The 72,089-nt window shown below is 41.2% G+C and overlaps 1 pseudogene; it reads left to right on the top strand.

Moving 5' to 3' along the window:
- The first annotated feature begins 16,006 nt into the window (after nt 1–16,006).
- On the top strand, nt 16,007–32,488 carry LOC127237559 (protein arginine N-methyltransferase 9-like; annotated as a pseudogene).
- Nucleotides 32,489–72,089: the final 39,601 nt, after the last annotated feature.

Genomic DNA, 72,089 nt, shown 5'->3' with positions numbered 1-72,089 from the left:
CACATGGTTAGGCTTATCACAACAGTACTCTAGTTCCTGGTACAAACTTCTGTCTTAGGTAGGGCTTCTATTGAAGAGACGCCATGACCATGCAACTCTTATAAAGGAATTATAATTCCTTTAAAATAGTCATTGAGACTATTTCAGAGGTTTAATCCATTATCTTCATGGTGGGAAGCATGACAGCTTGCAGGTAGACATGATGCTGGAAAAGGAGCTGAGAGTTCTACATGTTGATCTGCAGTCAGCAAAAGCAACTATGAACTTCATTAGGTGTAGCATGAAAGTAGAAAGACTTCAAAGCTCCTTCCACAGTGACATACTTTTACCAACAAGGCCAATTTACCCCCAAATGACCATACCTCCCAATAATGCTACTCCCTATCACTAAGCATTCAAACACATGAGACTTTGAGGGGTATACCTATTCAAACCACCACACTAACACTACATTGAACTAGGAAAAGGAAGAAACATGGTGTCTCCTGGTCCTTACAGTATATGTGTACATTATACATGTAGTAATTCATTAATATATTATATGTACCACATTGTAGAGAGCTGCAAAGTGCCGTGCCTTAAAGGTGGCACTGGCTTCCACCTTCCACCTTCCAGATGGTGAGAGCTGTCTGTGGTAAACAAGTCCTTATTTGGCTAAGCCTGTTCAGCTTGCTTGCTCCCCTATAAGAGCAGCCTATCTGCAGGGTCCACGTGGCTCACTAGGGTTGGTCAGCGAAAGGGGATTTAAGCCTGTGCGGGCTTTTCCCCAGGGTCAGAAGAAGAAGCTTGTTCAAGGATCCTGAATAAACTGCTTGAAGATGATCTTGCCCGAGTCGCTTCTTCCTTGCAGGCTGAGGTTAGGTGCAGCACCACATGTATTATATTAACATATATAATGCATAAACACTACACATGTATAATGTATATGTATTGGTGTTACTGGGGATTGAATCCAAGGACTTATGCATATTAAGCAAGCACTTGAGGAGCCTGCCTGACTCCATTTTGAAGGCAGGAGCCATTATGGTGTATTGATAAGAACACACCTTTAATCCCAGAACTGGGGAGGCAGAGACAGGCAGATCTCTGAGGTCAGCCTGGTCTACAGAGCCAGTTCCAGGACAGGCTCCAAAGCTACAGAGAAACCCTGTCTTGAAAAACCAAAAATACTGAGTTGTTCTCTGTTTCCTGGAATCTGACCTTCCCCAATCCATGACCCTTACTTATTTTGAGACCACCCCTACCCTCTCTGACAATCTCTGACCCCTCCCTAATCACATGGTGACCACATGATTTTGTTTTCTGTATTTCTTTATTGTCCCATTGCCTCTCTTCTGTAAAACTCTTCATGATTTTATTCCTCAAAAGCAGCCCAAGAAATGGATTTGGGGCTGCCTTCTTTAACTAAACTTAGGAGTCACTCCTGACCAGCTCTTGAGTTCACCCCAATAAAAAAAATCAAGTTTGCTTCAAATTTGGCTCCAATTGGTATTAACAATTTTCTGGAGGCCCCAGTGAGATTCAGACCACCCACCCAAATTCTAAACCTGAACCTTCACACTAGAAATCCAGAGGCTACGAGGCAGCCTCTGGAGGCATGTGCCTTGAGACATTCCAAGGCTCTGAAGCTCCCTTCTGGTCATCACTATGGGTGAACCTTTGTGCTGAGATAAATAGTAAGCATCTACAGGGGCCTCCCAATAGGTTAGACTAGTTCTGTTTTGTGGGATCCCTACCTGGGACATAGAGAGTGTTTGATGGGACCCCAGATTCTCCTATCTAGGCATATAGCAAGACATCACACCACCGAACTGAGGTTCTTGGTCTGGTTTTATGTCCTGTTTGTCTTGTCTTTGTACATCTCATATTGTCTTTAGCTTTATTTTTACTGTGCTCTTTCTGCCTCTTGTACTTTCTGTGTTAATTGGTTTATTTTGGACTTGGGGTGACTAATCTGATGGAGAGCCTAAAAGCCCTCTGACATGTGCTCTAAAGGTTTGTGATAAACTTTACCCTCTATAGATAAGGAGGAGTATGATTACCCTATCACCAAGCATCACCTATGAACATTCTATGAAACTGAATGGCCCACATTTGGGGTTGACTGGCCCTCCCAGGGTACTTTTAATTCTCAGATAGCGTAGGCTGTGACTAATGTCGCCCTTGGTAAGCCCAGCCACCCAGATCAGAGTAGATACATCTTACCTTGGGCTGAATCAGCTTCTAACTTGCCCTCCTGCATGACGGCCTATATGGTTCACAACAGGTAAGGTGGCCAAGCTCTGGTTGTTAGCAGATGGACCTCTCCAGGTCCTGTAGCAGAGGCCAATGAGCCCCCTCTGAAAACCGTTCTGGAGGACTCACAGTAGGAGGAATCCCTCTTCCCTCTGTGTAATCATCATTACTCCTTCTCCCCTCTTCACCTCAACCTCCACCTTTGCCACCCCATTCTCCACCAGCAAGACTTCACTCTGTCCTCTTGTCTACACCTATCCCTACTCCACCATCTATTCCTTCCCTACTTCCACCTACCCCCAGCACTTCCCTACCTTCTCCTGACTTACCCCCTCCCACATCCTAGGGAGTCCCCTATAACTCCTAACTCCTCTAGTTTTGTTTCTGGGATGGCACCTCCTTTAGTCCTCGTTCCCCTAGGGCCATTTCCTGACAATTGCTATCTGTACCTTTCTCCATCACAGATCTCTACAACTGGAAGAACCAGAACCTCCCTTTCAGCACTAGCCCTATTCCTTAATTTGTCTAATTGATTCTTTTTCTGTCATCTCCCCATGAAGTAGATTCTTCATAACCTCTTCACCACTAAAGAAGGGAAACAGATTCTCATGAAAGCAGCTGAAGATCTTTCTAGAATAGCTTTAATGGCTGATGACCAGAAGCAGAGGCATTTGACCATGCTCTGCCAAGATGGAGACACCAATGGGACTATAACACTGAGAGGTAGGAGGTCATTCAGTGAATAACACCAGGCTGTGCTAGAAGGGATGAAACAGGCAGCCTGAAAGCCCACTGACTTATCTAAGGTTACAGATGTGAACAGGGCCCAGATGAATTGCCTCCGGCTTCCCTGGAGCATCTCCTGGACACCTACTCGTTATACACTGCTGTAGATCCAAAGGACCTGGCAACCTTCAAGGTGATTAACCTGGCCTTTGTTACTTTGTTGGCCCCTGATGTATGTAGAAAAATACAAAAGATGTATGGGTTTTCAGGAAAAACAGGTCAGAACTATTACAGATAGCCCAGAAGGTGTTTGATAGCAGAGGCAGCAAAGATCTTCTGATAAAGTAGATGGAGTGTGCCACTGTTGCTGCACTTCAAGCCCTGCCTATGCACCCCTGCAACCCATGATAAAAAGAGGACAGTTTTTCTAAAGGACTGTTGCTGTAGGTTCTTCCAGCCCCAAATAAACACACTGACACTATGTTAGATATAAAACTGTTGGCCAATGGCTAGGGCTTCTTATTGGCTAGCTCTGTCTTAATTATTAACCCATTTCTATAAACCTAAGTATTTCCACGTGGTCTTGGCTTCCCACAGAAGGGTCTGTACCTGATAGTCCTTTGCTGGCTACATGGTGTCCCTCTCAGTGTCTCTCTGCCTACCTTTTCCAAAATTCTCCTCATCTCCTAGTCCTGCCTATCTTCCTCCTGATTTGGCCAAACAATGTTTTATTCATCAACCAATAAGAGAAACACATATACAGAAGGGCATCTCCTATCAAAGGACCAATGTTCCTCCTGCAAAGAAATGGTTCATTGGAAAAATGAATGTCTATGCTGGAAACAGGTAAGCACCCCCAAACCCAAGCCAATCCTAGCTATAGAGGATTAGCAAGGCTGGGGCTCCTTTGAATTAGGCCTCCAAGAGCCTATGATAATCTTCACTAGGGGACCAACCTGTAAAATTTCTAGTGGACATAGGGGCCCCTGGGACCATTATCAAGCAAATAATAAAGTACAGGGGACAAGAGGGGATGTCAAAGAATAAGCATGGACTACTGACTGGACTGCTAAACTAGGACAAGGAACTGTGACTCATTCTTTTATTGTTATTCCTGAATGCCTCTACCCCTTACTTGGCCAGGACCCCTTGAACAAGCTCCCAGCAATGATATCATTCTCAAAAGACTCTCCTAGGTTGCAACTGGGAGACCCTGCTAAGGCTTTAAGAATAACCTGCCCAATAATTGAGCAATATCTGCTCCTCCAAAATCCAACTTATTCCCTGGACGGGAAATCGAAAAAGTTGTTGGTCCAGGAAATTCTACAGTTTTTGGCAGAGGACAAAATCCTCTGGCCTGGTAAAATATGTGCCATCCATCATAGTGCACCTAACATCTGGGCAAAGCCCATTCCAGCCAAGTAGTACCCATCAGTTCAGAAGCCAAGGAAGGGATTAAGATTCACATCAGGTGCCTCCTTGAAACAGGTATATATATACATCCCTTGTCAATCAGCCTGGAATACTCCCTTGTTGCCTGTCCAAAAGCCTGGAAGTCAAGATTGTAGACTGGTGCAAAACTTGGGGGAAGTGAGCAAGAAGGTAGAATCCATTTACCCAACTGTTCCAAATTCTTATTCTTTGCTCAGTTTATTACCACCAGAACATAAATTTTACACTGTGTTTGGGCTTAGAAGAGGCATTCTTCTCCATCTCCCTATTAAAACTGAGTCATCCTATCTATCATTTGAATGGGCTGACCCTGACCTGGGGATTATGAGGAAACTAACCTGGAGCAACTGCCCCAAGGGTTCAAAAACTCTCCCACCATCTTGGATGAAGCACTCAACCAGGATTCAAATCTCTTCCATAGTAAGTGCCTTGAGGTAACCTTACTTCAATATGTGGGAGATCTAATATTGTCTGCTAAAGATTAGGACTGTTTGAGAACCACCAGAGACCTACAGTTAGGCTGTAGAGTTTCTATTGGAGTCGTGGAGAAGACCCACAAAAGACCAACATCCACATATGCAATCAGCAAGAGCGTTTATTATGGTGAGTATGGAAGTGCCAGCATGCTAGATTTGAGCATCCAACACAAAGGCAAAGATAGCATTGACCACCTTCCCCCAGAAAAGCTTGCAGGTTCTTTTATGCACAACTAGAGGAGTTCTAAAATCAGTGTGATGATTCCATGATCATTCTATGTATGATTGGTTTACACAACTGACAATCATATTAGTATGTTTCTAATTGGTTAGTGCTAGCCTGGGTGTGCTAAGGCTATATCTTTTCCATTTTTTTTGGACAAGTCGAGACAAATCCCAGGTTTTGTCCAAATTTGTTATCTCCTTGAGGTCCCTAGTGGGGGTGGGGTGGGGTGGGGAGGTGGCCCTGTCCTGGTATATACAGTTCTTTTCACATCCCCACTGTAAGGGCATTGGCAGTTCCTTGTCCTTCCTGTCTTCATCAGAACCTGTCTTGTTTAATTTCAAGAGGCAGGAACCGAAGGCTACTTCTTAACTGAGTTATCAAAGGCCTGCCATGGTATTGCCTGGCCTTCTCAGTTTCTAAAAAGAAAGCTCAAATTTGCTTACCCCAGGTTACTTACTTGGAATATGAGCTGAGAGAAGGGAAAAGACCATTGTCCCAGCCCCCTGTAGCAGCCATATTGCAAATCCCAATACCAATCACCAAGAAACAAGTTAGGGAATTTCTGGGAGTTGTTGGATATTACTTTCTTTGGTACCTGGGTTTGCTGAAATTGCCAGCTCCTTGTGTTCTGCTACAGTGGGGGCAACACCCCTTTGACAATGGAGTAAGGAACATATACAGCCTTTAAGAACTTAAAAGAGGCCCTGGTACAGGCCCGTACATCAACTTTCCCTAATAAGTCTAAGCACTTTTCTTTATATCCATAAAAGAAAGGGCATTCCCAAGGGAGTCCTGACTCAGACCGTGGGTCCCTGGAAAAGTCTGACAGCTTACGTCTCAAAGAGACTGGATCCTGTAGCCTTTGGATGGTCCCCTTTGTTAAGAGTCATCACAGACCCGGCAGTTCTTGTAAAAGAATCCGAGAAGCTCATGTTGGGACAGATTCTAACTGTGACAGCTCCATGCTGTGGAAGCTCTGCTAAGAGATACCACCAACCAGGTGTCTAATGCCCATCTGACCCAGTACCAAGCTCTTCTTCTAGGTAAGGACAGATGGATTTAAAAAAAAAAATGTAAATTAGAAACAATATTATTTTATATAACAATCCCAGTTCCCTCTCCCTCCCATTCTCCCATGCCCCCCTCCGATCCCCATCCCATCTCTCTTCTGCTCTATAGGAAGGGTGAGGCCTTCCATAGGGGATCACCAAACTCTGCCACATCATTTGGGACAGGGCTTAGCCCCCCTCCTCGGAGTGTCTTGGCTGAGAGAGTATCCCTCTCTAGGGAGTGGGCTCCTAAAGTCCATTCGTATACTAGGAATAAATACTGATCCACTACCAGAGGCCCCATAGACTGTCCAGTCCTCCTTACTGACACCCACACTTAGGGGGTCTGGGTCAGTCCTATGCTGGTTTCCAAGCTGTCAGTCTCAAGTATATGAACCACCCCTGCATTTCTGGGATGAAGCCTATTTGATCATGGTGGATGATTTCTCTGATATGTTCTTGGATTTAATTTGCCAGTATTTTATTGGGTACTTGGGTATTAATGTTCATGAGGGGTATTGGTCTATAGTTCTCTTTCTTAGTTATGTCTTTGTGTGGCTTGGGTACCAAGGTAATTATAGCCTCATAAAAAGAATTTGGCAATGAACCTTCTGCTTCTATTGTGTGGAACAGTTTGAGGAGTATTGATATTAGCTGTTCTTCTGGTAGGATTCTGCACTCAAGACATGTGCTTTTTTTGGTTGGGAGACTTGATGTCTGCTCCTATTTCATTAGGGGTTATAGATCTATTTAAATTGCTTATATGTTCATGATTTAATTTTGGTAAGTTATATCTATCCAGAAAATTATCCATTTCCTTTAAATTATCAAATTTTGGGGAGTACAAGTTTTCAAAGTATGATCTGAAGAGTCTCTGGATTTCCTCGGTGTCCATTGTCATGTCCCCATTTTCATTTCTGATCTTGATAATTTGAAAGTTCTCTCTGTGTCTTTTGGTGAGTTTGGATAAAGGTTTGTCTATCTTGTAGATTTTCTCACAGAACCAACTCTTTGTTACATCGATTTCTCTTTCCTATTTTCTATTTTATTGATTTCAGCCTTCAATTTGATCATTTCTTGGCATCTACTACTCTGGAGTGAGTTTGCCTCTTTTTGTTCTAGAGCTTTCACTTGTGCTGTTAGTTCTCTAATGTGACTATTCTCCAGTTTTTTTTTGTTTTTTCATGTGAACACTTAGTGCTATGAACTTTCCTCTTAGTACTGCTTTGAAAGTGTCCCATATGTTTGGGTATGTTGTGTCTTCATTCTCATTGAATTCTAGGAAGTCTTTAATGTATTTATGTTCTCCTTGATCCAGGAATGGTGCAATTACCCAATGTTCAATTTCCATGGGTTTGTAGGGTTTCTGCAGTTTGTATTGCTGATGAATTCTAACTTTAAAGCATGGTGGTTTGATAAGATCCAGGGAGTTATTCCAATTTTTTTGTATCTATTTTGGTTTGTCATCTTGCCAAGAAGGTTCCATGTGGCATGGAGAAGATGGGATATTCTTTTGTGTTTGGATGGAATGTTCTATAGATGTCTGTTAAACCCAATTGGGTTGTAACATCTGTTAGTTCCTTTGTTTCTTCGTTAAGCTTTTGTCTGGTGGCCTGTCTAGTGGTGAGAGAGGGATGTTGAAATCTCCCACTAAAATTGTGTGAAGTTTCATATGTGATTTGGATTTTAGTAGTGTTTCTTTTATGAATGTGGGTGGGTGGCTTTGTATTCGGGGCATGGATGCTCAGAATTGATAGTTCCATCTTGATGGATTTTTCCTGTGATGAGTAAGAAATGACCTTCTTCATCTCTTTCTATTAACTTCAGTTTCAAGTCTAATTTGTTAGATATTGGCATTGCTACACCAGCTTGTTTCTTGGGTCCATTTGGTTGGAAAATCTTTTCCCAACTATTAACTCTGAGGTAACATCTGTCTCTGAAGTTGAGGTGTGTTTCCTGTATGTAGCAGAAGGATGGATTCTGTCTTCATATCCATTCTGTTAGCTTGTGTCTTCTTATAGGTGAGTTAAGACCATTAATGTTGAGGGAAAGTAAGGACCATTGATTGTTAATTCTTGTTTGTTTTGGATTTGTTGATGTTGTTGGTATTTTGTGTGGTCACCCCCACCCCAGTTTTTCTTTTGGCTGTTGGTAAAGTGGGATTATCTATTGCCTATGTTTTTGTGGGTATAGTTAACTTCCTTGGGTTGGAGTTTTCCTTCCAAAACTTTCTGTAGGGCTGGATTAGTTGATATGTACTGTTTAAATCTGATTTTGTTATGGAATATCTTGATTTCTCCATCTATAGTGATTGAAAGCTTTGCTGTTTATAGTTGTCTGGGCTGGCATCCATGGTCTCTTAGTGTTGGTAGAATATCTATATGGGACATTCTGGCCTTCAGAGTTTCAATGGTGAAGTCAGGTGTAATTTTGATAGGTTTGTCTTTATATATTACCTGGCCTTTTCCTTTGCTGCTCTTAGTAACCTTTTTTATTCTGTATATTTGATGATTTGATTGTTATGTGGCAAGAGGACTTTCTTTTGTGGTCCACTCTATTTGGTGTTCTATAAACTTCTTGTACTTTTATTGGCATGTCTTCTTTTGGTTGAGAAAGTTTGCTTCCATAATTTTGTTGATTATGTTTTCTGCACCTTTGAGTTAGAATTCTTCACCTTCTTCTATACCTATTATTCTTAGGTTTGGCCTTTTCACAGTGTCCCATACTTCCTGGATATTTTGTGTTAAGGATTTGTTGGACTTAACATTTTCTTTGTTCAATGAATCTATTTTTCCTAGTGTATCTTCAACACCTGGGATTCTCTCTTATATCTCTTGTATTCTGTTGGTTATGTTTGCTTCTGTAGTCCTTGATTGTTTACCCAGGTTTTCTATTTTCAACATTCCCCCAGACTTTTTTTTTCCTTTTTTAAATTTCAGCTTTCAAGTTTTGCACTGTTTGAATTGTTTCCTTTACTTGTTTTGTTGTTTTTTGTTTTTTTTTTTTTTCTTGGCTTTTCTTGCTTGCTTTAAGAGATTTGTTTATTTCTTGCAATTTTTCGTTTGTCTTTCCCTCCATTTCTTGAACTTTTTGCTTTTTTTCCTTCCATTTCTTTAAGGGATTTTCTCATTTCCTCTTATAGGGTCTCTATCATCATCATAAATTTGTTTTTAGGGTCATTCTCTTCTGCTTTATCTGTGTTGGGATGTTCAGGTCTTGCTGGTGTAGAATCCCTAGACTCTGGTAGTGTCATATTTATCTTTCTGTTATTGAATGTGGTCTTATACTGTCCTCTTCCCATTCTTTCTTACAGTGGGTGTCAGTGGTGTCTCTCATTCTCCTGGTGGATACGGGTCCAAGATTCTCTTCCAGTGGGTGCAAGCAGGTCCAATATACCGACGGCTTACCTCTTCCCATGGGTAAAGGCAGGACTAGCACCAAGATGTAGGCAGACTCCAGATGGCCTGGTCCACTGGGTCAGGTTTCCCTGTGTGCAGTCCCTAGGCCTCAGAAGGCTTGGAGCAGGGCACCAGAAGGCCCAGATTGACTTTTGATAAATCCTTGGTCATTAATCCTGCCTCCTGCTGCTGGATAATGATCCGAGGAACACATTCATGACTGCCTGGTGATGCTGGATGTCATCCAAAGTATGCAGCCTGACCTGACAGATACTTGTGTCACTACCAGAGATGCAGATCACTATATGAATGGCAGCAGCTTCATTCAAGAAAGAGCCAGAAATTCAGGGACAGCAGTGATCATAGGCCCGAAAGAAGTTCATTTGGGCATCAGCCTTGACCAGGGGCACGTCTTCCTAGAGTGTAAAAATAATTGCTCTGACAAAGGCTTTAAGATGGCCTGAAGAAAATAGGTGAACATCTACACAGACAGCTGATATGTTTTTGCCATGGCTCATGTTCATGGACAGACATATAAACAGAGGGGCTTACACACCTCAGAGGGAAAGAGTAATAAAAGTAAATTTGAGATGGTCCAGGTGCTACAGGTCATCTTGCTATCAACCGAACTGGCCATTATTCACTTGCTAGGACACCAAAAAAGACAAAAGTCCTCAAACTCAAGGTAACAGCCATGCAGATCAATTTGTCAAAGAGGCTTCTCTCAGGGATCTCAAACCCCAGACTGTCCTGGCACTCTGCCTCAGAGAAGATGTTCCTGAGTACAATCCAGCAGAGATCAGTTATATTCTGACTTGGGAGCTTGGGGGAGCGACATGGATGGTGGACCTTGCCTGGTGGAAGATTCTGTATGCCAAAGGTACTGGGCCAAATGTGGCTAACTGCCTTGCATTTGTCACCAAGAAAGATCTCAGAATTCATCTCCCCTCATGTCTGGCTACCTTGACCCTGAGAAAAACTTCAGAGCATTTTAGCTCGCTGCCTGACCTGTAACCAGGTAAATGCAAAAAAAGGACATGCTTTCCCCAGGACAAGGGAGTCAAGGTACATTACCTGGTGAATTTTAGGAAATGGACTTCACTAAAGTCAAGCCAGGACTGTATCAACACAAATATCTGCTGGTCTTTGTTGATACCTTCACAGGTTGGGGTAGAGGCCTTTCCATCCTGAACAGAAACAGACCACGTGGTAGCTAAGAACTTGATAACTGAAATTATTCTCAGATTTGGTCTCCCAATATCTCTGGGGTGTGACAATGACCCAGCCTTCATAGCCAATTTATCTCAATTGCTCTCTAAGGCTTTTAACATAAGTTGGAAACTTCATTGTATGTATGTATCTGAGAGCTCAGAAAAAGTAGAGAAGACGAATTGAACTTTAAAGGAGATTTTTAAATCAAATATACTCTTGAAACTGGTGGTAACTGGGTAGACTCTTGCCTTTTGCCCTTCTCAGAGTCTGATGTGCCCCCTACCGAGTAAAGTTACCCCCATATGGGTGACCACTTCCCATGATACCTCAGGCACATGTGAGGCTGTTATAGGATTGCTCCACTCCTATCTCTGAGTCCTTAAAAGGATGGCAATTAACTCTGGATAGGATTTTCCCTCAGGTCCAGGCTGTTCAACCTGTTGGGTACCACTCACCTGACCACCCATTCCAATGCGGAGATGCTGTGTTAGTCTGTAGCTTCAAAACTGAGCTGCTTGAACCTTGATGGAAAGGACCTTAGATTGTGATTCTCCAGACTCTTACTGTTGTTAAAGATGCTGGTATTTCTTCCTGGGTTCATCACTCACACTTCAAGAAGGTGTCTGCGGAGCCCTTGGAAGAGAAGCCCAATCCTCAATGGTGGAAATTGAGTGAAAAAGGGTGTTTAAAAATCAGATTGTCTTAGGCGTGACTGTCTAACATGACTTCCTGTTCTTGCTGTTGAAATTTTCATCCTGATTGCCATATCACAAACAATTTCATTGTTTTGTTTTTGACCTATGCAAACAGAACCTTAACTGCATCTTGACAGGGGAAATAAAGCCCCCCCCCTATCATAGGAAACATCCTGATATTATTTTGCCATGCAAAAGATTGCTTTATCCACCAGGGCCCACAGTTTCGACAAAAGAAGGGGAACAAATAGTCTAATGTCTCATGCAATAGCCAACTTTATTTAGAGCACCAGAGACTTTATATTCTGAGGCTATTCTGAGGGTTAACAAGGTCAAATGAGTAAAGGTCACATAAATTTAATTGTATATAGTCAGAAGCACAACCTTGGGGAAAATGTCTGAATAATAATACTAGATGATAGGTAACTGAAGTAAACACACTTTTTTTTAAAACTATAGCTGGGAGGACCATGGAAGCACATTCCGAGAACAGCCCATGTTATGGAAAAACAAATGTAACAAGACTTTTGTCTTGTTTTTACCGCTTTCTCACAAGTTCCCAGAATTTTCCTTACATAGCTTTATCCAAAGACCATGTTTTGACACCTCTTTCCAGGTGACCATGGTCTGTTTCAAGGTGACAAAAAACTAACGAATACATCAGCATTTGTTTTGATTTGTATTTTTGCATCCTCTGTACAGAATATATAATACAGGTTTGGTAGCAACTACAAACTTGAGCTGGGTTGTGGTAGCACACACCTTTAATCCCAGCACTCAGGAGGCAGAGAGAGGCAGATCTGTGTGAGTTCAAGGCCAGTCTGGTCTACAAAGTGAGTCTCAGGACAGACTTACATAGTGAAACCCCGTCTGGAAAAACAACAAGAAGAAATCTTGAGTAATTCTCAGTCTCATTAAGGCAAGAATAAGGGTACAAAAAAAGGAGTCAAATGTATTTTCTACTTTTGTTTCTTCCTTTTTTATATTTTTTGAGACAGGATTGCTTTATGTAGACCTGACTGTCCTAGAACTTGCTCTGTAGACCAGGCTTGCCTTGAGATCTGAGATCTGCTGCCTCTGCCTCCTGAGTGCACCATCACACTCGGCTCTATTTTGCTTTCTCAAGATGACCAGGTACTCCAATTTGGCAGTTGTACTTTTGCAAAAGACCTCCTATAGTGTCTGCAAACTATGTTACATAAGGAAGCACAAATGGTCTGTGCCAAACCCATTTTAGATACATCTTAGTGAGGTCTGGTGACGTATGGTTATCTGAGAGGCAGGAAGGCTATCATTCTCCTTTTTACAGTAGACTCTGTTCACAGGTTAGTTTTAGTGGTGATGAGAAAATCACCACATCTAGATTCTTTAATTATTTTCCTGTCCTTATTACAATTCTTGCCTAGTATCCTCTCTATACCTCTCTTTTAAAATATTTTACATTTATTTTTAAGGTTTATTTATTTATGTCTTTTATGTATATACATGGCAACAGAGGGCATCAGATCCCATTATAGATGGTTGTGAGCCACCATGTGGTTTCCAGGAATTGAACTCAAGACCTCAAGAAGAACAGCCGGTGCTCTTAACTGATGAACTGTCTCTCCATCCCAAAATAAATTTTTATTAATTTTAATTATGTCTATGTCTATTCATGGAACCAGAGTTACAGAAGTTTGTAAACCATCTGATGTGGATTGTTGGAAACCAAATTTGTCTGCTGGAAGAGCAGTATATTCTCTAAACACCTGAACCATCTTTCCAGCCCCGTTCTTCCAACTCTTAGACAACACCGGTGGACTTGATGAAAATGTAACTGGTACACTTTGCTGGGCTTATTAAATAAATTCCACAGTAGAGAAGTGTGGCACTGTAAATTTTCTTACAGAAATTTTAATTCTCTATGGTTTGTTCTTTTGTTCCCTGTTTCTGTCAAGAAACATGTCCCTCCTAAGTTCCATTCATGTATTGTTAGTGTTTATTTATTCTTTGCACTTTTTACACTTTGGTGGGCCTACCACCCATCTCCCAAATAAACACATGGAGGCTTGTTCTTTCTTGTGAATGCCCCAGCCCTAGCTTGGCTTATTTATAGCCAGCTTTTCTTAAATTATGCCATCTACTTTTGACTCTGGGCTTTCACCTTTTTCTATTTCTGTGTATCTTTTCTTTCCTTCTTATTCTGTATATGGCCAGGCAGGAGGAGAATTCTGGAAAATGTAGGCAGAGAGGAGTCGACATGTGAGCACAGGAAGAGAGGACACTAGGCAGGTGTTCTCTGGTAAAATAAGACCATGTAGAAATACATATACTAGTAGTTATGGGTTAATAATTAAAACAGAGCTAGCCCATAAAAAGCCCTAGTCATTGGCCAACAGTTTATAGCTCATATAGGATCTGTGTGTTTATTTGGGTCTCCAAGGTGGCAGGACCCTTGTCAGGCCAGAAAACTTACATCAACCACCACTACCACAGTTTAAAGCCAAATTTGAGACAAGCTTTAATTAAATACTGGCCAGGTGGATGGGCTCTGGCCTGGTCCATTCCCAGGTTCCTAGGGTCACAGTTTGTAGCGGCGTTAGGAAAAAACAAAAACCAATATTTCATTGTACTTTCCATCAGGTCCAAGCATACATCTTGACATATCTTCATCCTGTGAACCTACTGCCCACATGTGATCAAGCACATCCTATGCAAATATGTCAAACGAACTTGTTTAGGGGAGTAAACACATGTGGCTTGTTATCTTATATCAACAATAACCTCCAGCACATTAGAAACTATCTGTCCTTGGTCAGTAGGGCTTGTAGATCAGAGTTATTTTCATTTCATGGATCTCTTAGTCATATTAATTAAAACGTAAATGTAACTTTGTCTCTCACAGTGATAAAAGACTGACAAAAGAGATTGCAGGGAAGTCAGGGCATCATAGTATGCAATAGCTGGTCATATCATTGTCACAATCAGGCAGCAGAGAGTGACGAATGCACACTGTGGCTCAGTTTCCTTTCTCCACCTATACAACCCATGGTCTCAGCCAGCCAACAGTTACCTTCAGTTGGTAAGTCTTCCCACCTCAATTAAAGCAGTCTAGATAATCACCCACAAATATGACCAGTAGCCAGTCTCCCAGGTGATTCTAGATTCAGTTAAGTTAAAAATTAACACTAACCAGCATACCATGCAAGTTTCTGGAAAGGACTGGGATGGGATATATCTCCCTACTCAGCTGCAGCCTATCACCTCTGACTTTTATACTATGCAATAACATCATACATATTTGGTTAAATGTCTACAGTTATTACAGGTGTAATAGCTTTTTTAAAAGTTTAGATGATTTCTAAATGTTTCTAGGTAATGGTAAAATTGACTATGTATGGGTCTTTCTGAACGTCTTAAGGAAGGGTTACTAGATGAACTAAAAGGGGAAAAGCGTGAACTGGCACAAAACCCTTCCCCGAAATGTATTGATCTTTATGTCCTACTCCCATTAGGAGCAGAGGCTTCCTGTGTTTCCATCTTCTCAGAGAAGTACTGTATACTTAAGTCCTACATTGTTTAATACAGAAAGCAGGAAATGAGGATATGAATGCCTATGACAGCACACAAGCAAAACAAAAAGGCAGGAGAAACACTTTCCATCAAGTGTGAAACTACAACACTAAACTTCTTATTTTGTACATTCTAGGATAATTGAGAATAGTTCCTGTCTTGAAGAACTTTCTTAAGATGTACATAGGTAGCTGCTTACAAGATTGGGCCAGAGAATAACCCAAGAGAAAGCAAAAAAGGTACACAAAAGTTGACTTTAGGAGCACTGGAGAATTTTAGTTTGATGCCCATAATGCTCTTACGTCCATTCCTTGTTAGCCACTTTACACACTAGGTATCTCTTGGAACTGGGGACAAAAATAGCTAATGCTATAATTCTTATACAACATTCAAAACTTTAGGATTTATATCTTAGCGGCCACATGTGACCTGTCTTCTGAATTAATGTAACAGGTCATCAGGAAATTCTGATTCGGCCATACCCATCGGACTTGTGCAACCTTAAAGTAATTCTCAGAGATTGCCTTTTCCTTCTCTAACAAGTGTTATCCCAAGTCCTGCATCATGGGTTTTGTGAGACTATTTAACGCTAAAAGAGGACATACACCATGACCAAATTTAAGGAGCTTTGATTTCATTTTGCCATAGTGAGACTGGCGCGCTGAACTCCAGAGAGCCTGAGCGTTGCACACGGCTGACCCACGCAGGGTCTGGCACTCGCAGCGGGGAGCCGGAGATGAACACTGGGGGTGCGGCGGAGGTGGGCTTTCTCCGAGAGAGCGCGCCGGTCTGGTGTCCTCACTGAGCATTGCTTCTAGTTGCGCGCGCAGTTCTGCCCCGCGGCTGAGAAGGCGGGGCTTTGCTCTGTGTAGGGGCGGAGCGCACTTCCTTTCAGCGCCTTCTGTTGCTGCTTTGGCTCCCAGGGAAGAGAGGCTCTTTTCCCTGAGGAGGGCGTCTTTCCCGAGGTCTTCGAGCCAAGACAGCCATGTCGAATTCGAGGTCCAGATCCCCCCGGGGCACCGCGGGTGGCGCAGAGGCGGCCAGTAGGGATGGGCTGGTGGCGCGGTCCTTGCAGAGCGCTGAGCACTGTCTGAGCGCCCAGGACTTTGGCACTGCTTATGCCCATTACCTCCTAGTGCTCAGCCTGGCACCGGAGCTCAAAGAAGATGTGAAGGTGAGGCCTTCCTTTTCTTATGTGCAACAGTTACCACGTTGAACTCATGTATTTTCAGTTTAAAAGCTGCGGACGATCTTGCTTTGTTTAGGCCAGAATTTGTCAACCTGACACTGTTGACATTTTGCATGAGACAGCCCTATGTCTTCCTTCATAGTTAGCAGCTTGGTCTGCCCACTAGATTTCAGTAGTATTAGGCTTATGTAATTCACAGAAATCTCAGGACCTGTTGGTTTAACTCAGTATGATGGCATTCTGGGTCATTGGCTCCTCTGAATAGACAGAGGTAGAATGAACACAATTCCTCTTTGCTCAGTTCTAGCTGCTGCTTCTATGAATGGAAAAGATAAATAGTGGGTGTGGAAAGTACACATGAAATTTGCTGTGAGTGTAGGTCCTTGATAGAGTGCTTGTGTTGGTAAAATGGTTATCCAGGGGAAGACATAAGGTCCAACAACAAACTAAGGTCTCTGGAGAATCAATGCGTTCATTGGGCTTACTTACAGAGCAGAACATAGATGAGGGACTAGTGACTGGAGTGTGGGAGCTCCCCCCACAAAAGGCTGCACTGGAAAGCCTTTACTCAGCAGGAATGGTAGCTTTCTCAAAACTGCATGGCTGGACTCTCTCCCTGCCATCTTCTACTGTCTTCCCTGGCTTAAACGCTACACCAGGGGTTCTCAACCTGTGGGTTGTGGCCCTTTTGGGGGTTGAATGACCATTTCACAGGGGTTACATATCAGATAGCTACATACCAGATATTTATATTATGATTCATAAAAATAGCAAAATCACAAAAGTTAAAAAGTAGCAACAAAAGTAATTGTGCGGTTGTGGGTAACCCCAATGTGAGGAACTGTATTAATGGGTTGCAACATTAGGAAGGTTGAGAACCACAGCTCTAGACTCTACTTGAGTTCATGAAGTTAGGGCAATGTTGCATGTAACAGGTGGTATGAATTGCAGGTTACTCAGATGAGGGTCTCATGGCCCAGCCTCCCTTTCTGGGACAGATTTAAACAGTCACAAAGTCTGTCTGGTATTATCTTTGCAAGTGGGCACAGCTAAACTGTCCTTCAAGATGGCAGTTGTTTGGCTTGGAGGATAGTTCTGTCCAACAGCTTGCCCTGAGTGTGATGCTCTGAGTTCCATTCCCAGTACAGAAAAAGTATGTAAGTTTGAGTATATGGCTGGAAACATAGCTCCATCAGTAGAATTGTGTCTAACATGTATTAGGTCTAAGCCTAGTGTAGCAGCCCATAGCTGTAATCCCAGAACTTGGGAGGTACAGGCAGGAGAACCATAATGTGCCAGGTTCCAGGTTATGCTTAGCTACATAATGAGATAGGGTTTGAGATACAACCCTATCCTTTTTTTTTGTTTGTTTGTTTTTTGTTTTTTTTTTAAAAGCAAACAGGCTGGTAATTACTAGCATTCATTCAATAGTACTTAGTAACTGGCTTCCTATCTCTCCCCCACCCCCACATGAGGCAGGGTTTCTCTGTGTAGCCCTGGCTGTCCTGGAACTCACTCTGTAGACCAGGCTGGCTTTGAACTCACAGAAATCCACCTGCCTCTGCCTCCTGAATGCTGAGATTGAAGGTGTGTGCCACCAACACCTGACTTAGCTGTTTTATTTATTTATTTTTGTTGTTACCAGGGACCAAACCACACAGCCTTAAGCATTGTAGGAAAGAGTGCTCAACCACTGAATAATCTATTAACCTACAGGACAACTCTTGATCCAGTCATACACTATTTAGATATCTAGAATATTTGTCATATAATAGGATCTCCTTCATTATCCTTGTCTTTCTAGTAAACTGTTGTAATTTGGCTTCTGATATTAACTCTTATGTGTAAAGTTTGTTGTCTTGAAAGCTGGGATGTCTGAGCCTGCCTTCTTTCCATAGTGCAGTGTCATGGAAATCAGCTGCAGGAAGTTGAGACTGGTGTGGTGCTCAGTTGTCAATCCGAAGGCAATTGCTGCACTCCACCCATGCCAAAGGGTCAGGTTAGGCTATAGCAATAGAGATCATCAGGAAGCGTCAGATTTAAAGATAATGGAGTTAGGATGGTTTATGACGAAACTTTCACAATACATGTCTCCTCAGTCCAGAGAGGGATCCCATGACAGACCAATACTGCATACCATCGAAGTCCAACTTAGTGAACCATTGAGTTTTATTGGGGTTACTTATAAGGACAGAAGTAACTTAAAGACAGCTGTGTCATCAAAACCCACCTCACCATGGTTAATAGCTCACAGAGCTGGAATCTGGAACAGTCTGCAAGGCCTGTGGCAACCCAACAGATTGGAGAGTGTCTTTTCAAGTGACTCTGTTCACTTCCAGGCAGCCTGGCTGGTATCTGTTTGTTCCAGGCAGCTTGTCTGATCTCAAGGGTCTTGTTTGAAGCTTGGCATGTCTGAGTGACTCTCATGAATAAACAATAGGCATTATTGTTTATTCTCAGAAGGGAGGGACATAGTGGATCTGGTTAGTTTCAGGGATTTCCTGAAGCTATCTTGAGCAGTTTACCTTCTGTTTTAAAGAGCTTTCTCGCAGGATGGAATGTTTTCATCTTGGAGGAAATTTATAGCAAATAGTGAGTTTGTGGTTTGAGATAGAATGGTACCTTTATATCGTGTGAAGGGAATGTGGCGGGGCAGTTGAGAACATTTTGAACTTTTTAAAGATTGTTCAATTTCTGCCTACAAGATTCTGTGAGGATAGGAGCAAAATTCATGTTCATCTTTGAGTTTTAGTTCTGGTTTCTTGCACATTGATTGATGAGATGACTAGAGACTCGGTGCCTGACTGGTAGAGATAACCAGAAAGCAAGGTCTTAAGTAGGTACATACATGCAGGCAGTGGTGGTGCATGCCTTTGATCCCAGGACCTGGGAGACAGAGGCTGGTGAATTTCTGAGTTCAAGGCCAGCCTGGTCTACAGAGTGAGTTCCAGGACAGACTCCAAAGTTACACATAGATTCCCTGTCTCAAAACAAAGAAACAAACAAACATACCAAAAAAAAAAAAAAAACAAAAACAAAAAAAAAAAAAAACGAAAAACGAACAAAGTAGATATGTATATGTTGCATCACTAACACACATAGGTGATCCTGCACTAGGGAATGAATGAGAGGGCCGAGAACACTCCTGAATCACAGCTACCTGCAAAAAGCAGAGGCTAAGAAAAGATGTTTACAGAAAGATCATACTGCCTTACTCTACACACATACACACACTTTTTTTTTTTTTTTTTTTTTTTTTTTTGCATGTGCTTATTTGGTATCTTAGTCACAGTTCTATTGCTGTGAAGACATCATGACCAAGGCAATTTTTATACGAGAAAGCATTTAGTTGGGGGATGGCTTACAGTTTCAGAGGTTTAGTCCATTATCATCATGGTGGGGAAGCACTGGAGCAGTAGCTGAGAGCCTCATCTTGATCTGCAGGAAGGGGGTGTAGGATAGACAGAGACAAACACTGAATTTTGCTTGGGCTTTTGAAACCTCAAAGCCCACCCACAGAGATATACTTCCTCCAACAACAACAAGGCCATACTTCCTAATCCTTCTCAAACAAGTGCTACTGCTTGATGACTAAGCATTCAAATATTTGAGTTTATGGGGGGGACATTATTATTCAAACTACCACATTTGGCAAACAATAATTAAAAGTTATCAGTTTCAGGTCATCTTTCATTCTAGTTTTTGTTGTTTTGTTTTTGATTTTATTTTTTTAGACAGGGTCTCTCTGTGGCTTTGGCTTTGGAGGCTTTCCTGGAACTTGCTCAGTAGACCAGGCTGGTCTTAAACTCACAAGATTCACCTGCCTATGCCTCCTGAGTGCTAGGATTAAAGGTGTATGTCATCAATGCCCAGCCCACTCCAGTTATAGTTTCATTTGTTGGAATCTTCAGCTAGAGTTGTGTATTCTTCACTCTAGTTTACTAATTTATATTTTTTTCATGTTTGTAAAGGAAATTTTTCAGTATACACTTTTCAAGTGGGCTGAAGAGCTTGATGCACTGAGTCGAATACAAAACTTACTTGGCTGCTATGAGCAGGTCTTGGAACTATTTCCTGATGATGAAGTGATCTGCAATAGTATGGGAGAGCATCTCTTCAGGTTTGTAATGACGTCACTATTACTTAAAGATTATGAAGAGAATCAGTCCAAAGCAAGTATAAAATATGCATTCAGGTCCTTTCTGAAGTCACAGTATATAATTTCCGCCTCAGCAGTAAGTCATGTGTTTGTAGTCTGGGGAGTTCTAGTACACAGGATTTTTATTGGTGGTTATATACTTAGCTACCAGCTCCCTGTGTTGCATCCACAAACTCTAGACTCCCAGACTAAAAGCCATATGCAGCATAAGTCACATTGCTTATATAATCATTGAGAAACATTAAATCACTTACCAGTTAAAACATCAAAACCCCACGTAATAGTCAGAGGTCAGCCTTGTAAGTAGACTTCTCAAAGGAAACCAGTCAGGTCTGCCATGTGAACTCTATGCACACCAGTATAAGCCATACATATTCCTGAGAAATTACAGAATTACAATAAAAGCATTGCTTTTGAATTTGAAGTAATGGAGGAAGAGCATGGTTCTGTCAGACTGGCAAGCTGCAATTTTTAATTTAAGAATTTAATAAATGAAATGTCATTTTTCGCATTCCTTCTGGTACTCTTATGAATTTCCACACTGTTGATCAGCAGTCAGGAGGAAGTGAACTGTGACATTGGGCGTGGCCTAAGCATATAAGAGACCTTAAGCCCGCCTCCACAGTGATTCCTTTCCTCCTAACAAAGACACACCTAATAGTGCCACTCCCTGTGAGCCTATAAGGGCCAGTTACATTTAAACTTGCACAATAATCAAGTTTTGTCTCCTACTTCCAAGGGCTCCTTTCTTGACTCAGGGCTATGTAGGGTCAGTGCTCTGGAGAAGGGAGTGTATACAATCTCTGCAGTTCTGACAAAGTAAACTTTGTTAAGTGAGCAATAGTCTTTCTTGTTTTACATTTTGCTCCAGCATGGCAAGGCGTGTTCACATTAATACCATGTGTTTTCTACTGTGATGTGTGCTGTCAGTCGCAGAGCACACCTTTGTTACATTCAGGGTAACAGTAACATGTATTGACCTTAAATATTTCTATTTAAACTAAAACATGAGTGCCTACAATTTAACATAGCATGGCCCCTTTGTTAGTTGGTCCCATTTGCTTTAGTCATGCCTAGAATAAATAGCCAGGATTAAGTTTCTTTAGAATGGATGGTGACTAAAGGTGCTTGTAAAGGAACAAGTGAGAATTCTGTTTATTCTACTCTGTTGAATGTGTGGTCCAGAAATTACTGATTCATGACAGCCATGTATAGAATTTGATATTAGTAGAAATCCATGTCTCTGGTCAAGGAACTCATGGGTAAACTAAGTATGTATAGACCAGTTTGGATGCTGCTGAAGTCTGATGGTATGTGAGACACATACTAGTTGGGGGCGGTGCCGTCAGCCAATGATTAACTATTTTCAATAGTGACAGGGAGTTCTTCACAGTTTGAGAAGCAACATTGAGATGACTTGACAGTATTTCCCCTTAGTTCTTTATTTTTTTATCTGCTCATATTCAACTCAGTATAAGTTATGACACCCCCCACTCCCACCCCCAGGACCTCTGAGATGCATAGGTAGGGATTTGGAAAAGAAGTTAGGAGAGCACCATACTCTAGAAAGAGAAAGTTTGCCAAGGAGATAGATTGCTCTGAGATCTGGGGTAGTAATGAAGGGTTCTCAGGCTGGGTTAGTGCCTGAACAGAGGCACTGTAATTGATCACATAGAGTTGAATGTATTGTCATTTCCCCCTCTAGAATGGGCTTTCGAGATGAGGCAGCTGGGTATTTTCATAAAGCAGTGAAGCTAAACTCTGACTTCAGTGATGCGAAGGAGAACTTTTACCTTGTTGCAAACTGTCTGGTGGAATGCTGGCACTTCATCATGCTTAATGACACCAAAAGGAGTAGGATTTATAATGCAGCAATCCAGAAGGCAGTGTGCTCAGGGTCCAAGAGTGTTTTGGATATTGGCACAGGAACTGGAATACTGAGGTTTGTAATTATTGAATAAACAGTTTTGTAGATACCAAAATTGTAACATTGGCATATCAAAACAGCAGTTTTTCCTACTATTGTTAGAGTTATTCATGAACTATTCTCTCTCTCTCTCTCTCTCTCTCTCTCTCTCTCTCTCTCTCTCTCTCTCTCTGAAACAGAGTTTCTCTGTATAACATACCTGGCCATCCTGGAACTCACGTTTTAGATCAGGCTGACCTCAAACTCACAGAGATCTGCCTGTCTCTGCCTCTTGAAGGCTGGGATTAAAGACATGTAATACCACCACCTTGTTTGATGCAGTTATTAGTATTGTAGTTTTTACTATGATTTTACTTATCAAAAAAAGTTAAAGAAAACTAAGCAAACCGTGGGTTACTGAAATTCTGTATAATGAATTTTAGAGTATTTTTTATATTAATATTCTAGTGGAATCTAGAAAGCTTATTAAGCAATCTTCTTGCTATTTGTGTCATAATCGTGGATGCTGAGCCAGACATAATGTCACACTCCTTAAATCCCAGCACTCAGGAGGCAGAGGCAGGTGGATCTCTGTGACTTTGAGATCAGCCTGATCTACATAGTGAGTTGCAGGTCAGACAATGCTATGTAGAAAGACCCTGTCTCAAAAACAAACCAAACAAAAAATGTGTGGACATTATTTATATTAAACAAGCATACAACTATACTAGTTTATTTTTTCTTTATTATTATTATTGTTTTTTTGTTGTTGTTGATTTGTATTTTTTGTTTTGTTTTTTCTTTTTTGAGACATATTTTCTCTCTATAACCCTGGCTGTCCTTGAACTCACTCTGTAGACCAGGCTGGCCTTGCACTCGCACAAATCTTCCTGCCTCTGCCTTCTGAGTGCTGAAATTAAAGCTATGCACCACTGTACCAAGCTTCATTTAATATTTTTTTAATCTTAATTTTTTAAATCTTTTTTGAGATAGTGTATGTATCTTTGGCTGGCCAGGAACTTGCTGTGTGTGTGTGTGTGTGTGTGTGTGTGTGTGTGTGTGTGTGTATGTATGTATGTATGTGTGTGTGTGCACATATACAAGACAAGGTTTCTCTTTGTAGCTTTGGCTGTTTTGGAACTTGTTCTGTAGACCAGGCTGGCTTTGAACTCACCTGCCTCTGTCTTCTGGGATTAAAGATGTGCTCCATCTAGGGCTAGAGAGATGGCTCAGCTGTTAAGAGTACTGGCTGTTCTTGCAGAGGTCCTGAGTTCAATTCTCAGCAACCACATGGTGATTCACAACCACCTATAATGAGATCTGATGCCTATTGGAATATGTGCAGGCAGAACACTGTATACATAATAACAAACAAATCATTAAAAAAAAAAGTGGGGGCTCTATTGCCATCTGGCTTAATTAGATTATTGTGTGTGTGTGTGTGTGTGTGTGTGTGTGTTTGTGTGTGTGTGTGTGGTATTCTGTTTGTACACATGCCTATGCTCCACAGTATATATGTGGAAGCCAGAAGTTAGCTCTGAGGAGTCAGTTTTCTCCTTCCACTGTGGGTTTCAGGGATTGAATTTGTGTTGTCAGACTTGAATGGCAGATGCTTTTACCCATTGAGCTGTCTTGCTAGCTCTCATCTTTAAAATGCAGAAGAAGTAATACTTATATTGAAGAATGGAAAGATCCCATGTTTGAAGAATCATAATGTTACTAAAATTGGAAAGAGATACAGTGGATTTTTCTTCTTTTGCAGCATGTTTGCTAAAAAAGGTGGTGCACACTCAGTATACGCCTGTGAATTATCCAAGACCATGTATGAACTTGCCTGTGATGTAGTGGCTGCAAACAAGATGGAAACTGGGATTTAGCTCCTACATATGAAGTCACTTGATACAGAAATTCTGAAACACATTCCTGAAAGGTGTGTTTATAACTCACCCAAAACGTGAAGATACATTTTCAGCTTCTTGTATTAACAAAAGTATTCATGTCCTTATTTTGTGATGGTACCGTTGTCAGCCAATTTAATAAGGTACAGGATTTTATAATAGCATGCTTTTTAAAAAATACCTAAAGAACTCAAGAAAAGCTGAGAGTGAGGAATTTAACAAAAACCTTTCTTTAACACATCACAGAAACACTCATGCTTTCCTGTCCATAAAAGTAGATAGACTTCCTGTAAGTCATCAGTGCTAAATAACTGTTTAAAGTGTGAAATATTCATGTCAGCAGACATCACGTTTGCATTACTATCCTTGATTAAAATGAAAGTGCCAATTGACAGAGTATTCTGCTTTGTGTCCTTCAAATGTTGTAAGTACAGTTTTAGAGGCCTTATGTTTTCATCTGCATCTCACTGTGTCAGGAGATCAGTGGAACATTAGAACTAGAAGGGATTTACAATCATCTGGCCCATCCTTTTAAAGAATCACCCCTCCTACGTCTTTCTGTAATACTTGTTTTGTAATTGTGCTTGTGCTATCTATCTTTAGCTTAGTTAAATGTAGTCTCCATGTAGAGAATTTTTTGGTGCTCTATTTGTTATTTGAACTCTGGTTTTTAAGTCTTCTTCCAGGTTTGTTGTTGTTGTTGTTTGTTTGTTTGTTTGTTTCAAGACAGGGTTTCTCTTTATATCCTTAGTTGTCCTGGAACTCACTCTGTAGATCAGGCTGGCCTCGAACTCACAGAGCTCTGCCTGCCCTTCACCCCCACCCCAGTTGCTGGGATTAAAGGCATGCATCACTACTGCCCAGCTTTTTCTTCCATTTTTAATAATGTGTGCATGGTACTTACACTTTTCAGTGGTCTTTGTTAGTGAAGAAGTTTATTAGATTGTTAATGTAGGTGCATACTCATTTTCTAAAAAACCCAACCAAACAAACTGTCTTAAGTAGGGTTTCTCCTGGCTGCAATTGTCTGCCTGGGTTTTGTGTCCTCTTGTGACCTTTCCTCTGTGTGTGACTTGCTGCTAGTGTTTGCTTTTTCAGTAGGATACTAGTCCTGTTGAATTAGGACCTCATGTTGGTGACTTCATCTAACCTTAATTGCCTCCGAAGGGCTCTGTCTCCAAATGTAGGATTAGTTAGGTCTTCCACATAAGATCTGGAATGGCATGAAGCTAAGGTTACTTTGATTTGCATTTTGTTCACAGACTGCTTTTGAGTCAGGCAAAATAGATATTTCAGTTCAGATTCTTACTTGTTCATTTTTCTCCTAAGCAAATTTCTAGACTAAGTTGTAGGATTAGATAATTTGAGGTACTTTTTATATTCTAAGTGCATACAGTTGTGAGTATTGAGAGTTTTTTGTCTGTAGGTCTAATTGGGTCTAGGTATTGTGGAAGATACCCAGGTCAGTCCTATCCTTAAGATACCTACAGATGTAGAGAGGAATGTAAGGAATGGTCAGGAAGTTTTTCTATATCTTTAGACTCTAGAAGTGAATTGTGCCAAGTGAAAGCTAAAGTAACTCAGAGAAGGGAAAGACTCTTTCTGAGTGTCTTTGAGTTTTCTAGAGTGAGTGAATGAATAAAAGTGTGTAACTCTATAAAGACTAGAGAGGAGTTAGAGGCGCAGTCAGATATGTGTATTATAGAAGGCAGAGATACAGTTTTTGGAAGGGAAGGTTCTTGTCCACATTAAATGTTATTTGCATATCAAAAATTATAACTGGACTGGCAAGGTGGCTCACTGGGTAAAGACATTTGTTGCCAAGCCTGATGACCTGTATTCAATCCCTCAAACCCACAAGGTAGAAGGAAGGACAGAACAGTCTCAGACATCCCCATGTGCACCATGGCATGCCCATACCCAGAGAAATAGTTTGTACACACATTCATATACAAAGCAAACATATTAAAAAATAGACAGTTGAGAAAGAACATTCATTCTTGGTGGGGTGATACATGCCTTTAATCCCAGCACTTGAGAGGCAGAGGCAGGAAGATCTCTGAGTTCGAGGCCAGCCTGGTCTACAGAGTGAGCTCCCGGACAGCCCGGGCTACACAGAGAAACCCTGTCTTAAAAAACAAAACAAAAATTCATTTTGAGAAGGGTCATTAATGTAGATAATCTATGGATGTATTCCTTCCCTCATTTGTTTTTGCTTTTTTAATGCAGGGTTTCATGTAAGCCAGGCTAGCTTCACACTCATCATGTAGTCAAAGATTACCTTTAAGTTCTGCCTGATCCTCTTGTTTCCACATCCCAAGTTCTGGGACTACAGATACTAAGCTACCGTTCCATGCTAGTAGAAAAACGTTTGTATGGAGTGTTAAGAGGTAGAAGCTGAATATTTGATGTTAAGGAAGGGACCAGTAAAGATGTCTTAAGGACTCAGGCAGTGAATCAAAGTCTAAGAAGGCAAACCCTTCTGTTCCCAGAGCAAGGAAGAGAAGCTAGTGAAGAAGAAAGAAGCCAAGGGACACCCCCAGGGTTCAGGGGAATATGCTAAAATGAAGTGCATTAGAAAAATAGCTTGTGGGGCTGGAGAGATGGCTCAGAGGTTAAGAGCAGTGACTGTTCTTCTAGAGGTCCTGAGTTCAACCACATGGTGTCTCACAGCCATCTGTAATGAGATCTGGTGCCCTCTTCTGGTGTGTAAGCATACATGTAGTCAGAACTCTGTATACATAATAAATAAATGAATCTTAAAAGAAAGAAAAATAGCACGTCATTTTACTTACATGTGTCTTTAAAACATCATTCTATAGAGTGTCCCTAGTTGTAACAGAAACTGTCGATGCAGGTGTGTTTGGAGAAGGAATTGTGGAGAGTTTGATTCATGCCTAGGAGCATTTACTTCTGCAACCTAAGGTAAGCATTGAAAAAACACTGAGATCTGATTAAGAGTTCAAGAAGCACATGGAGCCCTGGGAATGTTCACAAGACGGGAAGGAACTATGTCAGAGTGTGTCTATCCCTGGAAAGAAACACAAGAAAAAGCATGGACAGCTGTGCATCACAGTGTGTGCTATGTTTACAGATGAGTTATGGTGGGGAGGGAGTCGAAGAAGTGATCTTACTTGTGGGGGGCCCGACTAATGTTCTTGAGAATAGTTGTAGAAGAGGGAAGCACTTTGAATCTCACAGTGCTTGGAATTTTGGCAAATCGCTAGAAAACAGGAAAGTAATACTAGTTCTGTATTGTTTTAAGCTACTCAGTGAGTTCAAGCTACTAGGCAGAACCCTGGACTCCTCTATATCCACAAGCCACATGTATAGTAAAGTTCATTCATCATATACATTGTATATATTAAGGGACTTTAGTAAAAGTCTAATGTTTATAGAATATGTATTTAACACAGAACAGCAGTTTATTTTTCAAATAAATAATGATGACTTTGATCTTTTTCTGTCTTTTTCTCTCTTGGTGCTAGAGTTGAACTTGGTGCCTCATACATGGCGAGTACTCTCTACTCCTCAGCTGTATTTCAAGCCTACTTTTATTTTCTTTCCGGTTTTAATTTTTTTTTTTTTTTACTTTTATTTTATGTTTGAATGTTTTGCCAGTGTGTGCCTGTCGAGAGTGTGTGTGCATCTGTCACGTGTGCAGTGCTCATGGGGGTCAGAAGGCATTGCATCATATGGGGCTGGAGCTACAGATGGTTGTGAGCTGCGTGGTTGCTGGGAATTGAACTGGGGTCCTCTGCAAGAGCAGCTAGAGCTCTTAAACTCTGAGCCATCTCTCCAGTCCTTCCTTTTTTTTTTGTTTTGTTTTTTTTTGTTTGTTTGTTTGTTTTCAAGACAGAGTTTCTTTGTGTATCCCTGGCTGTCCTGAAACTCTTACCTGTAGACCTGGCTGGCCTCGAACTTGCAGAGATGTGCTTGCTTCTACCTCCCAAGTGCTGTGATTAAAGATATGTGCCACTACCACCAGCTTATTTTTTTTAATTAAATTATATCCTAAAGTGATACAGCTTTATACCTCTGTCTTCCTCTTTATACTTGTATTCTAAACATTAAGTTACATATATATTTATATATACACACAAAAAACAGTAAAAACCCTCCTTAAAGAAAAGATTCCTTGGTGTGTATGTATACACACACACACTTATTTTGCACATGTAATTGAATGACCTTTATTATATTTTCAGACCAAAGGAGAAAATGGGAATTGTGGACAGTATGGGAAAGTTATACCAGCAAGTGTTATATTTGGGATGGCAGTAGAGTGTGCATAGGTAAGTGTCTATAGGAATACTCTAAGCCTAGCAGTGGTGGTGCACACCTTTATTCCCAGCACTGGGTTGGTGTAGGGAGCAGAGGCAGGTGGATCTCTGAGTTTGAGGCCAGCCTGGTCTACAGAGCGAGTTCCAGGACATCCAGGGCTACACAAAGAAACCCTGTCTCAGAAAGCACCCTCCAGCTCTGCCCCACCCCCAAGAAAAACACTACTTCAAGACTTAGTCATGTTTGTAACGTTTTGTCTTACTAATTTTAAATGGAACTCTAGGATTAAAACTAGCTTTTTCTAAATGGAAATTTTTCATACAGCTTACTGTCATTTAACTCTGTGAGAAGTTTGTGTAGAAAAATATTAAGTGCAGATTGATTTTAATTGAAGTGCAAGTAAGGATTTCCAGTGTGAAGGTAAATTTTAGTATTGGTTTTCTTGGCAACTTCACTAATGCAATGATTGGGCAGAATGCTATTTTAAATCATTCAAAGATGTTACCTTCCTGAGTAAAGATAACATAAAAATACAAATATTGATGAATAAAAGAAACGAATAAAAATCACCCTGAAATGATCACCAGGAAATAGCTACTGCTCATCTTTGCTGTGAATTGTTCATCAATCTTTGTTTTATGTTACAGGGTGATATAGTAAAATGTGTAGAGGTTGGTAGGCACAGGAGACCAAACAGACAGGCCCCATTACCAAGTTGGTTGAATGAGAATGTACTGGTGGACCATCAGCGCTCTATCTATCTATCTATCTATCTATCTATCTATCTATCTATCTATCTATCTATCTATGCCTCTGTGTGTTAATTTAATTCATTAAAGAATACCAATAATACAGTTGTGTGAGACAGTATCCTCAGCCACCCTTGTTATTGACTACTCCTGTTGTGGGTTCATTTCATGGCTTTGATGATCACTGCTATTCTTATTTTATTTGGTTATCCTCTTTGGTGAAGTATCTAAGTGTTTTGTCCATTTCTGTTAGTCTTCTATCAACTTGCCAGAATTCAAAAGTACATTTGAATATGAGTCATTTGAAAGTTTCTAATTTTTATTTGTGCATGTGTTTGTGTGGATGCCTGCCTTGTGTGTGCAATGTTTGTGGAGCACATAAGAGTGTGGTGTGTCCCCTGGAGCTGGAGTTACAGGTGTATGTGCTGGGAGTTAAAGTTAACTCAGGACCTTTGCAAGAATAGCGAGTGTGCTTAACATTGAACCCTCTTTCCATCCTACAGAATTAATTGTCCATTTTAATATGGACTTTGTCACCTTTTTCTTCATGTGGTTGTGTATGTATATAATTTAAGAAATCTGTGCCTACGTGGTCTCATTTCATTTTTATATTTTGTCAACTATTAGATGCTGATTTTGATAATATAAAAATGATCTTTTACCTCTCTTTTTCCTAAACTCTTCCTAGGGTGGGTACTAAGGACGTTGCTGGTATCCGTTTGCCAGCAAATGTGAAATTTCAGAGCCCTGCCTATTCTTCTGTAGATACTGGAGAAGCAGTAGAACCTTATACAACTGAAAAGATGAGTCAGATCCCTGGAGGGTATTTGCCTCTGACAGAGTGCTTTGAAATTATGAAAGTGGATTTCAACAGTTTTCAGGTAAAAACAAGAAGTTAATTCTTCCCCTCCCCTCAGACAGGGTTTCTCTGTGTAGCCCTGACTGACCTGGAACTTACTTTGTAAACCAGGCTGGCCTGTAAATCTAGAGATCTCCTACCTCTGTGGTGTGCCACCTGGCCCTCAATTCTTTAAGGAAGTTAAAGAATTTTCTAAATTGTTTCAGGTAATATATGAGGTCTTAAATTTTCTTGTCTTTCTTTCTTCCTTCCTTCCTTCCTTCCTTCCTTCCTTCCTTTCTTTCTTTCTTTTCTTCTTCTCCTCCTCCTCCTCCTTCTTCATGCTTTCTCTGTGTAGATATGTCCTGGAACTCAAGCTGTAGACTAGGCTAGCCTTGAACTCTGAGATCCACCTCCCTCTCGAGTGAGTGCTTGGATTAAAGGTGTATGCTGCTATCACCAGTACTGCCTAGCTATGTCTTACGATTTGAATGTACACGAGATTCTACTTATGAAGGAATGATTAGCAGCAAATTAAAATTCTCTTTTGGAAATGTTCTTTTTAAGTGCTGGGAATAGCTCTCTAGTTTGAGAGTGCATGCTGTGCTGTGTGTTTTACATGAGGATCCACCTGACAGCAGAGGTGAGATAATGTGTGCTATTGAGATGAAACCGCTTGCACTAATACACTATGCCAAGTTATGATGTATGCAAATGCACAGGCGAAAGGTCTGGCCTAGATTTTTATTTTCTCTTTGTAATGCTGTCTTCTCAAATGAATGGTTTTCCTTAAAATGAACAATATATAAACTTAATAATCTAAATTTAAATAAATTAAAGTTGTTAGAGCACTGTTTCTCATCCTGTGGGTTGTGACCCTTTGGAGGGATGTTAAACAACCCTTTCACAGGGGTCACCTAAGACCATCAGAAAACTTAGATATTTACATTGTGATCCATACCAGTAGCAAAATTACTACTTGTTATGATGTAGCAAGGAAAATAGTTTTATGGTGGTGGTCACCACAACATAAAGAGCTGTATTAAAGGGTTGTAGCATAAGGAAGGTTGAGAACCATTGTGTTAGGGTAATGGCATCCCGTTCCATCCAGGGTTGAAGACTTTAGTGAGACACAGAATATTTAGGTCTTGGTTAAAGTGCCCACCGAACCCAAGAAGTGTCCAATAAAACCCCTTCCTAGTGTCTTGAAAGAATAATGTCCATGGCACATGTTTTAGGTGCTCCTTTTGTGGCATAGAGATTGTGGTAGACTGGGGGAAGGTTATTTTAACATGAAATTTTAAAAATGTAAGCCAGGTGCTAGTGGCGCATGCCTTTAGTCTCAGTACTCGGGGAGGCCAGCCTGGTCTACAGAGCTAGTTCCAGGACAGGCTCCAAAACAGAGAAACCCTGTCTCGAAAAACCAAAGAGAGAGAGAGGAGAGAGGAGAGAGGAGAGAGAGAGAAAGAGAGAGAGAGAGAGAGAGGGAGAGAGAGAGAGAGAGAGAGAGAGAGACAGAGAGAATTAAGGATGTAAGCTTCCTCTTTAACTTACCTTTTTTGGGGGATGATGTGCAGCTGTTTAAGTTTGGGTTTGCGATGTTAAGCATTCCTGACCACACATCATGTTCCAGAGAGTAGTGGAAATGTAGCTATTAAGTACCCCACAACTGTTCTTTTATTTATTTTAATAGTTTTTATTTGACATTTTTCTTACAGCACACACACCCTGTAAAGGTTTTAGTTTTAGAAACAGTGTCTGTGTTAAACTCTTTGAAGGGGCACAGGGCAGAAATGGAAAGACCCTGGTGTTACCTTCTGAGAGGTTACCTCTTCCCCGCATCATGTGTGTGAAGGTGTGTTGCAGCTTGCTCTTTCCCTGTGTGTGCATTTGCACATACACACACTTTTCTAGTGTAAGATGACCCCATCGCTTTGCTGTGTCACTGGCATTTTTTCCTTCACCAGTGGTGTGTGTGTGCGTGTGTGTGTTTGTGTGTGTGTGTGTGTGTGTGCGCGCGCACGCACGCGCTTTTGCTGTATGTTTAATAGATGTATGATATCCTGTGATTCCCTAGCTGGGCAGGGCAGGACTGTGAACCATGAGGATGGGCTGTGGATGTGATATTGAGAGAAATATATATTCAATTTATAAAGCTGTCTCATTCTTTTTTATTATTTAAAAAAACTTTTGGCTCCTTACTATTTTCCTAAACTCTGTTTTCTTACCCATTCTACATTTCTTTTCAGGAATTAAAGAGTCTTGCAGCTAAAGAGCCTTGTCCTCTTAGTGTTCCTGCTGTTAAAGAAGGCACGTTGGATGCTGTCATGGTCTGGTTTGTTCTGCAGCTGCATGATGAACACAGTCTGTCCACAAGTCCTGGGGAGGAAACCTGTTGGGACCAGGCTGTTTACCCAGTGCAGGCCCTTTCAGGTTCACATTAAGAAAAAATTAGGGACCGGAGAGACAGCTTAGTGGGTAAGAGTGCTGGCTGCTCTTCCAGAGGACCTGAGTTCAATTCCCAGCACCCACATGACAGATAAGAAACATCTACACCCGTAGTCCCATGGCATCCAAAAGCCTCTTCTGATGTGCAGACATATATGCAGACAAAACAGCCATATACATTTTAAAAACAAACAAAATTTGTTGCTTTAATATAAGTAATCGAGTCAGTGACCAAAAAGAAAAAAAAATTACTTTGGAGTTGAAGTTTTCAGGAAAAGGGTATTACTTAAATATTTCAGAATTTCTTTGTTCAAAAGTAAATTTAAGTAACCAATATGTGGTTAAGAGAGATTAAAGCTAGCTGAAGTGGTGCACACCAGTAATCACACAACTGTGGGGGCAGGCACATCTCTGGGAGGTCAAGGCCTGTCTGGTCTATATTGAGGTCTAGGCCAACCTTGACTACACACTGAGTGAGACTCAGTCTCAAAAAATAGTTAAGAGAGATTCAGTCATTACTCTGGAAAGTGGGAGAGAGGGGCTGAGAGTTCCTGGGGGTTGAGAGTGAGTATGATCAAGATGTGGTGTTTATGGTATGAAATTGTCAAAAGAGACAAGAAAAGATATTCTGTTAAAAAACAAAACTGCTGTGTGCAGTATCACACACCTTAATCCCAGCATTCTGGAAGGGCCAGGCCAGCCAGGTTTACATAGTGAGACCCTGTCTCTAAATAAATACATTAAAATTAAAAGTTATTCTGTTTCATGGTCCTTAGCTGTAACTCTCACTAATCCAGTTTCAAGTTAGTTATCAGTAGATAAATGAAACATTGCTTTGAAAAAAAGAAAAACAGAAATGAAACACGTGACAAATTTGCCGTCAACCTTGCTAAGAAATGCTAATGTTCTAATTTTAGTGTGCTTCTTAAATGAGTACTGCTTGGTTTTCTTCTGACGAAAAGGGGTTAGAAAAGTATTAAGTATGTGGTACTTAAGCCATGGAGATCCTGATGACATATGTAGAGCCCAAGCCCTAAGAATGTGTATTGTAGGGCTGGAGAAACTCAGTGGGTAAAGGTGCTTGCTTCTAGTCCTAATGACTTGAGTTTGGTTTCTGGAACCCACATACTGAAGGAGAGAACTGACTCCCCCAAGTTGTCCTCTGCTCTACACACATGTCCTGGCATGTACATACACCCTTCAGTAAAGCAATTCAGAAATTAAAATATATATATAGTCCTAGAAGTACAAAATCTTGCAGTTTTAAGAGAATTTTGAGATCTGTAAACTTCCTGGGGAAAGCTAATCTTAAAGATATTTTCTATCTAGGAAAAGGAAACTGTTTATAGCAGTTTGATGGTTTTTCATGTTTTTAGCAGTTAGTTCTATGGAAAACTCTACCCATTTAAAACAGGATGGAAGTACATGCCTGTGTGGTCTCTTTATCAGGGACCTGATTCGCAAGGCTAGGGATCTTTGTAATCTGTAGTCTGGAGATTTGGATTGTGGTTCTCTTAGTGAATAACTTTGCTGGCAAAGATCTTAGAGCTTTTATTGTGTCCTATCTGAAAATAGGACAATGCTGTCTACCCTAGAGTGTTGTAGGAATGATAAGATATGTAAATAAAAGTTCTTGGCTCTCAGCAAGTTCCATTTTAAAATCTGTATTCATTTAATTTTATTTATTTTCCTATGGTAATTTAAATGTCCCTTGGAGAATTCTCAGAGGAAGGCCATTTTAAATGCTTAAACATAACAACCCAAACAATTAGTTTGTTTTTTTTTTTAGTTAAGTTTTTGTTTGTGTTGCTGTGTTAGATGTTTTGGGTGGGGGAGGAAGTGCGCTTGCCATTGCATGCATATGGTAAGAGGAAAACTGGCTCCTTCTACCTTTACTTGGTTTCTAGGCATTGAACTCAGGGAATTAGGGTTATGAAGCAAAATGTATGGGCTGAAGCAATCTTTCTGCCTCAGTTCCCCCATCTGTACTATAAGGCATGTACCACCACACCTGGTACAGATTGAATTTTCGTCTGGTTATAGGACTGAAGAGAAGGATGACAGCTGTCCACGGGCAGCTTAGAAAGGCCATGTGAAAACTCAGAAAGGAGTTTGGTATAGTACTTCCTGCAGGAATTAGCTTTCCCTTAAACACAGTTTATACTAAACATCCATCCCAAGTCTACCTGAGGCTGTGCCTGGAGTTTTGAAGTCGGCTGGCTCTGTCCTGTAAATGATAGCACCTGCCCTGTGGATCCTAAAGGCAAACTTCTCACCTAAAAATCATAGCATGTCTGATGGTCACATTGTCATCTGCCCAGACTTTATGCTGTGTTCACCCCTTACCTTCCTAACCCTGCCCCAACACAATTGACAACTGCAGTTTCCATAGGAAGGGCTCAGGGCTCTCCTACTGCCTCATGAAGAAAGGCCTGATGCTAACACCAGTATTCATTATTGTGTATTTAAATATGTGTGTATGTCTGTCTGTCTGTCTGTCTGTCTCTCTCTCTCTCTCTCTGTGTGTGTGTGTGTGTGTGTGTGTGTGTGTGTGTGAGAGAGAGAGAGAGAGAGAGAGAGAGAGAGAGAGTGTCCCCATGGCTTGTGGGAGTTAAAACTCCTCTTAAATCGTATGGGTCCTGGTGACCCCATTCTGGTTATTAGGCCCAACATCAAGTGTCTAAGTGTCTTTACCCAGCAACCCTGCAATCTTAACATTTGGGTCATGGTCCCCTGGGAGGAGAAACAACCCTTTCACAGGAGTTGGTCTGTCGAGATTATCACAATACTCAAATATTTATATTACGACTCATAATAGCAGCAAAATTACAGTAATGAGGTAGCAATGAGAATAATATTGTAGTGGGGGACAGCATAACATGAGGAAATGTATTAAAGGTTCGCAGCATAAGGAGGTTGAGAATCACTGCACTAAGCCCTCTCATCAGCAACCCCCTGACCTTTTAATTATCTTTAAGGGACATTTACATATACACACTTGCATTTTAATTGTGGATACCTAATATAAAAACATTTAAAAATCAGTTCATGGTATTAAAGATGTAATGACAAGTTTAAATGGGCACAGGGCTTGTGAGAAATTGAAAAACCAAAGTATATATTCCTGAGGAGGGGTCATGGATCTGAAGGATTAGCAAATAGGATGCTGCCACCTCAAAAATTCATATTTTCGTTCAGTCTGATCCTGAAATGTAACATCAATGAGAATATTGGATTATTTTTTTCTTTTTGAACTCAAGGAAAATTTTATTGCATTTAAAAAATGAGCACCCAATGTCAGGGAATAGAGAAGGGGATGGGGGACACACATTCCCTTTACACATGGGGATGATACACAGGACAGACATACTGCCACAGGGCAAGAAAGAAGGAGAGCTTGGAGAGGGAGTAAGAATGTGAGGGGCAGCATACAGATCAGGAACAGAAAGAAAAGAAAAGTGACATTTTCTGAGTATTTCAGGAAAGTGTGAAGACACATGAAACGGTGTGGCTTCTCCGTACAGCAAACCTAGAATTGTGGCTTTGACCATGAAAAGAAGGTTAGGAGCAGCCTAGTAACAGGGATATTTAAATACTTGTGCATGAGGAGATGTCAGTGCAGGGAGAGGAGCATTTGCCTCAGGCCCTGCAGTCAGTGCCACCAGCTGAGCCCAGCACCAGGCTGTACCTGATACTCTGAAAACCAGAGCAAAATCACCTGGGCCTCTCTGAAGTTGACTCTTGGCATGGATTGGGGAGGAGCCATAGGCAAAGAACTCAAAAGAGTATGATGTCATCTGGCTCTCTGTGATTGGTCCATGGTTCGGCTACCTCACAAGGAGCCATTGTGAGGATTGAGAGTGGCCACCCATATAAGGCACCAGCTGGGCTTGGATCTTGTCCTTTCGTTGCCCTGAAGCGGTTGGTTGGCTGCAGAGGATTCCCTCAAGACTTTGGTCGTGAGAACTTCAGTTTTATTGTCCGTCTTTGACACTGAACATCTGTGATCACCACTGACCTGAACATTGTGAGTGTGCTGACCAGTGGGTATGGTTTGGTCCTAAATGTGGACTTCTTGCTTGTTTTAAATTTAGTTTGTACCCCTGCTTGAGTTCATTTTATAGAAACCATTTTCTATTATTCTCTACTCATTTACCTTTGACATTTTGCACATTGCTTTATTTCTTTACCTTAACTTTTGTTAGTCTATATTAGCTATGAAAGATAAGGAATCTGATTTTGCCATGGGCTTGGAGCACACACACCTGCTTTGTTGCTTCCCTCAGCCTTTCCCTGTGGTTATAAATTCCCCTGCCATCTTAAGAGTCTTCTCCTGCCCTCCATGCCACTCCTGACACAAAACAGCACTGGGGAATCAAGAGGGACAAGTTTCCCCACGGCCTTGCAATGTCACAGACATATTGCCATCCTTTGGATGCCCATGAATGAGTGTAAGCAACAGAAATTGTATCATGAGTGTAGAGATGAAGAGGTTTGCAGTAATTGCAGTCATTAAAGAATTGGAGGGTGTGAGTGACAAGCATCTTGAAGGAGCCTGTGTGTTCACTCTCCATCTAGTCCATAACCATGTCTCTAACCCTGGCTGCCCAAAGCTGACTGGGTCCATCCTTGTTACTGCTGCTGCTAAAGTCCAAGTGTGGTCCTCACAGTGGGAATGGGCCATGTTTCATATCATCTCAAATCTCTTGAGTTCTTGGTCTCTAGCGGGGTGTGATCAGGAGGTTGTAAACCCCCATGGTGATGAAACTCAACAGGGGGAACTTGTCATTAGAGGCAAAGAGACCTGCCAAGGCCATGTAAGCAGTTGCTTAGGATCCATCTTCCCAAGTCCCCAGACATGGTTCTCCATGACCCCTGAGAGACTGAGCCAAAGAAAAAGCTGGGTAGCACCCACATGTGGCTACTTCTCAGGAAATTGGTCATGACAGAGAGGACACTAATGGAGGCCTTGGAAATAGAAAGTGAGGAATTTGGGGGTTTTCTTTGTTTTTGGTTGAGGATAGCTGTGATTGGCTGATTTCCTTCCATGACCTCACAGGAGCCATTGTGAGGGTTGCAGACTCCACCCACATGAGGCCCTGGCTGAAGCTGAGGCTTCTCACTCTGCAGAGAGGCTATTGCTTGGTTGCTGCAGAGCTGTTGGATTCAGACATTGGTTCACATTAACTTTGATATTACTGAACTCAGAAACAGACACTGATCTTCTGCTTTCACATTCAAAGAGTGAGTTTGTTTCCTGGTTTGTTGGTGATGATTGACATCTCCTAGTTGATTCTTGGTTTAATTAGTGTTTCCCATTCAACTTCATTTTACTAGCTCTATATTTCTGCTTTTTAGCATTATTCTTTGAGTTTTAAATTTAATATTTCTAGTTTTAAAGGGTTTGTTTCTATGGACAAACTGTAGAAAAAAGATACATCATCACCATGTGAACGTCTATTACATCTATTCTGTTGTGTTTCACATTTCAATAAATACTATCATGTCTTGCTTGGGGTGACACAGGATTGTCAGACTTCTTGATCCTTTCAGATCACCATGTCTTTCATTTGATCTTTGGCTCACATGTAAGTGACCACTTATTTCAACTCTGATCTTTCTTCTGCTTTCTTTCTCATAATTGCTTTGGGGTTTCGGTTGGTGGTTTTATTTATTTATTTATTTATTTATTTATTTATTTATTTATTTTATCCCCTGACCACAAGATTATCATTAGGATGTTTGAAGTTACTATGATTTTCATGAAGCAGAAATTAGATTCATAAACCTCTCTCCTAGACCTGGTTTTGTCTTTTTACTTGTAGTATCTTGTGGTGACCCCATCCCCCGCCTGTCACGGTGGTGAACATGGAGGAAGGATTTCCATTAATGAATCTCTGGGATGGAGATTTACCAACACCATCCAGAGAAACTGGATCCAGGCTATCTATCTCCACCATTGTAGATGCTATGTGTTGCTTAGGCCCCATGGCTGAAGAAACCCTGGGACTCATAGGAACAAATAGGCTTAATGATGCCCTGGCAAAACCCAATATGATCAATGGGAGAAAAAGTGGTGGTAACATCTTTGGTGCAATGTGGCCCCTCCCAAAGAGCCATACTCTCAAGAGTCTCACAGGTCCTCCCACCCACCATCCCACCCTAAGGAGGGCGGGGAGTGAACCCTCTTTGCCCACATTCCTGGCACCTGAAGACAGCAAAGGGCAAGAGGTGAATGAAGGGAGAAATAGCAAGAGCTCCTCTAGGTCCAGCTCTCCAGACTTATACAAGCTGCTGGATATCAGCTGGCCTTGGAATTCTGTTCCATGTTTTTCTCCTGTGCCAGCCTATAACATCGATAAAAATGCAGAGGACACAGAGAGTATACCCTCATCTGGTGCCAGTGACACATCGGAGGACTCCCTCTCCTGGCTGGATAACACAACTTATTATAACTCAGCTCCCCGTGATGCTGAGGATGCTGAGAGTGAGGAGACGGGCAGCACCACCACGCTAAGTATCATATCCCTGGATGTGCTGTGGTTCCTGGAAGACACCGGAAGCACAGGCACTCCAGGAATACCACAGCATGATGCTGAGGTCACTGCAACCATCAGCACATCTACAGACCTGAAGGAAACTGATCCACAGCGCAGTGAGAGAACACATGATACTGTTGACTCCCTGGACTCTCCCCAGTGTGAGAACACTGAATTTGAAAACATGGACGAAATAACAGTTGAAGAATCACCACCAATCTCTAGCAAGGACCAGTCCCAGGAAGACGCCACACCCTCCAGGAAGAAGCACAGAAGGGGCTGGAAAGGGGTGAGGAGGCGGATTAGTCACCTGTTTTCCAGCTTATTCTGTTGCCTCCTCATCCCAAAGACAGGAGACACAATCCCCAGGTAAGGGACAGCAAGGCATGGGAAATGGATTCCCAAGGAAACAGAGTAGGCATGGCCAGTGACTTTGCCTTGTCTGTTTGATCTTTGAATTGCACGGCCCTTTGCCATTGATTGATATTCTGCAGCTGTGTATAGGACATGAATGCTAAGATGAGTGTGAGCCCTAGGAGGAGCTTTCCCACTCTACCCCTTTAGGTGGATCCTGGGGAAGTTGATCCTGAAGCAGATAAGTAAAGGATGAAACCAGGGGGAGTGGAGGGAAGAGGAGGGGAGTTGGGCTTGAGGACTGGGAAACAGGTTAAGGGGAGAGGAGTCTTGTGCAGAACTATGAGATAGCAGTGTAGCTCTGTATTATGTCCTGCTGATGTCAGAGTCGCTAACCGAGTCCTTTGCTTGTGTCTCCTTTCAAGGTCTGAAGAACAAGCCTGGGCCTATGGTTCCTAAGCCATGGGACTCAGTTCAGCCTGGTGTGGCTACCAGCCACAGAAGGGAGCCAGGCCAGAACCCAATAGAGCTGTGTACCTCAAATATGTTGTTCCCTATAAGACACCTCCAGCAACCTGGGCACGAGCTCTCTACCCCTACCTTCCCCACAGTGGGAGCTGATACCTCCCACAACTTATGCACATAGTTGTCCCAGTACTATGGCTGGACAGAGAGTCAGCCACACTGCCCCCCTGCTTTAAAGAGCCAGCCGTCCAGCTTCTGCAACCACGTTATACAACTTCGTGTTCCACATGGCTTGAGGACTTCACCAACTCCTCCCCTCATCTTTATTATCAATGGCCAGATGTAAAGACGTCCATAATGCTGTATGCTTGGGAGGTGAGGAGGCCCCGGAAGAAGAGTGGAGAGGAGCAGAGGGGCATGTGAGACCTGTCAAGAGAGAAGATAGTAAGAGTGAGGTGGCAAGGACATGAAGCTGGGTGAAAGGGAGGAGAGTCTGCCCATAGGAAGTTCCAGTTCCAGTCAGACAGCTGTCAGAAAGGGATGAGGGTCTAGGAGAGGGACCAGGTTGCTGGCTAAGTAGTGGCACGAGCAATTTACCTGCGGAACAGAGTTGGGAGTTCAGTCCATGGGATACCAGGAAAAGAAGAGCATTCCTTTCCATGGAAGTCAAGCCAAACCCTTCCCAGGAGCCTCTTTCTCTTTCTGCTCTAATCAATCTTGGGCTGATCCGCTAACTAACATCTGTGTTCTTTTCTTCACGCCTTGTTCCACCAGATGCCCATGGTGCTCTTCCACTGTCCCTAAAGTCAAGAAACTGATGTGATATTTTTATTCCAGTGAGTGATTCTTTGCCTTCACTTGACTAAAATGACAGGATTTCCTGTGTCCTGTGAAAAGGTAAGTAGGTCTTGAGAGGGCTGTGGAACATCATTCCAGACAAGACTACCATCCTTGGACTTCTTTGTGTCCAGTGTCCACATTCAAGGTTTAGATTAGGAGCAAACATTCATTATCAGAAACATACAAGATGTCAGCCAGTGATAGTGTCCATACTTGTTGAGTAAGGTGTCTGCAGAGTCCCTATGGTCACCATGTGGGCTATGATCAGATCTCTGAGTCAGTGGGGACTGCCCCGATGACAGGGAATCTAGAGTCTTATCTGAGAGAATCATTTAGATTAGTGGTTCTCAGTCTTTCTGAGGCTGTGACCCTTTCATACAGTTCTTCATGTTGTGGTGACCCCCAACAATTATTTTTGTTGCCACTTCATAGGTTACTTTACATATCTGGTTTTTTTTTTTTTTTTTTTTTGTTTTGTTTTGTTTTTGATAGACTTAGGTGATCCTGTAAAGAGTCATTTCACCCTCAAAGTATTTTAGACTCCCCAGTTGAGAACTGCTGATTTAGATTAAGTAGTTTGTGGTCCTTGAATGTTTTGGGGTAGAAGGTGTGATTTTGAAGCCTGATTTTGATTTAATTCACCAATGAACTTGGGCTGTCTTTTCTCTGCTGAGAATGCTGGCTTTGACCTTTGGGAATATGGGCATTTCATCAGTTTAGCAAATGCAGTCCACTTCCGTGGCCATAGCTGACTATAGCTTGCATACATGAGTCTCTGGGGCAGCCTGTACTGCCCAGCCCTCCTGTCAGGGATGGTGCAGTCACGCTTCATGTCTTGGTAAGCAGGGCTTGACACTTGTCTCCCTGTTGTGTGAAACATTTCCAGATGCCCTAGGGCCTTTGAGGTAGTGCAGCCAGACACACAATACTTCGATTCTGGCGTGCATTTTCCAAATTAGCTCTCTTCCTGCTCTTTCTAACCCATTGCCATAGCGAAGCACTGTGACCGAGGCAAATAGGAGAAAACATGATACTTAGGGATCCACAGTTGCAGAGGGTAACACAACATGACCATTATGATGATAATGTACCAACAGGCAGGATGACATGGCATTGGAGCTGTAGCTGACAGCTTACCTCTGATTCTGAAGCATGGCACAGAACAGAGATGACTTGGAATGGACTTGGCTTTTGAATCTTTAATGCTCTGTGACCCCTTTGACGCCTCCTCCAACTGGGCCATACCTCCGTTCCTTCCCAGCTTCAGCTAGTGGGGCAAGTATCCAAACATGTTCATCTATGAGGGACATTCTTTTTCAAACTAACACCACATACTAACAAGGGACTTGGAAAGGAAACTCCTAGGGTAACATTGCACTGAGATCTGTTGATATTCACACCTCTCTGATCTTTTTGCATTTTTAGAGAGCAGATGACTCCAACATCTCTCTTCCCATGAAGATGTTCCAGATTTATAGACCTGTGCCTCCATGAATATATAAGAGATGTAAGAGACTCCTGCCCTTCATGTTGATCACCAAAAGAAGCCTCTCTTGTGGAGCCCCTCACCTGAAGAACCCCTCTTTGGCCCCCAAACCTAGTTGAATGATCATGACCTCTTCTCAAGGGCGGAATGGGCTAGACCATGATATGATGTATGAAAAAGAATACATAGCAGGTATATCCCACAATTTTCATTGGGAAGCAGAACACACAAAACCATCCAGGACTCCATGGAGTTCAGGGAGTGTCCTTCAATAAGCTCCTTGGGTCAGAAAAGTCTCTAAGCAAGCAATGGATGATTTTCACGGCTTTGCTCATGGAGCCTTGAAAGTGGTGAAATTGGCAAACTCTGTGTGACTGTTACCTCATGACCTATTTCCTGTAATGGTGAAACTGAATGTGGAGACGGAGTGGCTAGGGAATTCAGGCTAGGTCAGAAAAGTCTCTAAGCAAGCAATGGATGATTTTCACAGCTTTGCTCATGGAGCCTTGAAAGTGGTGAAATTGGCAAACTCTGTGTGACTGTTACCTCATGATCTATTTCCTGTAATGGTGAAACTGAATGAGGAGATGGAGTGGCTAGGGAATTCAGGCTAAGTACCAGGGAAGCAGAGAACCCAGGTCATATGTCTGGCCCCCTGTCCTCAAAACAAAGGCTATCTACCCAGGGAAATGTGAGATAATTATGTCCCTGAAAGAACAGGTTACAGAATCCAATAGGAACACCATCCTGTCAAAGCCTGAAGGCACCAAGCCTCACCTTTCCTGGTGTATTTCTCAGGAAAGAAAGTGGTCAACCCCTTTCAATCAGGAAATCTTCATTGCTCGTGTTAACACGAGTAAAGAAATATTTTTATTTTGTCAACTTTCTTGACTCTCCAGGCTGTGCACCATCGAAGGAAATGTGTAATAGCCGTTGTCTTCTTAGTTTGCATGCTCTCATTCATTCTAAAACTTTTATAATACAGGGAACATATTCAAAACTGAACATTTTATGCTTTACTGCCAGGAGCTGGTACAGGGAACGGACCACCACACAAGGTCCAACCCATTTGCTCTGTTGACTACATTAGGCTCCTGAGAGATGTCTTGAGATGACAATCTAGCTACCAACTGCCCTCCTCGTGGCAGGAATAACTCACTCCATCCCATCAAGTACTTGGTCTGTGAACATGAGGACAGGAGCTCAGAAGCAGCTACCACATCAAAGCCTTGCAGGCCAGTGTGAGCATATACTCCACCTCTATGGGGATTGAAGGGAGATGTCCCCTTTTGATGCTTGTATAGCTGTCTAGGCTCATTGACAACCTCCAGCTTTATGGAGAGTGTCTCAGAAAAGGTAACTGACACTCACGACCCCTCCTACTCACACACGAGTGAACACATGCAAGTGCACCAAAACACACAGATGAACCCAGACACACACAGTGGGAAGCATGAAGAAATGGGAATAGACGAAAACATGGATGAAGGTTTCATCTTTCATAAACGATTGTTCCCACATGTGGTATCTCTTCCTCAACCTGCAATAACTGTGACTTATGTCCACCAGCATCCACGTGACAGGCTCCTGCATGAGTATGGGTTGAATTTACTCTTTGTCTCCTCAGGTGTGTCTGCTGAAAAGCCTGTGTGTGGCTCGAATCTGTGGAGAAAAGGGTGAACCCTTGCCAGTTGCCTCTGTGTGACCACCATAGATTGGCAGCTCTTAGCTTTGTGTGGGAGCCTTTCCCACAGAGACTCAGTACTGTGGATCCTATGGGTCTCTTCTGCTTGATGTTGACACATCAGGACTACATATGACCCTTGAGCAGTGTTACACTCTCCATAGTTGGAACAAGATTTCCCAGGTGTAACATGGAAATTCCTTTAATTTATTAAATGTTCACTTGATTTTTATCCTGACCCATGTTTGTCCTTGGAAGAAATCTATGATATCCAGTCCCAAATGAATTCAAGTATTGCATCACAACTTCTCAGGATTCTCTACTCCTGTGTGCTCTTCTCGGTGACATGGACTTCCTGGGACTATTCGTCACCGAAGCTGGGGCAGTGACGTGTATGGCAGCTCTTTGGTCTGGGCACCTATGTCTTGCTGGTAGCTGTACCTGAAGCCCACAGACATGTCAAGTCTGTATCATGGCCACAGGGATACCAGTGATTTTTAATGGGATTGACATGAGTCGTATAGGAAGGAGTTAGGAAGGCCTGCTGTTCTCAGGGTCACATAGCACAGGGCTGTCATTGGTGATGGACAAATGCAAAGGAGACATCAGGGATGTAAAGCTGCCCACCACAGAGAACATTGATAGGTCATTGTACAGCCAGAGGCCACTGAAGGTTCCCACTTCAGATGTCCCTGTGTCAGCTGCCCAGCTGTCAGCACAGAAACAAAGAGAACTCAGAGCAGCTAGGGAAAATGTGAGAAGGAAAACAAAGAAAGCACACTCAGGAGACAGAGGCAGGTGAATCTCTTCTGAGTTCAAGGTCAGCCTTGTCTACAATGGAAGCACCAGGATAGCAGAGGTCATTACACAGAAGAAAACTCTGTAAAAAGCAAAAACAATAAAAAAAAAAAAAAAATAAATAAAGGCAGGAAAAGGCAAAGGAAGCTGAGCGTCAGACCTGACTTCTTCCATTTCCTTTAACATAGAGGTATGGTGACATAGCTTGGAGTCCCAGCACTGAGAAGACAGCCACCTGTTGAATCCTGGGTCTCATTGTCAATCTCACCAGCCTAGCAGAATCCCTGTGTCAAAAAGACAAGGTGAATGTGTGTAAGGGGGTCAACGCTGAGGTTTCCCTGTGTCTTTCATATGAAATGAATGTATGTATACACACAGTCACAAGTACACCTGCACACATGTAATAAACACAGAGAAGACAGAATCAGAAAAGGTCAATTGAACTTTTATAGACTGACTGGTGTCTCTCAGGGCATTTTTATTTCTGTTTCTTTGAGACAGGGCCAGTAGCCTATTCTGAAGGTGAATGGTGACCTCAAACATCTGCCTCCTGGGGGCAGAGGCAGGTGGATCTCCAGAGTTGCAGACAAGCCTTTTCTACAGAGTGAGTTCCAGGACAGTGTGACAGAGAGAAATCCTGTTTGTTTTCAAAACCCAAAGGAAGGAAGAAAGGAAAGGAGGAAGGAAGGAAGGATAAAAAGAAGGAACTCAGATACAGAGAGGGATAAGGAATGGCTAAAGATGCTGAAACTTGCCCAAGATAAAGTGATAAGCCTCAGCATGTATCAAGTTCTAATCTCTCCACAGTACCAAAAGTGGGACTGGTCCTCCCTGCTCTGCAGACACAACGGAACCTTTCTGGAGGTGTTGCTCTTTGCTGATATCAGGACAGCTGCTTTCCAAGCATTTTGTTCACACAAACTATGTGACCTATTTTCTTCATAATACAAAGTAAATTAATTTGTTTATGGGAAGTACATCTAGAATACTAACACAAAGGAGGTGGAGGCAGGAGGATTCCCATGAATCAAGTGCCTGCTTGGGATATATACCAAGTACATCTGACAGCACATGCCCAGAACATACATATACATAAGAGCATTTAGATATTAGGATGGCTACACTAGTTTGTTTCTTAGGTCCATTTGACTGGATTTTTCCCCCCAACCATTTACTCTGAGGTGTAATATCTGTCTGGGACTATAATAAAAATAGTCATTTAAAATAATTTTCAAGGCACTGTCAGGCTCATTACTACACTTCAAAAACCTGGAATAAGAAAGCAAGAGACTTGAGTGGTCAAGGTCATTTTTGACTACATAGGGAATTTGAGGCCTGACTTTCCTACATAAGACCCTGTACTCATGTTTTTGCGAGGTAACATTGATTTTTTTTCCCCCATGACTCAGGGTTGCATCAGGGAGTCTATCTCCCATCTTTTGAGTATTTGGATGTTAGCTGCTTTTCATCTCCTATTAGTACCAAGGTCTGTGTCATCCTTGTTCTTCCTTAGTGATCTCTCATCTGCTTTGTGATTCAGTGCTGGGATTAAACATTGAATAATCCAAAGCTGTGATAATCTATACAAATGTTTTCATCTTTTTTAGGCAGGGTGTCGTGTAGTTCAGATTCATCTTATTGTATGTTTAGGGATGACCTTAAACTCTTGATCCTCCTGCCTTCTCTCCCATATGGTGGTATTTCAGGGTGTGCTAACACACCTGGCCTCCCATCCTAGTACCAACCGGGCCCACCCATGCTTAACTTATTGGATCAGATGATATGGTCACAGTCCAGGAGCCTGGAGTGTGATAATGAAGTAGAGAATGAAGCTCCCAGGTTGTATGAAACATAAGTACCAAGCAGTGATGTGATTTGCTCTCTCTCTCTCTCTCTCTCTCTCTCTCTCTCTCTCTCTCCATATATATATATTTAGAACTCTGATTACCAGGCACCATAATCTGCCCTCTTCACCTATTTACTCAGTAGCTGTGTTAGAGTCATAACTTGTTTTGTTTTATTGATGTTTTTATGAGACTGGGTTTCTCTGGCTGAGCTGGAACTCACTTTGTTCACCAGGCTGGCTTCCAACCCAGTGATCCACTTGCTTCTATCTCCCAAGTTCTAGGGTTAAAGGTGTGCACCTGCACCTCTTGGTGACTCAGACATTTTTTAAAACTTAATTTAGGAGCAGTGTTAGAGGGAGGCCCCAGCCTCAGATCTGGGAAAAGCATCAGAGGTAGGTTCGAGATAAAGGCCCTGAGCAGCATCAATGAGAGGCCTGAATCCCAGTCCGGACACATGGTCAGAAGACAGACCAAGCCTCAAGCATGGAACAGTGTCAAGGGAGCCTCATGCCTCAGAACTGGGAGCAGTATCAGAGGGAGGCCCAGCCTCAGCCCCAGAAAGGAGTCGTGATCACTGGGTGAAGCAACAGCAACACTTTCAGCAGTAGCTTCTAGAAACTATTACAAATCTTCCTCTGGGAAAGAGCACCTGCGTCCCAGTCAGACTCCACTGCTTTTTCTGGGTGGAAGATACCCTGCCACTCCATAGACTCAGTTCCATCTTCACCTTCACTGGGAGGAACAGCCACAGGAGCTGAAGCCCACCTGCACCTCAAGGACTGACCCCCTGAACATTGGACACACTTCCACCAGGAGCAGTGTTCATCAGAAGCTCTGCTCTACTTGTGCCTGAAGGAGGAGGAGTCAACGGAATACCCAACTATACCAATTGGTGAAAGAGAGAACCCCTGAAGCACAAGATCCTCCTAACCTGATTAGAGGAAGAGATGTGTAAACAGTAAGGTAAGAACAAACTCAACAATTTAAAGAGCAATATGGCACCATTAGAAGCTTGTGGTGCTAAAACACAAAGACCAGAACATCCTGACACAGATGGAGAAGAAAACACCTAAAAAATAACTTTATGAGGATGATTGAGGTCTGTAAAGTGGAAAAGATAAATTCCCTTAAAAAATGGAGGAAAGACAAGCAAACTGGAAATCCCTTAAAGAAAAGCAAAAAAAAAAAAAAAAAAAAAAAAAAAAAAAAGCAATCAAACAAGTGAAGGAAATGATACAAGACATGAAATCTGAAACACAGTCAATAAAGAACACATAAACTGAGGGAATGCTGAAAATGGAAAAACTGGGTAAATGATCAGGAACCACAAATGCAATCATAAACAACAGTACAAGAGATGGAAGAGAGAATTTCAGGCATTGAAGATAATGTGGGTAAATATATAAGTCAAAGAAAAATTTAAATGCAACAAATACTTAACACAAAATATGCAGGAAATTTGGGACACCATGAGAAGGCTACTCCTAAGATTAATAGGGATAGAAGAAGGAAAGTCCAATTCAAAGACACAGAAATTATATTCAATAAAATCAAAGAAGAAATCTTCCCCAACCTATAGAAAAACACGCCTAAGAAGATACAAGAGGCTTACAGAACACCAAATAGACTGGACAAAAAAATAAATAAATAAAGCCCAATTGCCATATAATAAACTATAAACATACAGAATAAAAGAATATTAACTGCCAAGGAGAAAGACCAGTTAACATACAAAGACAGACCTATCAGAATTACACCTAACTGACTTCTCACAGAAACAATGAAAGCCAGAAGATCCTGGTCAGAGATTATGCAGACACTAAGAAACCACAGATGCTAGCCCAGACTACTTTACCCAGCAAAGCTTTCAATAACCAAAGATAGATGGAGAAAACAAGAGATTCCATGATACAACCAAACTTATACAAACCTATCCACAAACCCAGACCCTCAGAAAGTACTAGAAGGAAACCCAACCCTGGGAAATCACCTATGTCCACAAGAACACAGGAAATAGATGAACTTACAATAGAAAACCCCAAAGAAGGGAATCGAACATCCAATGCCATGTCCAACAACAAAACAAAAATAACAGGAACTAGCAATCATTGGTCATTAATATCCATTAATACCTATAAACAGACACAGTCTAACAGATTGGATAGGAAAAGAGAATCCATCCTTCTGCTGCATACAAGAAACACACCTCAAAGTCCCAGATATTACCTCAGAGTAAATGGTTGGGGAAAAATTCCAACCAAATGGACCTAAGAAACAAGCTAGTGTAGCTATCCTAATACCTTAAAAAAATAGACTTCAAACTAAAATCAATCAAAAATGATAAAGAAGGGTGTTTCATGTTCATCATATGAAAACACCAAGAGTAAATCTCAATTATGATCATATATGCCCCTAACACAAGGGCTTCTGCATTTGTAAAAGAAACATTACCAAAGCTTAAATCACAAATCAAGCCCCACAAACTAATATTGGGAAATTCAACAGCCCATTCTCACCACTGGACAGATCTGCCAGACAGAAATTTAACATAGAAATAAGGGAACTAACCGATATTATGATTCAAATGGACTTAACAGACATCTCTACAACATTCCACCCAAACAAAAGAATATACTTCCTTTTCAGCACCTCATGGAACCTTCTCAAAAATAGACCACATACTCAGTAGCAAACCAAACCTCAACAGATACAAAAAAAAATTGGAATAAACCCCTGTATGTTATTAGATCACCACAGCTTGAACTTAGAATTCAATAGCAACATTAAGTTCAGAAAGCCCCAAAACACATGGAAATTAAATAATGATCAACTGAACCTGCATTGTCAAGTTAGGAATAGAAATAAATAAAAGACATCTTAAAATTTAATGAAAATGACCTCACCACATACCCAAACTTTTGGTGCACAATAAAAGCAGTGCTAAGTGAAAACCTCATAGCACAAAATGCCTACGTAATGAAGCTTGAAAAATCACACACTGGTGAGTTAACTGAACAACTGAATGTGCTAGAACAAAAAGAAGCAAACTCAGCCAGAAGGAGTAGAAGGCAAGACATAGTCAAATTGAGGGCTGAAATCAATAAAGTAGAAACAAAGATAACATTGCAAAAAAATAAGTCAAAGAATTGGTTCTTTGAGAAATTCAATAAAATAGACAAACCTTTATCTAACCAAAAGGCAGAGAGAGAATATCCACATTAGCAAAGACCAAAAGGAAAAGGGGGGGCATAAGAACAGATGCTGAGGAAATCCAAAGAATCATCAGATCATACTTCAAAAACCTGAATTCCCAAAAATTGTAAAACTTTAAGCAGATGAACAATTTTTGGCGTACGTACCAAATACCAAAATTAAATCAAGAACAGATAAACAAATTAAATACACCTGTAACCCCTATGGAAATAGAGTTACCAATAATCTTCCAACCCAGACTTATTCAGTGCAGAATTCTACCAGATGTTCAAAGTAGGTCTAATACCAATACTACACAATAGAAGCAGAAGCAGAGCAACATGGCCAAAATCTTTCTATTAGGTTACAATTACACTGATATCCAAAACACACAAAAATACAATAAAGAAACATGATTATAAACCAATTTCCCTTATGATCATAGATGCAAAAATACTCAATAAAATGCTGGAAAACCAAATTCAAGAACACATCAGGAAATTTATCCACCATGACCAAGTAGCATTCAGCCAAGTGATGCAGGGATGGTCAATATATGAAAATCCATCAATGTAATCTACCATATAAACAAACTGAAAGAAAAAAAATCACATGATCATCTTACTAGATGCTGGTAAAGCCTTTGACAAAATTCAACACTCCTTCATGAAAATGTCTTGCAAAGAATAGGGATACAAGTAGCATACCTAAACATAATAAAGGCAATATACTGTAACCCAACAGCAAACATCAAACTAAATGGAGAGAAACACAAACCACTGAAATCAGGAACTAGACAAGGCTACCCCCCGCCCCATACCTTTTCAATATAGTACTTGAAGTTCTGGATAGAGCAATAAGACAACAAAAAAAGATCAAAGAGAGACAAATTGGAAAAGAAGTCAAACTGTCACTATTTGCTGACGGTATGACAGTATACATAAGAGACACCAAAAATTCTACCAGAGAAATCCTACAACTAATAAACACCTTCAGTAATGTAGCAGGATACAAGATTAACTAAAAAATAAAAATCAGTAGCCCTATTATATACAGGAGACAAATGGGCTGAAAAGCAAATCAGAAAAAAAAAAACATCACCATTCACAATAGCCACAAATAACCTAAAATATCTAGAGGTAACTCTACCCAAACAAGCAAAATACCTGTATGACAAGAACTTCAAGTTTTTAAGAAAAGCAATTAAAAAGATACTGAAAGATGGAAAGATCTCCCATGTTTTGGATAGGTAGGATCGACATGGTAAAAATGCAATACTATCAAAAGTAATAGACACATTCAATTCAAAATCCCACCTCAATTCTTCACAAACATCAAAAGAACAATACTCAACTTCATATGGAAAAACAAAAAACCCAGGATAACCAAAACAATCCTGTACAATGAAGGATCATCTCGAGGTAACACAATCCCTGATTTCAAACTCTAGTATACTAATGAAAACATTAGTATTGGCATGAAAACAGATATGTGGACCAATGGAATAGAATCAAAGAGCCGATATCAACCCATGCACCTATGAACACCTAAGTTTTGACAAAGAAGCTAAAACTATAAAATGGAAAAAATAAAATATATTCAACAAATAGTGCTGGTTTAACAGGCTGTCAAATTTCAAATGAATCAAAATTTATTGTCATGCACATAACTGAAGTACAAATGAGTCAAAGACTTCAATATAAATCCATCCACACTAAACCTCATTCAAGAGAAAATGGGAAACACATTTGAATGAACACCTCAGGACACCACTTCCTAAATAGAACACTAGTAGCACAGACAGTGAGATCAACAATTAATAAATGGGACCTCCAGAGACTGAGAAGCTTCTGAAAAGCAACAAACACTGTCAAGAAGACAAAATAACTCCATCCAGAATGGGAAAGATCTTCACCAAGCCCACTTCTGACAGAGGGCTGATCTCCAAACTATACAAAGAACTCAAGAAACTAGATATCAAACTACCAAATAATCCAATTAAAAATGGGTACAGATCTAAGCAGAGAATTCTCAACAGAACAATCTCATATGGCACAAAGACACTTAGAGAAATGCTCAACATCCATAGTCATCAGGGAAATGTAAATCAAAACCACTCTGAGATTACATCTTAAACAGATCAGAATGGCTAAGATCAAAACCACCATAAGGCCTATCCACACCGGACTACCTTGAGGCCACACTCGCCTGATCTTTGGATCCCATCACCTCCAAAGGTGAGTCTGGGACCAGTTCATCCTTACCTGGGAACTCCCTGGGTTAGCTCTGCATCTTGCTCCTCCCTTTATCCTGGCCCAGGATACTATAGTCCTGGTACTCTGCTCCATACACCACACAGAGTCTGCCTTCCCCCCATTCTTTGTCCAGCTGGACCAACTTCGGGTGAGCATTAGGCTAGAGTGCAGGTCCAACAAACCCCCCAACTCCCTGGAACTTCCTGGGTCTGCTCTGAGCACACTGAATCCACCTATCCAAGCGGGACAACCTTGAGGCCACACTCGCCTGATCTTTGGATCCCTTCATCTGCCCTCTGCTGGAGGAGAGACCCCACCCCAAGAGAGCTTGGATCATCCAGAGATGCAGACATTGAGCCATCTACACCCACCAGGAGAGCAGGGTAAAGAGAGACTCCACCTGGACCCACTGTAAGAAGCAATGGGAAGATGGTAATACAAGAAAACACCCAACAATAGAAAGACAAGCTGATAAACAACTTCAGCAAATTAGCAGGATACAAGATTAACTAAAAAAAATCAGTAGCTCTACTATATGTAGACAATAAAGGGGCTGAGAAAGAAATCAGAGAAACATCAGCCTTTACAATAGCCACAAAAAACAGAAAATATCTTGGGGTAACACTTATCAAACAAGTGAAAGACCTATGTCTTTAAAGAAAGAAATTAAAGAAGATAGCAGAAAATGGAAAGATCTCCCATGCTCTTGGATAGGTAGGATAAACATAGTAAAAATGGCAATCTTGCCAAAAGCAATCTACAGATTCAATACAATCCCCATCAAAATCCCAGCACAATTCTTCACTGACCTTGAAAGGCTACTACTCAACTTCCTATGGAAAAAAAAACCCAGGATACCCAAAACAACCCTGTAAATAAAGGAACTTCAGGAGGCATCACCATCCCCAACTTCAAGCTCTACTATAGAGATATAGTCCTGAAAACAACTTGGTATTGGCCCAAAAAAATAGACAGGTAGATAAATGGAATAGAATCAAAAATCCTTATATTAATCCACACACCTATGAACACCTCATTTTTGACAAGATAACTAAAAATATACAATGGAAAGAGGAAAGCATGTTCAAAAAATGGTGCTGGCACAACTGGATTATATGTAGAAGACTGCAGATAGACCCATGTCTATCGCCATACACAAAACTTAAGTCTAAATGGATCAAAGACCTGAACATAAATCCAGCCACACTGAAACTCTTAGAATAGGAAGTGGGAGATATCCTTGAACAAATTGGTACAAGAGACTGCTTCCTGAACATAACAACATTAGCACAGACATTGAGATCAACAACTAATAAATGGAACCTCCTGAAACTGAGAAGCTTCTGTAAGGCAACGGACACAGTCAACAAGACCAAATGGCAGCCTACAGACTGAGAAAAGATCTTCACCAACCCTACATCTGACAGAGGGTTGATCTCCAAAATATACAAAGAACTCAAGAAGCTAGTCACAAAAACATCAAATAACCCTATGAAAAAGAGTACAGAACTAAATAGAGAATTCTCAATAGAGGAATTCAAAACAGCTGAAAGACACACAAGAAAGTACTCAACATCCTTACCCATCAGGGACATGCAAAACAAAACAACTCTGAGCCATCTTACTCCTGTCAGAATGGCTAAAATTAGAAACACCAATGACAGCTTATACTGGAGAGAATGTGGAGAAAGGGGAAGACTCCTCCACTACTGGTGGGATTGCAAACTTGTATAGCCATTTTGGAGATCAGTATGGTGGTTCCTCAGGAAAATGGCAATCATTCTACCACAGGACCCGGCAATCCCACTCTTAGGCATATACCCAAATGATCCACATCCATGCAAAAAAGACTATGTTCAACTATGTTCATAGCAGCATTATTTGTAATAGCAAGGACCTGGAAGCATCCTACATGCCCCTCAACTGAAGAATGGATAAAGAAGATGTAACACATTTACACAATGGAATGCTACTCAGCCGGAAAACAAAAAATGGAATCTTGAAATTCACAGGCAAATGGATGGAACTTGAAGAAACTATCCTGAGTGAGGTAACTCAGTCACAAAAAAAGGAACAGGGTATGGACTCACTCATATATACATTTTAGACATAGAGCAAAGGATAAGCAGCCTATAATTCACACTGCCACATAAGCTAGGATACAAGGAGGGACCTAAGAGATTCATACAAGGTCCCTCAAATAAGGGAAAGGAACAAGATCTCCTGAGCACAGTGGGAGTTGGGGAGGGGGCAGCTAGGAGAAAGAGAAGGGGAGGAGAGGAGAACATGTGGGACTAGGAAGATTGAGTCGAGAGACTAATAGACAAAAGCAAAAGAAAGAGAGAGAGAGAGAGAGAGAGAGAGAGAGAGAGAGAGAGAGAGAGAGAGAGGGAGGGAGGGAGTGAGGGAGGAAGGAAGGAAGGAAGAGAGAGTTACCATAATAGAGGGAGCCATTTTGGTTTGAAGAGAAAACTGACTCTATAGAAATATCCAGAGACCTACAAGGATGACCCCAGCTAACAATCTGAGCAGCAGTGGAAAGGCTATTTTAAATGACCTTCCCTGATAATGACATTGATAACTAACTTATATGCCACCATAGAGCCCTCATGGAAACAGAAGCAGACACCCATAGCTAAACACTGAGCTGAACTCCTGGAATCCAGTTGCAGAGAGAGAGGAATGATAAGAAAAGGGGTCAAGACCAGGCTACAGAAACCCACACAGACAGCTGACCTGAACAAGGAGAAGCTAATGGACCCCCAGACTGATAGCTGTGAAACCAGCATTGTACCGACTCAGACCCCCTGAAGCTGGGTCTCAGTTAGAAGGCCTGGGCAGTTTAAGGGACCTCTGACAGTGAAACCAGGATGCATCCCTGGTGCATGAATGAACTTTGGGAGCACATTCCCCATGGAGCAATACTCCCTCAGCCTAGAGGCAGGAGGAGGGAGGGCCTAGTCCCTACTCCAAATGACTTGCTAAATTTTGATGATTCCACCTGGAAGGCATCACCCTCCCTGTGGAGTGGGATGGAAGGGGGGTTGTGGGGCATGGGAGAGAGAGGAAACTGGGATTGATATATAAAATAAGGAATAATAGTAGTAGTAGTAATAATAATAATAAAAGAAAATGTCTCCGAATCTCTCATCAGGAATTCCTATCTCTTTCTTCTGCCAGTGGCACCAAACACATTACTTGGGGCCAAGAAAGGGACTTTTGAAATCAAACATAACAAATTCCTTTTCCCCTCCTATATTGATTGATATATTATTTATGATTTAATAAAGACTTCCTGAAGTATCAGAAAGCAAAGCCAACCACAAGTTATAGAGGTTAGGCACACACCTTTAATTCCTGGACTCAGGATATTGGCAGACAGATCTCTCTGAGTTTAAGGCCACCCTGGCCTACACAAGAGTGAAGAGTAACAGAGTTCACACCTTTGATCCTGGCACCTGGGATCACACACCTTTAATACCAGCACTAGGGAGGTGGGGACAGGAGGATATGGCTGGGCAGAGAAGGGAGTATAAGGAGGAGGAGACAGGAACTGAGAGACTTTTGTCTCTGAGGCTCTGTAGAGATGGAATCAGCCATATTGGTCTGAGGTGGAGATAAGAGGTAGCAGTCATCAGTGTTTTGCTCCTCTGATTTTCAGCTTGAAGCTTGAACCACAGTATCTGTCTCTGAGTTTTTATTTTTCATGTTACAATTGCTGTCCAATGTTAAGGTATGAATTTATGAAATAGGTGCTTTGAGGCCATTGGCCCAGCCCCAAGCCTGAGCTTCAGGTAGGACTCCTGCCTGAGTCCTTGCCCACTTGAGTCCCTGCCCCACCAGCTAGGTTTTCTTTTGTTTTTTTCTCCAAATCTATGAGAGATGAAATTTTTCAGTTGCAGCTTTTCTAAACATTCTTTAGCTGCCACCCAAACTCAGGAGGCTTTCAGGCTTCCTCAACAGTCCTTCTTCTTGGGTTGACATTCTCAGCTCACGACCACAAACTAATTCTGCAATTCAGATGTGTTACACCTCACAGTTCTCTGACATTGTTGGTTGGCAGATTTGGTAAATCTTTTGGGAATTCTTAAATGAAGGAATTCGTTAAAAAGAGAGAGGCAATGGAGATAGTTAGGTCTCTGATTATGCAATGCATGATTTAAAAATGGGACAATTAAATGAAGGGATAATCAACTGGAATTACCAAATTATTAATTATCAGTTTGATAATTTTGTTGGTTTGATAATTCTTGCTAAAATGCCGGCCTTAGAAAAATGTATTAAAGCAGATTATAGAGATATTTAAACCCAAACCAAGGAGTTACATGGAGAACCAAATTCAGCATTGCATTTTATTTTTGTGTGTGTGTGTGTGTGATTCAAGTTGGCTTTAATGCACAACAATGACACCTCAATAGAGTTCTTTTTTTTAAATTTAATTTTATAATACAAAGTCCAATTAAATGAAAACAAACATTTATACACAATATTTGGGAATTTGGGCGTCGTTCTTTCCAAGCTACTTCCTGCTTGTAAGGGGCCCTGACTTGGGGGATTCGAAGAAGATTCAGATATCCTGGCTTTAGTCTGTAGGGCTGTTTTGTCTAGCTGTTTTGAATGTAGGATTAGCTTGTACTCTGTTTCAGGCTGTCTGGCGAGATCAAACCACATTAGTCTGGAAGGAATCCACATCTTTTCATTTTCTGTGGAAACAAAAATAGAAATCCTTTTCCCCAGTATCTTGTCCTTCAACTTAAATTTTGGAGTCAAAGCATTTTTTTAATTTAATTTATTGTTTTAAATGTCGATCCCAGTTCCCTCTCCCTCTCTCCCACCCTCCCTCCCCCTCCCCCAAACCTCCCTCCTTTTACCCTTTCTGCTCTCTCACATGCACTCTAAACACCCTCCCCTCCCATCCCTGGACCCCAATTCCATGTGTAGGGGAATGCCATCCAGTTGGGGTCATGTAGATCTGACAGGTCCTGTGAAGTAGGGACTAGGGCTTCTCTCCTGTCTCTAGATTAAGGCAGTTATCCCTCCATGGGGGATATGTTCGCAAAGTCCTTTTGTGCACCAGGGATACATCCTGGCTCCACTGTCTGAGGCCCCTTAGACTGCTCAGTCCTTCTGGCTGTGACCCATATTCAGGGGGGCCTGAGTCAGTCCCATCAGCATTGCATTTAAAAGGGAATCTAAGGTTTAGGAGAACAAACTTTAATACATCCAATAACCTTACAGGAAGTGCCAAATGAAAGAAGTTCTATAAGAGCTACTTGGAAGGACCATGACAATGTTAGATTTAGGGAAATTCAAGGAAGCAGTAGTCTCATATGGCATCCATTTATCATCTGTGAAGCAAATGATAAACACATGGTCAGTTTGTAATAGGGTTATCCCTATAGATTGGATAGACTTGATTAAAACTGTCCTAGAGCCTGAACCACAATTACAATGGGCTTTCTGATTCAGAGAAGAGGCTAAGAAATTGAACAAAAAGCTAAAGCTGGAGGTATGGATATCTCCCAAGATCAAATTCTTGGAGAAGGAGATTATGTTACTTTAGAAAGGCAATGTTTGTATGATGATCACCTCTTGGGTTTATGCCATACAGCAGCTTTGAATGCTTGGGAAAGAATTGGAAAAGCAGGAAATAAAATGGAATCACTTACAAAAGTTATACAGGGCCCAAAGGAAGCATTCACAAACTTCTTACAAATAGTATCAGAAGTCAATAGAATGATATCAGATTCAGATGCTAGAAAAACAGTAATTGAAACTATGACTTTTGAAATACTAATTCTCAATGCAAAAGGGTAATTAGGCCTTTAAAAGCAAGGTCAACACCTTTGGAGGATTGAATCAGAGATACAATTGATATTGAAGCTCATGACCATGGTGATGACACATGGATAGGAGAGGTGATTTCAGGAGGTTTAAAGAAAAATTGAAATGCCAGTGCTGTAATTATTGCAAACAGGGCCACTTGAAAAAGGGTTGTAAACAGGGAGTTTGTAGAAACAATTCTTTTTATAGATATAATGTAAACAGAATGTCCCTCCCTTCTGGATTATGCAGAAGGTGTGGCAAAGGCAGGCATTGGACTAAGGGATGTAGGTCAATAAGGGAAATGCCTTGAGGGGCCTCTCACAGGCCTTTATGCAAAACCCTATGCCAAATTCAGTCCATCCCTTTCCTGTCATCTGGGGGCAGTCTTTGGCAGTTGATGTCTAATCTCCAGCCCTATTCTCTCTTGCTCCTTTTAACCTCCATGTGGTGAGCAACATCCTCCTCTGCATGTCCCTGCCACCATGATGCCTTTATTCCTCAAAAGAATGCCTGGTGTGTCCTATCCTCCTGTTCTCTACATGTAATCTCTCCCATGTCTTCTCTCTGTCTCTTCTCCCCAGAATTCTCCTCGTCTCATAGCCTTGCCATACTTCCTGCCTGGCTATCGGCCAATCAGTGCTTTATTCATCAACCAATAAGAGAAACATATATACAGAAGGACATCCCCCATCATACTATATTTTAATTTTAAGTCTGAAGATACAGGGCACAGCCATAATCTATAGAAGGTAAAACCAAGCTCCAACAGTGCAAACAAGCCAGTATCTCTAAAATCAATATTAGATGATTCTAATGTTACAAAGTTTGGCTATAAGAAGGTACCTTCTTGTATGTGAACATATGGAGATGCAGCTTTAATACTTCATTTTAAAAAGTAGTGTTTTTAAATCCTATCTTTTACAAACCTTGATTTTAAGACAGGACAAGAATTATCATACAAAAATCCTATCCCAATTTAAAAGTATCTTTGGAGAACTGTTGTCTCCGTGATTGGCCTGTACTACATGGTGGTGAAGTCACATGACATCCACTCTCTCCAACCCTAGCAAAGATGACTGCCAACCATGTGGCTGCCTAAAGATGGCGATAAACCATATGTTGCTTATATCCTAGAATAGAATCATACCACACATTCCTTTAAGATTACCTAAGCACAACACTATGTTATTAGTTTAAGTTGACTTTTTGCTGCAGATATTATAAATGTTTAACCACACTGGATAAGCTTATAAGCCAATAGCCCTTTAACTGTTTTTTTTTGTTTGTTTGTTTGTTTTTTGGTTTTTTCTGACACAGCTATGAACTTCAGACAGACTTTAAAAGTATGCGTGGCACATACCTTTCTTCCCAATACTCGGAAGGCAGAGGCAGGTGAATCTCTGTGAGTTTGAGGCCAGCTTATTCTACAAAGTAAGTTCCAGGACAGCTATAAAGAGAAACTCTGTCTTGAAAAACCAAACTACTACTACTACTACTACTACTACTACTACTACTACTACTACTACTAATTTTAAAAGCGTGCCTGGGTCTGAAAAAATGTGAAGCAAAATCCAATTCTAGAGCCAGCCTTTTTATACAGTGGAATAGCATACAACAACTTTAACATTATCCCAAATGATACTTGAATTCCTATTACATTAGATCCAGTGGCCAGAATGCTCAGAGATAAATATTGAGCCCAGATGCTGGCTTACACATTCATTAAAAGACCAGTCTTACAAAACAGACAGCAAAATGTACCAGGCTTTTCTTTTCTTTCTTATCTTTTTCTTTGGTGTTTCAAGGCAGGGTTTTGGAGCCTGTATGGAACTCACTCTGTAGACCAGGCTGGCTTTGAATTCACAGAGATCCACCCACCTCTGCCTCCAGAGTGCCAGGATTAAAGGTGAGAACCACCAATGCCCGGCCAGGCTTTTTATTTTAGGCTATCAACCAGCTCCCAAATCATGACATGGAGACTTATTATTAGTTTTGAATACTTGGCCTAGCTCAGGCTCTTTTCTGGCTAGCTCTTTTAACTTAAATTAACCTGTTTCTCTTCATCTTTTTCCTTGGGGCTTTCTGTTTTTCTTTCTGTATATCTTGCTTTCACTGCTTCTCATGGGTGGCTGGAGGCTGCCTGGCTTTGTGTCCCAGGCCTGTCCCTCTCACTCCTTCTCCCTCTTCTTCCTCCTATTTATTCTTTCTCCCCGCCAGACCTGCCTATCCTTATTCCTTCCCAGCTATTGGCCATCCAGCTTTTTATTAGACCAATCAGGTGCCTTAGGAAGGAAAGGTGAAACAAATGCACTCTGCAATATACTGCCATCAAAGGCCATATCCTAAAATCTCCGTTCTTTCCAGAGTGACCTAGTGTATCAGGCCTGCCATTTGTCTATCCAGTCACCTAGAGTCAGAACACACAATGACAGGTAGACAGGTACAGCCCCAAGACAAGAAATGCAGTCAAAATGACAATGGAAAACAGAAGACAATGACACTTAACAATTGGAATCCTCTGCTTCAGAGGTCCAACAGAAAAATTAGGCATTTGAACATTGTTGAGGGGTGCTACGGTGCTGGGCCTCTCTGTGTTTTGGCTCCCAGTATCACCAGGAGGCCTGCAGGGATCTGGGGTGGGACAGAAGCGAAAATCTGGTGGCTCTGGTTGAACTCCAATTAACCAGAAAAAGTTCCATCAAACCCAAATCCCCCCCAAACCGAATGAATATTAGACTTTGTGCTCAGATGATCTCAGAGGACACCCAACTAGGGGGAATATTGCTGCTTCCACCTAGAACTTTGCTGCTATCTCAAAACAGATCACAGAGATAGGACATACACAAGACACACAGATAAGACACAGAGGCACCTTTTTCCTTGTAACCAGTGGAGGTCAAGGACCATAGTGGGGATGAAGGGCTGAGGCTGAGTAAGAAACCACGCTCAGTGGTCATCTCCTGGCAGTTCTTATCCCAGCTGGGCCACTTGGATCTCGGTGGAACTTTCACATATAACCAGGACCTAGCACTGAGAAGTTGCAAGGTAAAAAAATTACTTATGGCAAGGCTAAATTTTCAGTCTTGTGGGGTAGGAGAATTAAGCAGCAAAGTAGCCTCTTTATAGCAGGAAAGAAAGGGATTATAAAATGGAATTTTGCAGTTATTTTATGATCACTGGGAACATACATGTTATGGGTTTTTATGGTCAGATAGTTATCAGAACATACCATGAAACATTTTGTGGTCAGTCAACATGCAAGTCACAAGGTTGTAGAGGAAGAATAGTAAAAAAAAAAAAAAAAAAAAAAAAAAACCAAGCTGATCTTCAGCCTTGGACATGATTAGAGACTGTCTTAGTCAGGTTTTCAAGCACTTGAGTTGATGGGGGCCATTCCTCTTCAAACCACCACATTCCACTTCCTGGCCCCCTTAGGCTTGTAGCCATAACATAATCCAAAATGCATTTAGTCAAACTCCAAAAGTCTTCAGAGTCTATCACAACCTCAAGAATATTTGAACGTCCAAAGTTCAAAGTCTCTTGTTAGCTTCATGCAATCTCTCAACTGTAATTCCTTGTAAATCAAAGTAAAAAACAGATCACATACTTCCAACATATAATGGCACAAGATATACATTACTGACCCAAAATAGAGGAAAGAGAGCACAGGGAGGAAATACTGGATCAAAGCAATACCAAAAACCAGAGGGACAACTCCCAACTGCATCTCCATATCTGATGTCAAAATGCTCTTCAACTCTCCAAATCTTCTCAGCTTTGTTGACTGCAACACATATATTTCTCTTTTTTTCCCTGTTAGCAGCGTTTCTCAGCAGGTATCCCATGGCTTTGGCATCTCTAACACCTCGGGGTCTTCAAGGCAATACAGGCTTTACCTTCACAGCTTCACTCAGTGGCCTTCACACAGGGACATCCTAAAGTGCTTGGCCTCAGTGGTTTTTCTTAGTCATTCAGACAGATTTCATTACTCCTTTCTTTTTTCCTTGACTTAAAAGCAAGTACTATGTGCCTGAAGCTGCCAAGTTCTGCTGCTTTCTGGGACTGGAACTTGGCCTCCTTGTTCAGTTACTAGCTTTCTGGTTTTGATGGTTTCCTTTTACTGCTAAGCTTGACTGTTCTGGAAATTGCTCTATAGTTCAGGTTGGCCTCAATGGCATGCAGTACCACAGCTGATTCTAAACTTTATTTAATTCTTTTTAGAAGTTATTAACTTAGCTGGATGGGTCACTACTCCCTTTATTCTATTTTTTAATCTTTTCTTCTCCTTGAACACAGGACTCTAGGCTGACTGACTTTTGTGTCACACCAGCCAGCTCCCAAATAACCACCTGGGGACTTCTTATTAGTTATGAAAGCTCGGCCAATAGCTTAGGCTTGTTTCTAACTGGCTTTTTTTAAAAATTTTATTTATTTATTTGTTTGTTTTTTTGTTTGTTTGTTTGTTTTGAGAAGGGTTTCTCTGTGTCTTTAGAGTTGTAGACCAGCCTGGTCTCGAACTCATAGAGATCTGCCTGCCTCTGCCTCCTGAGTGCTGTGATCAAAGGTGTGTGCCACCAACGCCAGGCTCTAACTGGCTTTTATAACTTAAATTAACCCATTTTTATAAATCTACTTATCTACTTTTTTCTCATGACTTTATTGTCTTTACTTTGTACTGCCCATGCTTATTGCGGTAAATAAGGATCAGGATAAACAAATAGGCCGAATAGATGTTTATTCAGGGAGAAATAACTTACAACCTAGACAGATGAACACAAGGAAATTCAACCCGATCCTCTCCTGTCCGAGTCAAGCCAGAAAGAGAGAGCGCCTTCCTGGCCCCCTCCGACCTCCTTCCTCAGGTCACCTCCGCCCATCGCTCCACCCCCCAATGGGCGTGGTCAGTGCTACAGAAGGACTACCTCACTACAATTCCCCTTTTAGTCTAAAGAAAAGATTTAGGCTTAATACAAAACTATATACAAAACAGTGAATAACAAGTGTGCTCTAAGAAAAGGAAAATCGAGAACAAAATGACCTACATATCTAGTCCTAGGGTGAGGGCATAATGGAGTTTACAATAGAGTTGTCCTAAGCTGGAAAACGTAAGTCTAGTACCTAATATATCTAACTAGGAAGAGAGAATAATAGTTGTGATAGTTTAATCTTCAACCTCATCAAGACCTGAGAAGGAAATTAACAATACTAGAGTAGACAGGAAATGCGGATGGACAACTTCCAAAAGGTGCAGCAAGGACAGAAACAGCAAGCCACCTGAACAGTCACCCTAGGTCTCACAGTGACGTTGGTACACCCATATTTGGCTAAGGCCAAGAGAACTTGACAGACCAACAACAACAGCAGGGAGGTAGAATGGCTGTCTTACCCTGACTTGGCAAGGTCAAGCAGTCTTCTATATTTGTCTCCTGCAAGCACATAGGACTGCATGTCCAAATCAGTGGTCAAGGTGGGGGCAATTCTATGCCCAACAGGCCATTAGCTGAGGCGAGATTGAACTCCAGCAGGAGCAACAACAGTGTCCAACATATTTTCGGGAAAGTGCACGGTGCTGTCAGGAGCAACAGTGTCTCATGTCAATGGAGTACTAATATTAAAACATTTAAATGCCATGTTCTGCATGTCTATGAAGTGATTGAAGATTAAGCATCTATATCTGACTAATCTCATAGGTACAGGAAATGTGAGTGAAGATAATCTGTAATACTCGGGAACTTAGCTAAAAAGACTGATTAAAACTTTCCTGAGTAAAGCAGGAACAAATACTTAAACAATATAACTATTTACATATACCTACATGTAAATCCCTAAACTAGAGGTAGAGTATAAGTGTCAAGACAAGAGGTAGAACTATAAAGGGCAGCAAGATAAATATCCCAAATTGTATCAATATACAAAATGTCTTGAATACAGGAAAAGTATACATACATAGAATATGGTAAAAAATAATGTGCATAAAATATTATAAGTGGAAACATTTAACACAATATAACAAAATATAAACTTAATTTTACATAGCTTACCACATAAGAATACACAACAATGTAAGCTGTAAAATACTATCTCATTCTTACTCAAATTCTCAAGAAAATAGGCTAATCTACCTATATCCCATCTAAACCATACCTTTAACAACCATTCCCTATTCCTGTCTAAAAGATAAACCCGAGTGTAAGCATCACCCAATCCCAAATAACTAAAACCAACCCAAAGACGATGACTATTATCCCAAAATTCCAAGGGTAGGGAAAGGGGACGTAGTCATATTAAGATTACTTCCTGCTGAAATGGGACGATGATTGCTCCAATGGATCCTGTAGGAAGAAAATTTTTAGCAACCAAATTTCTCAACAGAACTGGCTGTGACATATGTAGTTAGTCACTGTGTGGCAGAAAATTCTTGACTCTAGTTCTTTTTGAAACTCTGGCCAGGGTGTAATAAAAAGGTGCACCATTACAGCTAGCTAGTCATTGTCTCGAGCAAAACAGTCTCAAACCAGTTTTAGGGTGATGTTTGTAGTTCCGATGCATCAGGTTGAGTCAAGTGGAAACGATGATGTGGGGCCCCATCTTCTTTCCGGAAAGTTCAAAGACTGCTGTTAGGAATCGTTATTATTCCTTGTGGAAAAGTTATACATCAATATTAAAGTAAAATTTTCAAGTTTTAAGGTATGCATTAGGGAAAGACAACAATAAGCATTAAAAGTATGTGAGAAAATTAGGATTTCAGAGAGAAAATTGCATAAGATATGAGTCCCCAGATTTTGTTTTCTTCTGCCTTACACCAATTGGCTTCTTGATTTAAGGCAGAAACCATGAATTTAATCTTAACAACATGCTTGAATTTAGAGAAGGAAAGCCAAATCCAACTCCAAAGCCGGCATTGGTTTACAAATTTTGGGACTTCAGGAATACTAGATAGTAGAGAGAAATAGATTTCTATATAGAAATAGTTTAGTACAATTAAATTTTTTTTTTACCATATATCAGATTCTGCTTCCTTAAGTGATTGTTTCTGAAGAGCTGTCTTCTCTTCTGTAGGCACCTACATGTTCATTGTCTTTTGGCTGTTTGATGATAGTTTTTCTCTGTTTTCCTGTAAAAACAAGAACAGAACACTTCCCCTACCTTTGAGAGGCCTCCGCACACCTCATAGGACCTAGTTTGTTGGATGACTTGTCATTTCTCTTCATTAAGATGTTTCTCTTGTTCAACTCGGATCTTGATTAACTTAGATGGTATCCATAGTTTTTCTTCTCCTGTAGATACAAATGCAAAACCCCTACCCCAACGTAACACATATCCTGCTTTCCATTCTGAGGTCAGTACATCCTTGAAATACACTGGCTGATTTAGTTCAGAAGTTTTTTCTATTGTCCAGTGTCTTTCTGCAGCTGTTTTTCCTTTTTCATCAGCATTAAGAAAGTTTAATGTTAATAAAGCATTATGTAATCTGTGTTTGGGTGTTTTGGTTCCTCCTGCCTGTTTATGGAGCATTTCTTTTAAAGTACGATTGGATCTCTCAACCACTGCTTGTCCTGTAGGATTGTGTGGCATACCAGTTATGTGCTTTATCTTGTAATACTCAAAAAACTCTTTCAATTTGCTGGAGACATATGCTGGAGCATTGTCAGTTTTTATTTGTGCAGGTATGCCCATAATGGCCATTACCTCTAAAAGGTGCGTTATAACAGAATCAGCCTTTTCAGAGCTCAGAGCAGTAGCCCATTGAAACCCTGAAAATGTATCTATAGTGTGATTTACATATTTTAATTTTCCAAATTCTACAAAATGAAACACATCCATTTGCCATATTTCATTCCTATTTATACCTTTATGGTTATTGCCTGGTGGTAAAGGAGTTTGGTTATAGAATGAGCAAGTAGGACATTTCCTTACTATTTCCTTGGCTTGTTCCCAAGTGATAGAAAAATCCTTTTTTAAACCTTTGCTGTTCACGTGGTGTTTCTTATGAAACTCTGAGGCTTCTAGCACACTTCCTATCAATAAACGATCAATTTCATCATTGCCTTGTGCTAGAGGACCTGGCAGACCCGTATGGGATCTGATGTGTGTTATATATATAGGATGAGTCCTCTTTCTGATAGTATCTTGTAACTGTATAAACAATGAAGTTAATTCAGTATTGTCAGGAATAAATTCTGCAGTCTCAATGTGTAAAACGACTCTCTCTGCGTATTGAGAGTCAGTAACTATATTGAGGGGTTCTTTAAAATCCATAAGTACCATGAGAATGGCATACAATTCTGCCTTTTGTACAGAATTGTAAGGGCTTTGAACCACTTTGCTAATATTTCCTGATTTATAACCTGATTTATTTGCATCAGTGTAGAATGTATGAACTCCAGAAATAGGTGTTTTTCTTACAATGCATGGAAGAATCCAAATCGTTTTCTTTATGAATTTGATTCTCTCAGTTTTGGGATAGTTGTTGCTAATTGTTCCCAAAAAGTTACTGCAAGCTCTCTGCCAATATTCGTTATCTTTCCATAAGGAAGAAATTTCCTCATTAGTTAAAGGTACTATAATTTCTGCTGGGTCCCTTCCTATTAGCTGACGAAGTCTTAATTTACCTTTTATAATCAAGTCAGAGATCTTTTCTATATATGTTTTTAGTTTTTTATTCTGTTTATGTGGTAGGAATATCCATTCTAATATGATATCTTCTCTCTGCATCAAAATCCCTGAAGGATATTCTCTAGATGGTAATAATAACCAGAATACAGTCTAGGTTTGGATCCACACGGTCCACATGTGCTTCTAGTATCCTCTTTTCTACCCATTCTAATTCCTTCTCAGCTTCAGCTGATAGTATTCGTGGACTATTCAAGTCCTTATCTCCTTTTAGGGCCATTTTCAAGTTTTTCAAATCATGCCCTTCTACTCCAATTATGGTTTGCAGTTGAGAAATCTCTCCTAGTAATTTTTGAAGATCATTAAGAGTCTGGTAGCGATCTCTTCTGATCTGTACTTTTTGTGGTCTAATTTTCTGTAGACCTATTTTATATCCTAAGTAGTTGATAGACTCTCCTTTTTGTATTTTTTCAGGTGCAATTTGTAATCCCCAGCGAGGTAAAACTTCCTTTACTTTCTCAAACATTTTTTCTAATATTTCTCCTTTAGAGTCAGCTAACAATGTATCATCCATGTAATGATAGATTATGGATTGTGGAAACTGTTTACGAATTATTTCTAACGGTTTTTGTACGAAATATTGGCACAGGGTGGGGCTATTTAGCATTCCCTGAGGCAAAACCTTCCATTGATATCTCTTCACCGGTTGAGAATTATTATAATTAGGTACCGTGAAGGCAAATTTCTCTTTGTCTTGTTCTTGTAAAGGTATAGTGAAGAAGCAATCCTTTAAATCAATAACTATAATAGGCCATTCTTTGGGTATCAAAGAAGGCAAGGGCATTCCAGGCTGTAGAGAGCCCATTGGCTGGATAACTTTCTTGATGGCTCTCAGGTCTGTAAGCATTCTCCATTTACCAGATTTCTTTTTGATCACAAATACAGGAGAATTCCAAGGGCTGGTTGATTCCTCAATATGTCCAGCATTTAGCTGTTCCTGAACCAGGCTTTCTAAAGCTTCTAACTTCTCAGAGGTCATAGGCCATTGTCCTACCCAGACAGGTTCCTCTGTTAGCCATTTTAAAGGTAGGGCTTTTGGTTCCTCTGTTTGTTCAGCATTTGTATTTTGTTTTTGTACTGCCTGGATATTTGGTCTCTGTCTTGTATAGTACTTAACAGTATTCTTTCCACAATCATGAGGTCGTCTATGGTTCCTATCTAATACAGGAGGAATGTTAATCTGTGTATTCCATTGCTGTAATAGATCACGACGCCATAAATTTATCACTACATCAGCCACATATGGTCTCAACCTCCCTCTCTGTCCCTCTGGTCCTATACATTCAATCCATCTCGTGCTTTGTTTTACCTGAGACAGGGTTCCAATCCCTAAGAATTGAACATTTACCTCATGCAGGGGCCATCTTTGAGGCCAAGATTTATTAGATATGATAGTTACATCAGCTCCTGTGTCCAGGAGACCCTCAAACAGTCTATTATTCATCTTAACTATCAATCTAGGCCTATGACTATTTATAGCAGTTTGCCAAAATATACGTTTTTCATTTCCTTCTGTCATGTTTGATTCAACTTCCATCACTAGTTCGTCATCCAGAGCAGTATGAGTTTTTATAATAGGCACAGAATTTTCTAATTGTCCTGTGGGAGATTGTCTTCCACTGTGACTGGGAATGTTCGAACCACCTGTGACGTGGGGGCCTTCGAGAGGCCCCCCCAAGGAGTTTCCCCGATGGTAAAGGGTTTCCTTGCTTGTATCTGGTCGATCTACACTCATTTGTCCAGTGTCTGCCTTTGCCACACCTTCTACATAACCCAGGAGGCTGAGGCCTTCTGTTTGATTCATTCCTGGGGGTGTTATTTCTAGGGAACCTTTGCCTACAATTTCTTTTTAGATGTCCTATCTTACCACAGTTATAACATCTGACATGTTGATATCTCTTCAAACCTTTGGGGATGGCTTCTCCTACCCAAGCTTCTAAGTCACCATAGTAAGGAACTCTGTTATCTTGATATCTTCTCTGACCTTTAGATATGGCTTCTCCTATCCACGCTTCAGTCTTATTGTCATTATACTCAATGTTGCCTGTATATAGGACCCATTCATCCAAGGGTGCTGATCGCATTTTTAAAGGCCAAAGCACCTGTTTGCATTGAGGATTCGCATTCGTATAAGCTAAAGATTCTATGAGTATTCGCCTAGCATCTATGTCTGCTATCTCTAATTGTACTGCCCTAGATAATCTTTCTAGAAAGATAATAAAACGTTCTCTAGGTCCTTGCTTTATCTTGGTATAGGGTTCTATCCTCTCTCCTAATTCATGAACCTTATCCCAAGCATTCAAAGCTGCTGTACTGCATAGAGACAAGATGTGTTCATCATAGGCAGCTTGGGTTTCTGGGTCAGCATAGAGACCCTCACCAAGAATTTTATCTTGGGGAGCTTTATAACCTTTCTTTAAGCCCTGAAGTTCAAGAGCTTTTGCTTCCTCTCTCCATAAAGCCCTCCATTCTATTTGAGAGGCGCTTTCAAGGACAGCTGATATTAATTGATCCCAATCCTTAGGGGTTACCTTGTTATTCCATGCTCATGATTCTACTAATTGCTTCACATAAGGTGAGTGCATGCCATAAGAGACTACTGCTTCCTTTATACCTTTTAAATCTTTCATACGTATTGGTTCCCACTGATATGCAACGACACCTTTTGGATGTTTCTTCGTTGCTGGCTTTTCATGAATAGATACAGGGAAAGCTCCCCTGACCCTAAATGGTGTGGAAAATTTTAAATCTTTTTCATGCCCTGTTACCTGTAGTTCTTCTTCTGATGTATCAGACTGAAGGTTTTCTAAAGCCTGAAATCTATTCACCATTGTTTCTTTGAGTGTCTGAACTTCTTGAATCAAATAACTTTCTAGAGACTTCATTGCATCAGTCAGTTTCTTACTTTCTCCAACTACAAATGATTCCGTGTTTTTAATCTTATCATCCTTAGATATTATCTGAATGGCGTGTAAACTGCCTTCCAGAAACAATGTTCTATCTGCTAGCTTGCCATTATCCTCAGACATGGAAGAGATTCTGTCATCTAGTCTTTCTATCTGATGTTCCAGTTTTTTAAACTTATTAGTAGCTTCCTCCGACCAGGAGTGGGCTGTTTCTGCTAGTTTGTTAATGCATTGCATTGTTTCTGTTCTGGTTATTGAGGTATCTGACATGAAACAAATTATACCTTTCAGCTCGCCAACGCCATCTTCAATATTCTGAACCTTTCTTTCTATATTTTCTATGCTTTGAATTCTATCATTTTCAATGTTTCGAATCTTTGTCTCTATGTTTTGAATTCTATCATTTTCAATGTTTTGAATCCTTGTCTCTATGCTTTGAATTCTATCATTTTCAATGTTTCGAATCTTTGTTACTAAGTCTCCTGTGGTTTGTACAAATTCCTTATTGTTTGCTGTAATCTCAAACCATTTCTTTAAGAATATCATGTTAATGATGAAACCCATTGCTATTACAAAATAAAAGTATATATTGGTCCAGTCATAAGTTTCTTCTGCTAAAATCCCTTCTACATATGAAGTAAAATAATTCCTAAAGTTCTGCATAGTAAAATTATCTGCCATAGTTATGGAACAATTTATCTCAGATTTTATATCAGCTTAAATTGCAAAGGATGTTACAATTACCTTAGGTGTAATTCTGCTGTCCTGGAACTTTGATGCTTTTAGTTGTATATCTCAGCTTGTGGTAGCTACGCCTGGAGGTGTGTCACCAAATAGCGCCTAGCCGCCGAGGCTCTTCTGATCCCGGTTCCTGTAAAAAGTTCTTAACAAACTATGGCAAGCAGAATTTTGTTAAAAGGGGACTTTTGGAGTTACTTGTAACACAAGACGAAACGCGTGCAAGCCGGGCGGGTGCCGCCGGGTGGTTGCCGCCGGGCGGGTGCTGCCGAGAGGCTCTGCGCAAATGCAAAGTCTGTGCGGAAATGGGCAAAAAATGTTAAGCGGTAAGTGCCTTCTCAGGTCTGTTTTAGCGGCAAAGATCTCCTTTGCAGTAAGGAAGAGGCAAATGTCCCAAAGCTGTGGTGAGTCCACCTGGTTAAACCCTGCCCGTTGGGGAAGGTGGGGGAGGGGGGCGGCTTCTGGCAACCTGGGGGCAAAACCCAGGTAAATCCCGCTTCTGACACCAGATATTGCGGTAAATAAGGATCAGGATAAACAAATAGGCCGAATAGATGTTTATTCAGGGAGAAATAACTTACAACCTAGACAGATGAACACCAGGAAATTCAACCCGATCCTCTCCTGTCCGAGTCCGGCCAGAAAGAGAGAGCGCCTTCCTGGCCCCCTCCGACCTCCTTCCTCAGGTCACCTCCGCCCATCGCTCCACCCCCCAATGGGCGTGGTCAGTGCTACAGAAGGACTACCTCACTACACATGCTACTTCCTCTACATCAGGCTGGGGACTCTTTGCATATCTGCCCTTCTTCCCAACATCCTTTCTGCCCTGAATATCCTGGCTAGCTATTGGCCATTCAGCTTTTTATTAAACTAATCCAAGTGGCAAATCGTCACAGTGTACAAAAGATTATTCCACAACACAGGACTTAGCTCCATTCCACTTCCTGGGGTCCCTTTTCTCCTCAAATTGTACATTTTGTATTTTTCCTTTCTCAGCTTGGTCATGTTCATTATAGATCTGTATAAGAGTGACTGCTAATAACCACATGACAGAATCAATACTAGGCTCTTTTGAGATTTCCTCTGCCAGTGGAATTCATCCAAAATGCTTCACTTTAGCCTTTGGCAGACTCTTAGGTCAAAAAGCAGCCACTTTCTTCCCCTAATTGTCATAAGAACAATCTCTAGGCAATATACTAGAATTCTTCTCCTCTGAAACCTCTTGAGCCAGACCCCACAGTTAAAATAGCCCCCAGCACCACAACCTTTCATGCTTCTATTAGTATGACCCATAAAGCAGTGCTTAAAGCATTCCATTACTTTCCTGTCCCAAAGTCCCAAAGCCAAATTCCTCCAAACAAAAACACATGGTTAGGCTTATCACAACAGTACTCTAGTTCCTGGTACAAACTTCTGTCTTAGGAAGGGCTTCTATTGAAGAGACGGCATGACCATGCAACTCTTATAAAGGAATTATAATTCCTTTATAATAGTCATTGAGACTATTTCAGAGGTTTAATCCATTATCTTCATGGTGGGAAGCATGACAGCTTGCAGGTAGACATGATGCTGGAAAAGGAGCTGAGAGTTCTACATGTTGATCTGCAGGCAGCAAAAGCAACTATGAACTTCATTAGGTGTAGCTTGAGAGTAGAAAGACTTCAAAGCTCCTTCCACAGTGACATACTTTACCAACAAGGCCAATTTACCCCCAAATGACCATACCTCCCAATAATGCTACTCCCTATCACTAAGCATTCAAACACATGAGTACTTTGAGGGGTATACCTATTCAAACCACCACACTAACACTACATTGAACTAGGAAAAGGAAGAAAAATGGTGTCTCCTGGTCCTTACAGTGTTTGTGTACATTATATATGTAGTAATTCATTAATATATTATATGTACCACATTATAGAGAGCTGCAAAGTTCTGTGCCTTAAAGGTGGCGCTGGCTTCCACCTTCCACATTCCCTATAGTGAGAGCTGTC

This window comes from Phodopus roborovskii, unplaced genomic scaffold (genome assembly GCF_943737965.1).
Source record: "Phodopus roborovskii unplaced genomic scaffold, PHOROB, whole genome shotgun sequence".
Taxonomy (NCBI): Eukaryota; Metazoa; Chordata; class Mammalia; order Rodentia; family Cricetidae; genus Phodopus; species Phodopus roborovskii.
Note: the sequence above shows the minus strand (reverse complement) of the source record. Positions and strands in the feature narration are given on the sequence as shown.